This window comes from Larus michahellis, chromosome 7, assembly GCF_964199755.1.
Source record: "Larus michahellis chromosome 7, bLarMic1.1, whole genome shotgun sequence".
In the NCBI taxonomy this organism is placed as follows: domain Eukaryota; kingdom Metazoa; phylum Chordata; class Aves; order Charadriiformes; family Laridae; genus Larus; species Larus michahellis.
The window spans coordinates 46,316,126-46,387,044 of NC_133902.1; the positions used below are offsets into that span (position 1 = coordinate 46,316,126).

At 47.4% G+C, this 70,919-nt stretch overlaps 1 protein-coding gene across 2 annotated transcripts; it reads left to right on the top strand.

Moving 5' to 3' along the window:
- Positions 1-1,367: 1,367 nt before the first annotated feature.
- MRAS (muscle RAS oncogene homolog) lies at positions 1,368-43,120 on the top strand. Of its 2 annotated transcripts, none has more exons than XM_074593933.1 (7): positions 1,368-1,506; positions 1,793-1,958; positions 24,294-24,507; positions 33,871-34,024; positions 37,431-37,530; positions 38,866-38,945; positions 42,111-43,120. In XM_074593933.1, exons 3-7 carry the CDS (start codon positions 24,315-24,317, stop codon positions 42,208-42,210), a joined length of 627 nt encoding a protein of 208 aa, XP_074450034.1. In that variant the 5' UTR covers positions 1,368-1,506; positions 1,793-1,958; positions 24,294-24,314; the 3' UTR covers positions 42,211-43,120. The 2 variants fall into 2 exon arrangements, with proteins under 2 accessions (XP_074450034.1, XP_074450035.1); XM_074593934.1 differs by having other exon boundaries at positions 24,297-24,507.
- Positions 43,121-70,919: the final 27,799 nt, after the last annotated feature.

A 70,919-nucleotide genomic window follows, 5' to 3' on the forward strand; every position in this document is an offset into this window, starting at 1 on the left:
GTGGCCAGGCATGCTGTGGGTCTGCTCCCTCTCACCTCCTCCGTGCCACTGGACTGATGCAGATATTGAGGCACAGACTGGTGTATCTTGTTTGTAAAATGGCAGCGTGCCCCTCTCTGCCTCTTTCTTACGCGGTAAAGGCAGCATGGAGGCTCTCCCTTGTTTTGTGCAGGCCACAGTACGGTGCCAGACTGCCTTGGGCAGACATTTTCAAGGAGTACTGGGGTGCATGTAATGCTAATTTGGCACAGGAGGGGAGCTGGGGCTGTTCACTTGTCTGTAAAAACCAGTTCAAGTCACATACATCTGTTTTGCAAACTGGTGCGGAGGTGGGCTCTGACCCAGCAAGGTAAATTAGCAGATGCCCAAATGCAGCCCCCTGGGATGCTCTGGGTGCTTGGCAGGTGCCTGAGCACCCTGCAGGACTGTGACCAAGATGCTCCTGTGGCAGGACACAGCTCAGAGCTGGACCGATCAGTGCTTACTCACGTGGATTATTCTCACGTAGTTACTGCCTGCGTCCTCTGTGAGAGCAGCGTGTGTAAATAAGCAAGTACACAGGCAGAAGCAGGACTTTTGCTCCTGTCAGGGGAAGGTGTGAGGTGGCAAAGGAGTCAGCAGGTGAGATGTGAAGCACCGCTTTGTTCCTGTCCCCCAGCTCTAAGGGTGCAGAGAAGAAGTAGGAAAAGTACCCGCTACCTGAAGTCCTGCCTGGGATGAGCCCTGTTGTAATAAACACGAATTATGTTATTGTGATAAGAGTTGGTAAGGCTTCCTATGTATGTGAGAGCATGCATGTAGTAGCTGGTTCTTAATGGCAGAGCGTGTGGCGCGTTCATGTGGCGTGAACTCCGTTTGCAGGATCCCGTGTCCTCCGGTTGCTGCCCCGTCCATCAAGCAGCGCCCTCAGAGACGCGGTTGTTTACTCTCCTGCCCCTCCTCCTCCTCCTCCTCCCCCTCCCCTGCGGCTGCACAGACCCCCGCAGCCCGGGGGGTCGATCCGCTCCCCTTCAGCCACAACCCCCCCAGGGTACCGGGCGGGGAGAGGGGAGGCACGGGCCGCCCGGGCGGTTTAAGGTGCCGCCGCCCGCTCCCGCCGCCGCGGTCCACCTTAACGCGGCTGCGGCGGCGGACGGGCCCATTGCCGCGCCGGGGGTCGGCGAGCCCCGGGCACCCCCCCGGGAGCCGCTCCCCCGCCCCGCGCCCGCCGGTCAGCGGCGTAAAAAATGAGTCCAAAAAGTGAGAAACGGGTCGCCAGCCACCGAGCCGCAGGTGATGGCGGGTCCCCGCCGCCGAGGAGAAACCCCCGCCGGCGGCACCCGGCCCGGCCCCCGGCGGCGGGGCCGGGCTATTTATAGCAGCCGCCGCGGCGATATAAGGGATGGCCGGGTGCGGGCTGCCCGGCCGCGGCCGCCGGGGCGGGAGCGGGCAGGGGCCGGCGGCGCTGCCCGGCCGCGGGCGCCTCTCGGCGGGCATGGGCGGGCGCTGAGGGCGGCGCGGCCGTGGGTGAGCGGGGCTTGGGGCGGGGGTGGGGGGTGGCAGGGGTTGGAGGGCTCGGGGGTGGGTGGTGCTTTTGGGGGTGGGTGGGGGAACAAAAAAAAAAACAAACCCCGACCCAATAAATGGCCGTTTCTTTTGGTTTCTCCCCCTCCCACGAAGGCAGGGGGCGCGGGGTGGCCCCGCGAGGAGGTGCGGGGCTCCACGCGTGAAAAGCCCGCGGGAGGCGGGGGGGAGCTCAGCGTGACGCCCGGCGGTGACGGCGGCGGGGCTTTCCCTTCTCTCTTTCCCCCAGTAATTCCCGCTGAAATGCGGTGCCCCGCTCTGGCATGAGCCCCCCCGGCAGGAGGAGCGCTCCCCGGGCTCCGCCGCTTTCCCTGCCCGCGGATCGGTGTCGGGAAGAACGGGCTGTCGCCGCGGAGCCGCCGCTCTCAGCAACGCCGGAGGCCGGGCTCGGGACGGTACGGTGGCTTTGTGCCGCAAGGGGCTTTCGGTGTCCTGGGGCGGGGTGGTGTGTGTGTGTGTGTGTGGGGGTGTCTTTCTTTCCCTGCTGAACGCTTGAAAATTGGAATATGGAAAGCGATGGTTGGACCGCGGTGGGTGTCGTGTCTTTTCTGGGTGTGTGGTGGGGAGAGGAGGTCACTGAGTTACACTGTGTAAACTCTCGAATTACACTGTGTAATGAAAGGTCTTTATAAATTGAGCGTTTTGCTGGATTTTTTGTTGTGTTTGGGGGCTTTTCCCCCCCAGCAGATTGAGAGCCACGCTAATCTTTTACTTTCCAACCCGTTGCGTGTTCTGATCTGCGTATTGCAAGATTTCTTATCTTGCATTGAAGCTGCTTTGGACCACTAAATACTTTGTGAAAGCTTCCAGATTCATTTGTTTGAGTTATTTACTAGACTTTTAGAAGGAAGATATAGATGGTATCTTTAATTACAAAGAAACAGGGAGAGGAGGAGGTACTTTTTTTTCCTGGTTTTACTTTTAAGAAAACAAGCTGAACCGCGGCTGAAGGACAAGGACTTTTCAGCTCTTGTGCTTGGATTGCTTGGGATTAGAAAGAAAACTTGCAACTTTGTTTCTTTTTTAAAGGGCTCGAGATCTCTAGAGACAGTGTTTAGAAAACCCTGCTTCCCAGACAGAGAAACAAAGATAAAGCCATGCTGGCGGCAAGTTGAGGAGCAAGTTAAGAGTTAGACCTTGGGTGGACCAGTCTCAGCATCCTGCATTTGGCTGCTCTAGTGACCCTCCCTGTCAAGGTGATGACTTTATGCCTTGGCGGTTCAGGGTCTTGTTAGAAGAGCAAAGTGCCCCGTGAAGTACTGACCCCCCTGTGAGGCTCTCCCCGCAGCACAGGTAACTGCAGCCTGCGCTACCTGGCACTTTTCTACGTTAGTTGTCTAATGTTATGAAAGTGCGAAAATCTAAGCTACCAGCTCCTTAGGTATCTTAAGTCATCTGTGTTTGGATTTTGGTGGCAGGCTTAAAGTGATGCTATTGCCTGGAAACATTTTATTTATGTCTTACCGGGAAACTGTTGTTCATACAACAGTTGGTACTAAGAACAAGCTTTATAGTCATACCTGGATATAGATGTGCTTTCTGAATTTTCACCATGAAATTATGCAGTTAGCTCAGGCCTCTTCTGCACAAGAGAGATGTATTTCAGAGGCCTAAGGCTGCATGGGTCAGCTGTCATTATTTTTCTTTATGAAAGGTGCATTTCTGTTGCTCTGAATCTGTTGGGGCACTGCAAAAATGGGGTCTATTAACTGAAGGAAAACTAGGAGAAGATAAGAGAGAGAACAAGGGTGTGGCAAGGAAATTATGAAGTAATAGCTTTAAAAAAACCACCTCTCAATAGCATAGCTTTGGACTACCTAATAGAGCTAGGATTTCTTTCTGTGTACTTGAGGCTGAAAATACAAAGCTGTCAGCATCTCTTTAAAAATAATAGCATGTATAGGAAGTGGGTGTTCTTTGTATTATAGTCCTGCATCAATTTGTTTAACTTTCTTTGATTTTGCTCCTCTATTCCAGGAATTATCCTGTACCATAGAGTGTGCAGCCCAGATTGCAGGGGGCCAAACACCCCACCAGCATGATTCCCAAATCAGAGCAGCTGTGCCAGGGGCAGAGCTGGCCCAGCATCTGTTTTCAGAAATGATGTGAAAGGCAGTTTCTATTTATTGAAGTTTTTTGGTGGGTGTTTTCACAAGCTCAAAATTTTTTGCAGAGGAACTAAGAATTACAGAAACAAAGCTTGCCTTCTTCATGAGGGGAGTTTTTGGTATGTGTTGCATTGGGTGATTTTCATTTTTTTTTTTTTTTCGTTAAACTGGAACTGAGGCTAACAAAAGAGAGGAATAAAACTGCATCATCTGTTGGTTAGAGAGGACTTTTTTCCTTTTCCACATGTTTTTTTTTGGCACTGGGGGAGACATGGCATTTGGGGCCTGGAAGGAAGAGGCCAGTCCTGTACCTGAGCTGGCATTGTCACTGGCAAAGTAGTACACAAGGGCAACATAAGGACAAACGAATGTGATGAATCATTACTGTTGATATCGTGCTGTGGACCCTTAGAGCTCTTTAACTGCAGACAGAAATGGTGCCCTGTACCTGGGACCTGAGTGGTCCTTCAGCTCGTGCCACATGCTTGGGGTGGTGTTTCACTGTTGAGACCATCAGGGCAGAAACTCTACTCCCTTCTGCTCTTAATTCTGGAAGGCTCCTTCCTCTGGAGGGAAAGCTGTTTGGCTCCATTCATTTCTGCCCTTTCCTTTTTATCATCCCTCTTTGGGTGTGAAATTTGGGTGTGAATTTTGTGGCTGGATTCAAGCCAAGAGCCTCTACCTACCTCCCCTGGTGTCCAAGCTGGGCATCCCTGCTGACAGGGTACAGGTGAGTCAATTCATTAGGATGAATCAGTCTGCCTTGTGAAAGCTTTAGGCTCCAGATTTCAACTGGACCAGTCTTGATTTGGTTTTGCTTGGTTTGTTTGCTTTGCACTGCTTCTGTGATGCTGTCATTCCTGGTTCCAGCATCACTCAGCCTCCATGGGGCATATGGTGCGATGTGGTGCCCCCACACGTGGGAGCTGCCATTGCCTCCACATTGTAACTTTGCCATGACTGCGCATTCCTTTACCTCTTTTACCTGCAGAGGTGGAGGCAGGAGGGATTGCGCCTCAGTGTGGGAACGTGCAGCCCTCGATGCAGAGGGGACTGCAGGCTCTGGAGATGGAGAATATTAACATGAATCCCCAGGAACAAAGAGGGGAGTGTTTTTGCGTGGTGGTGGTGGTGTTTGCGTAAGCTTTTACTGTCATAAATAAGTAGATCAGGGCTGAGGGAACAGGTTCAATATGGAAAATATGGAATTCATTTTCAGGCTTCCAAGGCAGTACTATAGACAGGGTCGAGGAAGAGAAGTGGTGTTAAAAGATACAGAAATGTGTCTTGAAAGTGACCTTTCAAAGATCAACGATATTATTCTTGGTGTCTGAGGCACCCAGGTTTAATGAAGAATAAAGCAGAAGGGGTTGGGAGGATTTGGTCCAAGTGAAAACAGAATGAGCGTGGGACTGGCAGATGGGAGGAACGTTAGCCCACTCCTTGGTGGAGTTATGCTTCTCCTGTTATTGCCTACAGGAGGGACTTGACAGAAGATACTTAGTGGGGAGGGGAGTACAGCCTTCCTGCTGTACTTGAATGTCACTGGCTGTATCTTTCTCCATGGGGGAATGAAGGTCCAACGCTCCAGTGGGTCACATCCTGAGTGTTTGTATCCAGTGTAAATCTAGAGCAAGTCCATCAACTTCAATAACATCTGCAATAAGCCATGACTGGCTCTTTCTGAACGAAGAGAAGAAATGAACAGCTGTAACTTCAGATGCTGAGTTTCTTGGCGTATTCATTTTTTTTGAGATTTATGACTCTCATTCTCCGTTTGAGAATGTGGTGAAGCAATTGCTGATCCATGCATGCATGTGTATATATATATGAGAAAATGTCAGCGGAGGAGTAATACATATTGAAATCTTGCATAGAGATATGGCAAACTGGCCACCTCTTCTTAGATGATGAAATAATTATACAAAAATATGTCTCCTGAAATAATGATTGAGGGAAGAGGTGGGGGCAGTGTTGGGGGAGGTTAATGATATTTTTAAGTAGTTTGCTGTACTTATAACTGAGTCTCCTGCTAATTTTACTGCTTCAGCCACTAGTTCTTCAGTAAGTGGTGGATAGTGCTGCAAGACATATAGGTTTCATCAGGGAGAGCAGTCCAATGGCTAGAGGTAGCTGAAGAGATGGAAAACCTGCCCCCAGGTGTCTTTTCTGACACAGACCGCCCAAAGGCGGGTAGGCTGAGGTCAGCAACTCCTATAGATACCTATAAATGCAAATCTGCCTCTCATTGAGCCTGCTTTGCTTCTTTTTAAAATGGGGTAGTAGAATTTTCTTTGTGGGATGTTTTGGGAGCACAAATATAGCAAATGCCGAGATACTTCAGAAGGCATCTAAGTATCTGAGATACTCTGGGATTGATTCACCCCTTCCTGCTGCTTCTCTTCCAGACAGAATTGACCAGCAGAATTTCTTAGTGCTTCTACAAATGAGGCTTTCTTAATTAATTTTTGGCTAAATCTTGTTTGCCTCAGAATTTGTTTGCCCTTGATGGGCTTGAGATTAAAATCTTGAACTACTTTCTTCTATTACTACTATAGAGCAGCTTAAAATGTGTGCTGACACCCCTTCACCTTCTCCTAGATAACATAATGCCTGCCTTGCCTTCTCTTTCAGAAGGTCTGCTTCTAGAAAGAATGTTGTACCAAATATATGACTTTATGCAATGTGGTAAAAATGGTTTAATCTTTCTTCATCCCTCTCAGCCCTCCACTGTCTAAGCCTTCTTTGTTGCTGCAGATTCCACGTAGTCTCATAGAAAGCCTCTCTTTTGAATGTACAACAGTTCTCATTCCCGTATTAACCTGCTAAATGTACCTGAAGTAGGTGTTTTATTTCATGCTGAAGTAGGTGTTTTATTTCATGGAGGGGAAAATCTCAATGTATTTTCTCAAGCGTGGAGGGAATGCCCCCAAATGGTTTGCTGATCCCTGCTTTCTCTGTGTTTGGTTATTGCTTGGTCTCCCAGCCAACTCCCACTGCATCTCCCTTGTTCTTGCTCTAGATATGAGTGTCACTGAGGACTTCCTGGGGACTGTCCTGCATCTGAAGGGTGACTTGTAACGGTCAAATGTGGTGGGCCAGACCACTGGTTTATGTAGCAACTGGTGCTAGTCCACTGAAGACCCAACAGCTGCTCCAAGTTTCCATCATCTTCAGCAAAACGGAGTACAACTGCATCAGCTCGCAGGCAGTTTATAATACACCTGCTCCCTGGGCTGTGGGTTAACCCTGCTAAGTGTCTCCTGGGGTCAGGTCTGTTACACTTGTATGTGAAAATAAGTCTTGGTGTGCTTTCTGATTTACTGGAGTGTGAATAAAGCAAGAAGGTCCTTCACTTACAGGCTCACCCATCAGCATATATTAGTAACGCTCATCAGCTTTTGACTGGAACTTTGATGGCATAATTACTCTAAAAGGGTAACATATTCAAAACTACCTGTGTGACTTTGGGAGTTGGATTCCTAAGAGTCTTAGTCATGATTTTAAACAGGAATCAGCTTTTTAACCCACAGATACTCTTGGAAGTTTTAAGAAAAGGCTTCTGTTATCACGTCTTTAAAATGACAGTTTCTAGGACGAGCGTGGCAGCTCTGCCACTCTGCTCATTTCAGATATTAAATAAGGAGGTTGAAAAAATGATTAGAAAAATATGGTGGAAAATAGATTCTCATGGCTAATCTTACTAGAGAGGGTCAAGATGTAAAACTGTCTATTCTTCAGTCACCTGACAGCAGGATGGACGTGAGCATGTATTTTCAGCTATGTGTTGAGGACAGCTAGGAGCATGACTGATGTCTCGGCCGTCGCTGTAGACAGAACAAAACATACATTTCTGCAGACATGATTTGGTGCACTGAATTCAAACAACTTGTGACTGCGGCAGTTTGAGTCACCAGGGCAAACATGGTTATCAGAAGAAACAGATAAACTAAGAAAACAGTCTTGCATACTCTGGTATTTGTTTGTGTAGGTAAGACTTTAATTTGCTATCAGTCTTGGGTTTCTTGTTCAGCAGTGATGGATTAATCTTGATACTTGTGCAATTTTTAAAGCATTCCTGTGACGCTTGTAATGCAAAATCTATTTATTTTGCAACATACCTGTGAGATAGGGACCTACTATTTATCTCACTTGTACTGCTGGGGAATGGGAGCGTTCAGTAAAGCTAAACACAGCATGCAGGATCACGCAGGAAAGTGCAGCAGGATGGGCAGGAGGGTGCTGAAACTGGATCTCAGTTCCCATGAAAACCACCAAGCTCTGGTTGATGCTCTTCCCATCAGGTTCCTCCTTGGTGCATGGGACAGTTCCTTGGCTAGACAATGTGGGGTTTGGCTTTTCTAAGGAGGAAAGCTCAAGTCTGGTGATGGAGGGAGGAAGATGATATATATCTGGGGGAAGATGAGGAATGGGGAGCATCCACCAACTAAAGATGCCACCACCACTTCTTCAGCGAGCCTGGCTTCCCCAGTGCTGGCACAGGCTGCTTCACAGTTATCGAAACTCCATTCCTCTGGGCAAATCCCGGTTCTTCCTGTGCCCAGAGCCAGCTCTGCTCTTTTTAATAAAGTTGATGTGAGTGGTTGGGTTGACGATGAAACCTTCTGCCCAGCTGCTGGCTCCACATCTGCTGCCACTACACTGTGTCCCTGTGCTGCCTGGGCTCCCTGATGGAGAATAGCCACCCTTGCTCCATCCTGGCCTTGTGAGGGGCGCCAATGTTTTGGTTTCGGGGGAGGAAGCTGTCGCAAAGCTGACAGGAGGAATTTTTTGTTTTGGTTGCATGGTGAACAGTAACAATATGAGTTTTATTGCTCAGAATGTATCCACATTTATAGGATGCTATATTTAAAAAGGAGAAAAAATGAGTCATGGGGAGCTATGCTAATGCTAAGTATTTATGTCTACCTCTTTTGAGGCTGAAGGCAGCGGGAGTTGAGCAACACTCTTGTGAAGTGTCTAGAGGATTTACGGATCAAACTAAAGCCCGCTGAAGTCATCCATAAGTCACGCTGTGCCTTGCTCCGGGCCCATATCATGTACCTTGTGCTGGTTACAGTGAAATACTCTTCTTGAAAAACCTGGGAGCACTCAGTGCTGTTGAATTCCCTGGGCTGGGGCAGGAGCTCGCCAAGCGGGGGGCTGCAGCAGAGATCTTACCCTCCCAGGGGTCGCTGCTACTCAGCTCTGGGTCACAACCAGGAGAGCGACGTCCCTGTGCCTCTCAGGCCATGCTCTACAGCACCACATGAGCAGGTACGTGCACCCTGGGTGGGAGCAGGCAGAGTCTGGGCTTTTCTCGGCTTCTGCCCGCTCCTCTAAAGAGCTGTGCTCCCAAAGAGGAGCATGGCCGGGGTCTGCTGCGGTACAAGCTGCCAGAGCTCTCCATTCAGAGCCTGATAGGGACACAGAAATGCCAGGGCTCAGATTCCTTCGCTTATGGCATTTATCTAAAAGTTCCTTAATGAAATACTGTTCTGTTTGAGAGTGCCTGTGAATTCACCTTTCCAAGTGGCTGATTGCCAGCATGGCTCAGCTCCGGTCGCAGGTGGAGGAAGGACTGGGACTGGGATTTCACTGCTGGGTGGGCCAAGAACAGAGGATGGAGACGGCCTCGCTGTGAACAAACCCAGACAGCGCGGTGTGCCTGGAAAATGCAGATTTGGTAACAGCAAGGTGCTCTGCAGCTCCACTGTTTTTCCCTCTTATTTGAGAGGAGGAGTTTTCAAAGTGAGCAGAAAATAATTACTAAAGTTAAATCTTCAGGTTTATTGGGCTTTTTGGTTGGGGTTTTTTTGGTTGTTGTTTGGTTTGGTTTTTTAAGAACTGGTCATATCAGTATCAATATCAGCATGTTCAATATATTTTTGAAGGGTACACTGGAAAACAGAAAAGGCTGTAATGGTGCAAGGCTGGTTCTGATTTGTGGAAACAACTACGTGCTCATCTTGCAATCTTAAGAGGGACTGAAGAGCTTTTGAATAGGGATCAGTTATTTGCATTGCTGGAAGCACAAAGCCTGGTGGTGAGTCTGATATACAATAGCTGGAACAAAGACCCACCCAACCCAAGTTGAAAGGATGTTCATGGACATTGGTGTAGTGGGAATCTCATCCATTTTTTTTCTTGAACTGGCCTTCCCGCTTAAAGAGCTACTAAAACATGCACTGTAGCATGTCTCCAGGCACCTGGTCACTCCAAAAAATCATTTAAAGGATTTTCTTCTGTAAGTTTGTGAGCCTGTGATACAAGCTCTTTACCAGTTGGTTGTTGTGACACCAGAAAGACTCCAAAAAGGTATGAAATGATAAAAAGTAACAGGATGCAGATGGAATTTAATCTTTCAGGCACATCCAGACATTGTTACCGGGTCTGTCATCTGTACTTAACATACCCAGATAGCTCTTGAGTGGTCTGCATAGACAGCTGGCAACTTAGTAGAGATTGTGATCTTCAGAAAATATGTAGCTGATGTCTTGTGTAATACTTGGTATGGAAGTATTAGTGCCACCAGTGTACATACAAGACTTGCTGGGTGGGGGACATCTATCTATAAAGTAGGACTCATGGGGAAGAAGTTATTCGATACCCGGCACTCGATCCCAGAAATAATCATCGAGGGTATTCACGGAGCTTGGGTTGGGGTGATGAACCAGGAACGGGGAGATCACTGAAGGAATCCCTTTGCTCAGGAGTGCTCACTGTCAAGCTGCAGGCTGGAGGTTGCTTTGATGGCTGCTAGCATTGGTGGGGATGAGTCCCCAGCTAGCCATGGAGGAGGAGGAGACATGCCCCAGTGCTCTGGCAAAACCCCAAGCTGTTGTGAGTTGGTTTTGTGAAACAACAGTGTAACGTGAAGTATTGTCATTGTAGCTCTCAGAGCAGCGTATGATCTCGCTGTTAAGATACTTGCCTAGCCACAAGTCTACATCTGACATAACCATCCTTGGAGAAGAAAGCAAGTATCGCCTGAGCCCATCCTGTGCGTGTCCTGCTTTGTTTCCACCTGAAGAAACCTTGGTGGTAGCCAGTGAAGGATTGTAACTCTGGATGAAAAGTACCAAGGTTACGATGAGCCGTCGCAATGAGCTGGACTTGAATGAGTACTTGCAGCTCTTCCCTCAGAAAATATTTTGTAGCTCAAGGGCAGAGCGCTGGGAGACAGGCTTCTCTGTTTCCTCCACATGCTGTGGATGCTTTCAAATTTAATCTGCAAACAGGCAAAATAGCAGGCATGAGGAGCTGAGCGGACCATTTGTTTTTCTTGAGGTTTGGTCTGGTCTGAAGAGATACTGAATGCTCTGTTAAAATGCTCTGTGGAGCATCGTTTCCTCTGCGCATTCTGCAGAATGGCTCCATGCCGCACAGAGATGCTGATAAGGTGCTGCATCACCCCTGTCCTGTGAGCAGCAAGTGTTGTTTTACATGAGATTTACCTGTGGAGTATTAAGTCCAGCTTCAAAAGTTTGACTTGGACTGAATGCCTGCAGAGCGTGAAAAGTCCTTCATGTTAATCAGCAAAGTTAGCTAAGGGGATATATAATTTCTTATTCTTTTTGCAATGTGTCAAGTCTGTTTTGGCAGACTGAGATTTGAATTATTAAACAACAGAACATTTTCAATCTACTTTTCTGTTGGTAAAGATCTCCAGCAACCCATTTTTATTCCTTAGATTTTTAAATTATGAGCTTCAGAAACTCTTTGAACCTCAGGAGGACGACTTACTGGATCCGGGAGGGCAGAGAAATACAACTCTTATGCTAAGGTCTCCTGAGCACAGCAAGTCACTCCCTCTTGTTTACATACCAGCCTCACAAGAATATGGGAATAAATGTGAAGTTGTCGAAGCAAAGCAGAAAAATTGTGGTTTTAGGCATTTCCTGAAGCATCTGTTTGGTTTTGTGCAGCATAAGAATAAATCCTTTTGCCGCACAAAACACTGGGAGCAATTCTCTGGTTTGGAGGTCAGGTTGCCTCATCTGTTTTGGGGTAAAAAAAAAAAATAGAGAAAAATAACAGTAGCTGCAGTTCACATGGGCTTGGGAAGGCTTGCAGAGAGGTGGACGGGTCTAGCTGAGAGGTGAGAAGGGACAAAGAAGAGTTGTCTAAGCCAAAGCGGTGAAGGGTTTTTGAACTCAGGCAGTAGGTGGAGGTCTGCCACCTTCAAGGCAGTGAGTGAGGAGCTGGGGAAGGAGGTGAGGAAGTGCCTGCTAGAGCCCGTGGTGGGGGCAGAGGTGCAGGCAGTCCTGGGCAGGGTGTCCTCATGGGCAGCAGGAGGTGAAGGACTTGCTGACAAAGCCTCTTGGCCCCAACAAGCTCCCGAAATGCCTCCCAACCTCAGGAGCGGTCCAGCTCCCCAGGCCCTCCTGACCCTGGGGTAATGTGCTCTCGCTCCTGTTTGAGACCAGTGTGCTTCAAAAGCCTTGTGGAGTGGAGGGGTGGGTGGACACGGTGGGTGGAGCTGATGACCCAAAATATCATTTCCCTTTCCTACGGTTGGGCGTATACCAAACTTGTGTTTCTGTGTGGTAAAAGAATATGAACCAAAAGTGCTGAGAGATGCAGTGGTTAAATTGAAACATGCTGTGGCAGGATGAAAGTAATCTTGTCCCTTACCAGCCCTTAATGCTTTGGGGCTTTATTTATTTATTTTTTTTTCAAGTGGCTGCAATCCATGCCTTCTCTATCTGTGCTTTTAATAGAGAGATTTTTATATGCAGAAACATGTCAAGACACCATCAGGGTAAACCATCCCATGTTGTTTTATCTTGACCTTGTGAGCTATAACACATAACGACATCTATAGTTGTCTTTCAGTTCTAATTTTATTTTTGCAGTGTCCTTGAATGTACTGAAGCATATGAAAAAGACCCCTACATGGAGTGAATGTCCCCTAGGGAGAATCCATCAGTTCCAAGAAGGGCCAAATGAAAATTTCTCACTGTTTCTGTGAGTCCGGTATATAAAATATGACGCAAATGAGAGATTTACCTGAGTTGCCAGGACTAAGGCTAACAGCTCTTTGCTTGCTGTTTAAAAAGTAATGGTACTATGCAGGCATAGGAATGGCATATGAGATCTACCATAAGGTCAGAGCAACACAATGCTGCATCCCACTATTTTTGAGAAAAGACCTTGATGTCTTGACGCCGTTGTGACTTTGCAGCGGGATAGCTGTACTTCACAGCTGTGTGGTGGATGGAAGTCAAAAACAGATCTTCCTGGACTCTGAAGGCGGAGCCTAAACATTTCTATGAAACTTCTCAGCCAACATCTGTAGGGGATTCAAACTCAGGAGACTCTGAGCAAGGAAACCTATTCAGACAGGAGAGCAGAGTAATTGAACCAAAACGGTGCTCTGGAAGACCTAATCAAGGACCAAGGATTCTTCTTTGAAAGTAACTCTTGATGTGACCTCAATAGTCTAGACTCAGAAACTGCCCAGGTGCTTTGCTTTGTTCAGTTTATGTGTGGCCTTATCAGTGAAAGACCCTTCCCGTTGCCCAGGTAAAGCAGAAGTCCTGTACGCTTGTGGGACCCAGCTGTCTGTACCACTGCAGCTCCAACTGCTTGTAGGACCACTCATGTTTAAGGAAAAATGAGCGTGTCCAGCCCCAGTAAATGATAAGCAATGTGGTGATATCGGTGTTTAACCAATGTTTTATCCTCTTGTCCCATCAGAGGTCCTTGTCTGCCCCTTTGCCAATACTGAGTGGTGTGTTTGCTGTCCACATTGATGTGGGGAGGGAGCTCCTCGGTAGGTCAGATCCTCATCCCTCTGGAACGGCATCCCCTCGGGGAATCTGACTGCAGAGTTTCTGGAAATCTGTTAGCGCCAGCCTGATGATTCAACAGAAGGCATCATCTTTGGCGTGGGGCACTGGGAGGCTGAGCACCTTGAAGGCTGAATGCTGAAATGAGTATAGCCGTGTGTGGTGTGTTTCTCCCATGTGAATGCTAGAAACAGTTCACAGGGCAAAAGCAGATGTTTTGGTTTGGTGTGTGTGAAACATGCTTTGTGGCAATGGCAGTGGAGGGTGTGCCTCTCCCTTTTCCTTTAACTGGGGAGATACTCTGCTATTCCTTTTCCTTTTCATGTGGCAATTGATTTTTGAGGGGGTTTGTCTTCCCCTGAAGTTTGTGAGTGAATTTTGATGTGATTGCACAGAGGTAGTGGTGGTTGGAGCCCTGCTGTTGCCTCGTTCATCGGAGGTGCTTCACGACAGTGCAAAACACTTTTGAGGGATGATTTCCCATAGCATGCTAATCGAGTGAAGTGCTGTAGACTCACTTGCTGGCACTGTTTAAATCCATAATGCAGCACCACCTGCCAAACCACGGGGCATAATGGAAGTGTTAATGAATGTACATATATATGCTCCCACGCGGCTGTAAGTTGAATAACTTAAAAGTTGAGGCAGAGGGTTTAGACTGAGCACAGAAGGAACAGGCTTAGGGTATCCTGGTGCCAGTCTGTGCTGAAACTGGAGGGTAAGGAGTGCCCACAGGGGAGACCTATGGTCAACCTACCCATAGGGTGTTTTCAAAGATGTGTTGATTTCAGGCTGCTGTTCTCCAATATATGGAATTGTCCACTTGTGACAGCTAAGAAGAAACTTGAGCGTCCAACAGCAACGTGCAGGTACTGAGCAACACTGGCTGAGACCCCAGTACCTCTTTTCAGAAGGGGTATCCTTGCAGGATGCTTCTCTCTGGTGCTGGCAGGATGAATGCACTCGATTGGAGGGAGGACTTGACTCGTGCATGGGTAAACTCTGTTCCTCAAGGGTGGTTTGGCCAGTTGCCTGCTGGTCTGAGTGTCAAGGTGTGCGTTTGCCACCAGGAGGGCTTGCCCAGGCTGGCAGGGAGCAGGAGGAGGATAGCAGGGAGGGAGGTGAGAGCCGCGCAGCTTGCCAAAGAGAAGGGCTGAGAAGAGGCGCTGGGGCTGGCCTGGCACATGGCTGGGATGCTGGTGGTGTATGTGCACCCTGTCCTCAGGCGGGGACGCTGTGGCTTCGTGGAGCCGTGCATCACCACGTGTAGGACAGAGGAGGGGGCCACGCAGCATCCTCCCCATCCCATCCCTCACCCTGGTACCCAGCCCTGAGCTCTGCCCACACTCCTCTTTCAGACAAGCCCATTGGATTTGCCAAGTACAGAGATGCCTGCCCAGCATGTTGTACGTAAATAAGAGGCTCATGCTCTTGGCAGACACTGTAACGAGCCTGGAAAAAATGACTTTTATGGTTCCGGGCCAGTGATGAGATCTTGGAGTCTTCCAAGTGACAGAGTAATGACATGGACCTGGGAAATGCCTGGAAAATAGCCTTCTGCATGATTCTGGGATTGAGAGTCATGAAATTCTACCTAAAATCTGCCAAGTGCCTATTTGGCTAAAACTGGGAGATGGCTGTTCCTTCATCTTCTGAAGCCCATGCTGGTGAAGCTCTACTAAAGCACCAGCATCACAGACAAGCATGTTCTGTGCTCTTCTATAGCTGTAAATGAGTATCAAATGGGTTGCTGGGAGCCAGGAGGACTGTCCTCAGCCCAGGAGCCTGAGAAAATTGAGAGAGCACCCTACAAGCCTGCCCTGTGCCCTGGGGTGTAGAAGCGTTGCAGAAACATCTGTGCTGCCCCATAGCTCACAGGTAATTCCAGGGAACACTACAATGCAGAGAGAGAATGGTTGGCCTGTCTTTTTTTTTCCCATAGGATAGAGACAATAATATTCCTTTTTGCCTAGAAAGGACATAGTCATGGGTCAAGTTTTGGACATTTGCAGTAGAGCGCATAGGTTTGGAAATAGCCAGGAGATCCCTACTCTTCTCACCTTCTGCCCCAAGAGAGGGAGCATCAGCCTAGGACTTGATAGGATTCACCTATCCCCTCGTGGAAATGCTATTACCAGGGACCTTTACAGCCTCCAGCTCTTTAGAGCTGTCTGAAGAGATGCAGAGTGTGTTTGCCAGGAGGGAAGGGTGTCTTTAAAAAGCCATTTACATCCCAAAAGACATCTGCTAGCAACACTGGAGATGTAAAAAGCATTAAATACCAAATTGAGCCTGACTGGAAGAGAAACTTGGAGCCAAATGTAATGATTGATTTGTGGGAGGGTGACAGGAATGAGATGGCCCTGTAGCCTTTCTATCCATAAACCATCTCCAAAGCAACCGTAGGTGCCATGAAGTCTGTGCATTGGCTCAGCCGTGCCTGCCCTGTGCACAGCATGATGTCCATAAGACCACAGCGCAATGAGCCGGCAAGGAGCTGGGTGGAGGGGTGGGTGCACGGCGTGGTCAGGATACTATCAACCGCCCCTTGTTTTGTCAGGGGGCTGCGGGGCCGTGGTGGGGAAGGCAGGCTGGAGTCCATGGTCGGCAGGCTGCTCAGGATCCCCCCACAGCTCTGTGCTGCCGTGCATGAATTCATCAGATGGACCGCTTCCGCTTGCCCAAGGCGGCGCTGGCCGAGGCCAGGAGGGCTGTGCCATGCACATCTGGCTGTGCCATGCACATCTGGATGCGTTGCCAGCAGCAGGACCACGTGCAGGCGGTAAAGCGTCTGGCTGCACACAGAGCACTGGCGCAGCACTGGGCTATTGCTTTGGAAACCTTGCTGAGCAGCATAAGAGCAGCAAAACCACCCAGGGCAGTGGATTTGGGGTCTTTTTATTGGCGTGTCAGCAGGCTGGGATGCGTAGGAGGGAAGCTGCCCATTTCCAGGGATTGTGCAAGCAGGAAGGGCAGCTATTGGAATTCGAAGCCGCTTCCTCCACTGTAAATTTGTTCTTGTTGTGTTATCTCTGGCTGGGCAGGGCAGGGGAACATCTTGGCTATCTGATTTTTTGCTACAGTATGTTTAGGTCAGCTTCATCAGTTCCATGATAACATAGGAGAGGCATTCCTGGCCTCACTAGCAAAGAATTTTCAAGAGTAATACAGGAATCTGTCATCCTCTGATGTCTCCCGAGAGCTTTGGAAATAAATGAGTAGGGAAAGGGCTGGTGGATTTAAACACATGAGAAGCGATGGAAGTAAAAGTAGGTGAGCCATCCGCTTCCTCGGGCCCCAGTTACTGTGCAGGGATGCTCTCCTTTCACGCCTTGGCAAAAGGCTTGGATCAGCCTCCAGTGGACACCCCTAAACTGGCAGCCATACAGTTTTAATCGAGGTCTGAGTGATACAGGAATGGATCTCGCATAAGCTGCTTTCTGGTCACATATCTGGATTCTCCTACAAGACTGATAGCAGCGGGACTGTAACTGTACAGATGACCCAAATCTGACTTCAGTGTTGTTTTAATTAAAAAAAATAATAATAATCTGGCTTCTGCATCTGACTGTTAGCTTGTCAGAGTGACAGGAATCTTCTTACGTATGTTGAAAAGGGCACTACATCACCAAGAGAAACGGGCTGAAGATTAACGGAGCTGTTGTGGGAGGTGGAGGAGGAGCTGGGGGAGGGAAGCAGAGTATGTTTGGGATGACATTTGTCAATATGATTGACGCATGCTGTGCTGCACTTACATACAGATCAGGACACTGACAAGCACATGCTTCCAAGTAAATATGAGTGAGCCCCCGAGCCCAGCCTGGCCATGGGAAAGCTGCTGCTCAGTGCTACAGCAAGGGCTCCTTCTTATCGTTTAAGGATTCGCGGTGGGGGGAGACGGGGGAGGCCGCCTACCACCTAAGCAATTTCCAGTGACGTGGCTTTTTATTATTACTATTTGTTCAGACTATAATTCCATGTTTCCTGAAATAACTACCAAGTATTCATCAGGCAGCTACTGCCTTTAGCTGCCTTTTGTGTGAATCTCAAGTGCTTCATTACTCCCCCGGTGCGTTTTCTTTCTCTTAGACTAAATCCGAGCAGCATCTGTGTGGTGGGGGAGGTGATGCAATCTCGGGTGGAAAAGGAGAAAAAGTCTGGCTGGGATGGGAAGCCGGTGAGGAGATCAGGGAGCGCAGCCCTTGGGGTACAGCATCTTTTTGCGCTGGAGGAGAATTCATGAGGCCACTTCCATGATCCACTACCACATCCCCTAAATTGAAAACCCAACCGGTTGCAACTCTTTGTTACTGGGTTGAGTATTTTATTTTTAAACAACAGTTGGTTTACAACTTTTTTTTTTTTTCCCCCCTCCTCTTTAGTAGCAGTCTGATAGTGCTTTGATCACTGCTCCAAAAGGAAATGCTTGTAATTTCCTGTGCAGGTCTTGCCAGGTGCTGGGCTCCATCAGATCCCCTGGAAGCTGATGGGAGTTAAGAGCGCTCTCACCTGGCAGGATCCTCCTTTTTAGAAAACCTCAGAGAGTTGAAATTTGACTTGGGTTTTGAACGACTTAATGCCAGAACTACAAAGCGCGTCAGGCTCTGGCTTCCCACATGATGGATCTCTTCCATGCTGACTTCCCACTGAAGACTTGCATGTGGTCCAGCTTTTGCTTGGTGTGTCCTTTTTGAGGCATTGACCAGGCAGGAAATCTCACAGACTGGAGGAAACCTGGCTAAGAGTTAATCATCTTCATTTAATAATAATAATTGTCGGTCGTTGTTCATACACCTACAGGTCCTTTGGCTCTTGAAGTTTTGGGACACAGTGATGCCAGCTCAAGGGAGAAATTCCTGAAGTTCATTTGGTCCTGATCAGCATGACTCAAGGGAGGCAGCTGCCTCTGAAATGGGCATGTCCCATATTTCAAGGGTTCTCAGGAGCTCCCTGTCCAAGGGTTTGCCTGAGATGCAAAAGCCTGAACTATTTTGGTACCTGGCGAGCGTCTCTGGGTGTGTCGTGGTGGTTGTGTGGCTGCAGCCAGCAGTCTGCAAGAGGAACAGGGAGGGAAGTGTTCAGATCTTGCAGAGTTTCAACCCTGGAGGCACTACATAGAGCTGCTAGTGCTTGCAAAGTGGACGGGTAAAAGGGCGTAATCGAGTGAGCTGTGGCTAGAGGAAGAGTTATTATTTGCAACCGTAGGAGTAGTTGGCAGCCTCAGTCGCTGGTAGTCTTCCTCGGCCTCAGGTGAGTTTGGTGTCTTCAGCTACGCAGAGCTCTGGCAGGATGTATGTGAAGAGCTATCCATGGACCAAAGCAAGCCGATGATAGGCAAATTCCTTTGGCCATGGGCTGATGGAATTGGCCAGTGTACGTACATAAGTATATGCTAAATCTCAGCCTATTGCTATAGAGGCCACAGGCTCCTTAAAGTTGTCAGTTTTGGAGAGCTGCAGCAGAGGAGGAGGGAGCTGGTGGTTCCCACACAGACCCTGCTGCAGCTTTTCTTGAGGTTTCATAACAGAATTAAGCAATTTGTGTTGCATGTTGCCGTGGTGACCGTAAATCACTGTCATACTGAGCTTCTCTGTTAGGGAGCCCGTGTGTCTTTAATTGCACTAACCTCTCCTGCAAATCCAGGGCTTGGTTCTGAGCTCGTTTACCTGCTGTAATGGCTTTGCCCTGGGAACTGTGCCTCCAGGAGAGCAGAGCTGAAACCAGGGATAGGGGTGCTCGCACATCGAATATCAAATACCTAGGGTCGATTTTATTATTGTTGTATGTTGAGGCTTGGGGGTCTAATCACACAAACTAAGCTGAATTTCTTCATCTTTGGTGTTTTTATATTCTGTGGCTGCTCCAAGGAGGATAGCTGAGCCCTTCCATTCCATCCCCATGTCCAGACAGGTAAATGGGGTTTTATGCAGTTTATTCTGCCTCCGTAAGCAACCCTTTCTGCAGAGGAGGCTCAACCTCAGTGACACGTGGGTCAGTGTTTCTCTTTTTTTCCTTGCCACCTACCCTAGAAGTAGCCAGATTTCTGGCTGTCTCAGCCTTACTGGCTTGTACTGTCAGGACACAGAACTTGCTGTTGTGTACGAAGACACCAGTATAAATCAGCCTCCTTCCAGTGACTTAACCAGAGCCCTGACGGCATTCATCTGCGTAGGGTATGGATCCTTCTCTTGGCTCCTTCAAAATAAACAACTATATAAATTGTAAGATGATTACCATCAGAGCTTGTTAGCTTATTACCACATGCTGCTTTGTATTCAGACAATAGATAAGAACGTCTGTGCTTCATTTTTCTCAGTCAGATCTCCAGCAAACACGCTTATTCTTGCTCCTGTCTAAGGATGACTGTGTCAGTACTCTTGCCAAAAACACATGAAAATGAGCCCAAGTCTTGTGCACTTGCCCATAGCAACGTAACCAGCCGGCGCAGAAGCTCTGCACACCTTTGGGAGTGTTTAATATTTTCCAGGGGGTGACATATGTTGTTTTTAAGGTTTGATTTATTGGCTGGTTTAGATGATAATCTCGTCAAGGCATGAGCTGTCATCTTGCGTTGGTTATCAGGGCAGGTGGAGGTGTAGAGGGATTGATGTACTTGGCTTTTGGGGGGTTTGCATCACACACTTGCATGTTGGGATCATGGGACCTGCCATCTCAGTACAAGGAGGAGCGTTTCCACGAGCATTAACGGCTCTCTGACAGAGAGTGTAGCTGTCTGGCTTTGGGCATGAGCATGTCTTTTGGGTTCAGAGTGCATGAAGACCCTGCTTAGCAAATACATGAGAAATTAGGGCAGTTTAATGGCAGTTATCACTGCAGGGGACCTCCAGCGGTGTGCTGGGGACAGTACCCAGCAGGCGCTTGCCCAGCCGAGCAGTGTGTGCTGGGTGCTGCCGCTCCAGCGGCTGCTGGTGTCATAGAAACAGCCCTGCAGAATCACAGAATGATAGGGGCTGGAAGGGACCTCTGGAGATCATCTAGTCCAACCCCCGTACCAAAGCAGGTTCACCTAGAGAAGGTTGCACAGGAACACGTCCAGGCAGGTTTTGAATGTCTCCAGAGACAGAGACTCCACCACCTCTCTGGGCAGCCTGTTCCAGTGCTCTGCCACCCTCAAAGTAAAGAAGCTCCTCCTCATGTTTAGGTGGAACTTCCTATGCTCAAGTTTGTGCCCATTACCTCTTGTCCTGTCCCCGGGCACCACTGAAAAGAGCCTGGCCCCAGGCTCTAAACTTGATGCCTTTTGACACTCAGTAGAAGTTTTCATCTGTTCATGCTAGTATCACCTAAAATACATGTTGTTTTTGCTCAACAAACCAGCCTACAGTGCCTAACTTTTTTTTTTAATTACTTTTTTTTGAGTTCTGTTCTTGCTGTTTCTCCCCGAGCTCAGTCTGGTTGCATAGACGTACGGTATGACCAAACTTCTGGAAAAGACGGGAAGCAAATGCCCCGATTCAACCCATAAGCGTGTTGGGCAGATTCACAGTTTGTACAATGGGCTACGTATTATCCTAGTACTTTGGGGAGCATTTCATGCAAGATAAGCTTGAGGCTTCTGAGGAGCGAGTTAAAGGGGCTGGTGCTAAATGTCAATGAAAATGTAATGCTTGTCTGCCGAGCAGTAGCTTGTGGTTTTGCGATAAGGTCAAAACTCATGCACAAATGGAGTATGGTTTTCACATCCGCGGCCTGTCCCTCGACATGTCACTAACAATCGGCCTTTCATATTGCCCAGATGGAGCCACTCCGCCGTGTGAAGAAGGATGGGGTGAAATCTTGGTCACAGACACAGCGAAAAAATTGTTGACAGATGGGTTGGGGGTTACAGGGTTTTAGCCAGGGTCTCTGTACTAAAGGGCCTGTGAGGATCAGCTGACCCAAGCAGGATTATGCTGAAAGAAAACTTGGTCTTCCAAGCAAAAATGAGAAATTGAGTTGAAATTTGTAGGTTTCTGTGCAGTTGAGCATGCTGCTTATTGATGTGTGATCTTGTAAGTATGAGAAAGTTGCTTACTCTCCCAAAAATGCATGTAAGGAACTTTTCCTTGGAATTATGGTGAGGAACTGCGATAAGACTGGTTGGGAGGTCAGCTGGTGCTTGGTCTCCTTTTCCCTGTCCAGCAGCTGTTGCTTGCAGTGGAAATTCTTGCTGTTCTCAAGAATTTCTCCAAAGATGGTATAGAAACAAGCAGACTTGATCATGTTTGTTCTTGCTCTGAAAATTTTGGCTTGTCTCAACTTGGACGAGAGGCCTTTGCAGTTCTTAAAAGCTTCAGCAATCTCACCTCTGTGATCATCCTCTCTCTCCCTTACAGGATTTTAGAGGAGAAACTAAGACAATTTCTATACATTTGGCTCAAGGAGAAATATCCAGTACGTGACCTTAATCAGAGGTCAAGGCATTTAACCCGCACAACATGTAGATTATGCATATGGGAATTTATTCCTGTGTTTGCAAAAGTTCCTCAAGTGCAAGCTGTACTTTATCATACGTAATGTGTGCTGGGAAGGATGGAGGAGAGGAGATTCCCTCATTTAAAAGATGGAGGTGTTTTCTCTTTTGGCATTGAGCTGTGACTGTAGGTGGGACTGTAGGTAGAGTTGGGTCCTGCTGGCACTAGTCGGATTATGGTATGGTGATCAGAGGCAAGAAGTAGCAAAGAAGCCTTGTTCTCATGCCTACGTTGTGGACAGAAAAAGCATACCGTGAATCACTCAAGTTTCATAAGTTATATTTTAGATTATGGCTCAAATTCCACAGGCTGCTTTGGCCTGAGGATGTTTTTCCCATAATTAAAACTTAAATTCAAATGTGAATGTTCAGAACTGGTTTTATTTTGTCTTCTTTCGTGCACTTGCCTGCGTGTGTGGGAAGGTGGATATGTAGTGGAGGGAAAATCTGGTTAGTAGAGCTGTGAAATGACTGTGAAAAGCCTTTTCTCAAAGGATGAGGTCTCCAGTATACAGTAAGGAATGTGGGACCCCCAGGCAAGTGCCTTTATAGTTCAGTATTTTGGATTAAACTGAACTAGTGATTTAGGAGAAAGGGATTAGAGAAACTAGAAAATAAACTTGGAAAGCTGGTATCTTCTTCAATATGAAATCAAACCATTACAGGGTTATGCTCTTGTCTTTTTGAAAAATGGTCCACGTTGGCCTTTGGGCCTCTTTGGAAATGAAAAGTTGAAGTGTTTTATTTGAAAAATATCAAAATGAAAGAATTTCTGGGAAAAAATATATTCTATACTATAGGCTGATATAAAATTATTTTATTTGGTGGCTTAACTTGCACAGTGCAAGCAGCAGCCCTGCAGCCTCGGCTCCTGAGCACCACCTGGGTGAGCTGTGGCACTCAGCACATCGGCCTTGCTCGGTGGTCTCTGAGAACAAACAAGTTAAAGTCCTCTTCTTAATGAAGAAAAATTCCTATGGTTATTGGGAAAGCCTCCAAAAGCTTGTGTGGGGAAGTGTGGATACAGATCGGGATGCCGACAGTTTATGGGGGCTTCCCCAGAGCAGGTAGTCTAGAGCAGTCCTTGTCCCCCCTCAGTGCTGACCCCAGCCAGCGCCTGCAGCCAGAAGGGCATAAGTAAGACCAAAATGGATGGAAAAAACAAAATGGATGGGAAAAGGTGCCTGCAGAAAGCATCACCACAGCTGCTCCCGTGCTGGATGGCTTGCATCAAGAAAACCGATACCAAGGAAATCAACTGCCCTCTCTTGAGCCAAAACTCCATTAAGATGGAGGTTTTTTATTTTATTTTTTTAATGTCTGAAGACCTCCCTGAAACTGCAATGGCCATTCAGATTTGGGAGATGGCCACCCATTGTCTGTGTGATTTGAGTGAGCATCGCTGTTGCCCATGTGTGGCAGGTGGGTGGAGGGCTCTGCTTTCTGCAGTCTACATACCAAACCGCTCACCTGGCCGCTTCTTAAATAAGCGGTCACTGCTGTTGAGTGTTGAAATGGGCCATTCAGCAATGGCTGCCTCTTCTCCTTTCTCCACACACGTGTGCCGTTGGCCAGTTGCAGCCAGTGAATTTTTTTCTTCTTTCTTTGAAGAGTCAGTTCCTCCGCGGCTCAGCCGAGGTGAGGGGAGCGGTGTGACCGGGCTGCAGGGGAAGCTGCTCTCCTGCCTCTCTGACTGTGTCATAGCCGCAGAAACCAGCCTTCCTGCCACAGCAGGGTTGGAAAAAAAAAAAAAGAAAGGCAGGTTGGGGGGGGCAAACCAAAACCCACCTGTTGTTCCTGGCCTGCTGCCTTCTTGTTTTCATTTCTCAAACTTGAAAACTTGTCTGTCAGCAGAGCCAGGGCTGGGCCTTTAACTCTGATTTCATCCATCACCACCAGTTCTGCAGGCAGATCTGGCCCCAGGATGTAATACACCATTCAGTGTTTGCTGTACCGAGTTAAGCAGTGAAGAGCAGCAAGGCTCTGGCTTCTCAATGGCACTGGGTCACTGCCAACTGGAACTTGGCAGCTGCCCTGGCCTTTGGTGATTTTTGGCATGGCCTCATGGGCCCAGTCCCTATAGGAAAGGTATTCAGATGATAAAAGTTTTGCACACGCGTTTGGTGGCAATTAGCAGTCCTTGTAGACAAGGCAGGAGCAAACAAGCCACAGTGAGGGGGTTGTCTACACTTCTAAGTGATGGTTCTGGGTTGCAGTAGAGCTCTTGTGGAGGGTAGGTGCTGGATGTCAGTACTGCCTTCGTCCTCACTGCTTAGGCAGCAGGTAAAAGCCATCTTGTGCACGTTGCTCTCTTTTAATTGCTAATGAGTGATCGGAGATGATCTCTTTCTCCAGCAGGTTTAGCACACTGGAAGCATGGCTACAAGCGCTGTTCCCAGCGAAAACCTCCCCACGTACAAGCTGGTGGTGGTTGGAGATGGTGGCGTGGGGAAGAGTGCCCTCACCATTCAGTTTTTCCAGAAGATTTTTGTGCCAGACTATGACCCAACTATTGAAGACTCCTACCTGAAACACACGGAAATAGACGGGCAATGGGCAATCCTCGATGGTAAGCAAGTTACTCTCGTGGTCCCCTTTCCCCTCCAGCTGAGCAGAAGTGCAAATAGACCTCAATGCCTCCCACAGCATTGTTGTGCCCTCGTGTCCCTTCTACTCCGCCGTGGGCTGCCAGGAATTTGAGTGCAAACTGGCCTGTGAGCTGCGACACGTGGTCCCCTGCTGACCTCCAGCAAAGCTTCTGCTTCCAGTTGTGTTGGTTCCAGTTCTGCACACAAACATTTCTTGCCAGAGTGTGAAAACTTACAGATTATCATAGACATTCGGGGTGGGCTTCTACGAAGGATGAATTATAGCACTGTGAGGTGACTATTGCTAATGATATTTCATTGTGGTTAGGCTCATCCCCTGGGAAATAACAGTGAGTGGGTAACTGAAGGAGGGTTATAACCAGAAAGAACATTTAATCAAAACTGTCATCCACTGACAGTGAAGAATTGTAATACCTCTGAACTCCTGTAATTCAGGCATGATGTTTTCATATCTAGTTATCTGTTTAATTTAAAGACGGGTAGGGTACCAGCCTGGAGAGCTGCTGTAGCCAAGATCTTTTAGTTCTTTGAAGAAAAATCACTTTCTTTTTTTTAAAACAAACAAACAAACAAACAAAAAAAAACAAATCCAAACACCAAACAAAAAAAAAACCAAAGCAGCCAACCAAAAAACCTTGATTCTGCATGTGAGGAAAAAGCCCTGTATTACCTAAACTGCAACTTATTAGTTTGTGCTGCAAGAGTCAGACTGACCACAGCCATAAGGGGAATATTGCTGTTAATATTATAAGTTTTGTTTGGCTTTATACAATAATTAGGTAGTACATAAAAGCAAGCAAATATTTTGTGTCTTAGTTACCCAAGTGCATGTGGGTGGCCACTAACACAACTGAATGAAATTTAACCTCACCTGTGGCGAGTTCCTACCTCCATCCTCTTGTCCTGAAGGTGCTCAAGATCTTTGGTGTCTCTGCGTATGTATCACTGGTGTGTGGGGACAGAAAACTGGGGAATTGGCATGAGTGGTGGAACGTGGAAGCTGGTGGGGTTTGCTGTAAAGACCTTAAGCTCGGTCTGGACACTTGAGACCTTCATTGCACTCTTAAGGATTTATCAGATCCAATTTAGTGAGTACAAATGGCCCCAAGGTCCTTAAAGAACAGCCTTTACTCAGTATTTAAAAAAACCCAAACAATTTAATCTTGCCAACGTTTTTTCATTTAAATATGTTAGTAGTTGATATCTGATATGAGGGAATATTTGTGAAATTGGTGCCCAAATGTGTTTCTTCCTGTCATCTGCATCAGAGATACCTGCTCTCAATTAACCAATGTACACTTTTACTTTTAAAATGACAGTGTTGTATAAAAGAAAAATCCAATCCCACTGCAACTGAAATCCATTCTTTCTTTTTAGTCAGAATCCAGCCCTCTAAAACAAGCAACCTTTATCTTCGCTGGTATGCCCCATCTTCTGATATAACAGTACCAGCTGCTGTAAACGTTGGGTTTGGCTGAAACAGCCCGGTTTTTGTAAATTATTTGGAAGTAGAAAAAGCATCTTTCACTGAATATTTGGAATTTTTGTTTAATCAAAAAACAACCCAGACTTGAGTGGGAGTGGAGAAAGAGGTTGTTTTTCAACAAGCAGAAACTTAACCCTTTGTTTTAATGAAAAAGCCTTTCTTTTGCTCAGATGGAGTTTAGTGGCTGTAGTCGGGCTGAACTGAATTCAGCTGTGGCCTCGAATGGCATGTTGGGAATCTCTGACTTTCAGAGTTTGTGTGCCCACAGATGTCTTGCGGCCACAGAAGTGAAACTGCAGCTTCTCCTTCTCTTTCCTACCGCTTGAGATTTTGAACAACCAGAATTTCGGAAGAAAAGCCATATTCTTGCTTGGAAAAGCATGTGAGCCTGTACCGTCTGCGTAGTAGAAACAGGGCATAAAGATTATCACACGTGTCTTCTGCCACAGCTTTCTATCATAGGCTTTGGATCTAGGCCATTCTTGGAGGTCACCATGTACTTGGACAGCTGCTCTTGTTGTGGTTACACGTGGTTGCATGAATCACTTATGGTATAAAATTAGGGACAAACATGATAGGAAGGGTAAAGATGCATCATGATAAATTCTAGACTTTCCAGTTGTCCTTTATGACCAAATCCTTTAGAAGCTGATGTTCCATGCAGTGCTTGGTGGGAAGAAGCAGCTGCCCACCCCCAAAGTAGGAACTCGTTTTAGAAGATGAGACTACCAAGTGAGGATATAGTGTTAGGGGCTCCATAAGTTTCTAAGTTTGCAGAAATAGTTCTTAAAAAAAAATAAAATACATTGGCATCCAACAACTTAATTTAAAAAAAAAAAAAAAAAAGAAAACACAGCCCACCCTCTTCCAGGCTGTTGCCTGAGCAGTTCTGTACAAAGCGTCTCTAGCATTTGGTATCCGCACCAGCATTATGTTGTAAAAAAACCCTTGTGCTAGCCAGCTTGCATAAAGCATTTGGCTTGCCTCCACGAAGACCTCCACGTACATTTATTCAATAGCACTAACTGGCAGCGTGATGAAATGTTTGACTTGCATTTTTCTTTTCCTTTGCTGAAATGTCTCGTTGAAAGTAGATTTAAATGGAATAGGCTTTTATTTCAGATTTTAGACCTTGGAGCCAAACCTGCATTCAAACTCTTCTTTCACATATTTGCTCTCTGGCTTGGGCGTGTCTCTGTGTCTATTTTCTCACCAAAGAAGAGTCTATGATAGTTCCCTGCCTCACAGAAGATTGTGGGGCCTGTGCTTGGTGTCTTCAAGTCCAACGCTACACAAAAATACGTATAAAGTTGGCGTAAATCTAGCAATAAAGACCATCAATGCAGTGTTTGGAAGACGAGTGTTGTAGAGTGGAACAGGGCACTTAACCTGAATAAGGGATGCACATGCAATTTGTGGCTAGCCCATTTTTCCAGTTGCTGCCACCCCAACGAGGCTTCAAGATCAGCCTCCAATTTTCTCTGCATACGTTATCTTCATTTATCCCCAGCTGTCCATGCTGAAATCAGCACACTGATGTGCTTGGTTAAATGCATTCACACGCAGGTGCAGTATAGACACATCAGGTCAGAATTAAGTGGGGGCCAGGGTTAATCTGCTTTGATTAGCTGTTGCTCCAATTGAGTTGCTGTCATTAATTTTGTACACTCCTTTCTGTGTGCTGGCTATCTTAGCAATTAGCAGAGGATTTCTTTTGGTGTGGCTGCAAAATGCCAGTCTGGAATTATTAATCTGGGCATGAAGCCAAAAGTGGAATACTTTAATATGGCAAAAAATTCCCAGTGGTTCAAAATTCCTTATGGCTCATGAACCGCAGAGATAAAAAAGGTGGCGAGGAAGAGGAGAGGAAGAGATGGCCACAAGCACATGCCTTGGGCACGTTGATGGATTGGACTAAACTCTTAGCTGTCGGTAGGGCTGTGCCAATTGGTACCAGCAAAGCAAGGAATTGTGCCTGTGTGTTGGGTGGAAGGAGGCTGTGATCTCCCTCCTCTTCCCTTGCCTTCCCCTGGTATGATTTAGATGAAACTCTCACTGCCTAGAAGTTGTATTCCTGCTCCTGAGCTTCAGTTTTCCATTTTATTTCTCTTCTTCCCAAGTCCCCCTCTTAATCCCTGGGCGCCCTTGTGTTGGGCTAGATCTGCACAGCCCTGGTGTGCATCCCCGTGGAGTAACACCAAGAGCCGTTCCTTCCCCCGGGCTCCCTCTCTGCCCTTTCCACCCGCGTCTCCCATCCATCCCTTTTTGCCGAGGGTTTTTGCTGCTAGTCATCCCAGGACAGGCTGCCTGCTTTTCTGCTTTTCTCCTCAGGAAGCTTGGGAACAATTCAGCCAGGAGGCCAGAGGGAGATCAAAGGTCACTTCAGACTTGGAAGCAGAAAAGTTGGTTTGCGGCTCACTTTATTTTTTATTTTTTTTTTCTATTTAAACTTCGGGTCGCGTCATTGAAAGAATTAAAATTCAAATCAAGTTTATACTTTCATTCTTTTATTTGTGTGTACAGTATTTTCCCTCCCCTAATTGCTGGGATTTTGCAACCTTGAAAGAGGGGTTTTTGTCTTTGGTTGTGGGGATTTTTTTCCTGCCAGGAAAATTTTGATGTTGCAACATGGAAAACACAAGGCTTTGAATACTTGTCCTTTGTTAGAGAAAGAGCTTCTTTAAGGGCTCCCATCTTTATTCTGTTTATTGATGTGGAAGCCTTTCTTCTGAAAGCCCCTCTTTTTTTTTTTTTTTCTTAAAGAAAGGGCAAGAATTCAAGTACTCGGGTTTTCCATGTTATAACATCTGTGTATTTAGTTAGGGCACAGAAGAAGGGCTCATAAAAGCCCCAGTGTTTCCCCGTCGCGTGTTTTTCCCTGAGGAAAGCTCTCACGCCAGGGGCAGTGTGGCTGTGTCTGAGAAGGAGCAGAAGCATCAGAGTGGCCAAGTGAAGAATCTACCTCGCCCTGCCTACCGTATGGGCACCCCATATCTCTTCAAGTGACTTGGGGTGTGGGAATACTGAATATGAGCTGTGGCCCCTGCGCCCTGTCTGCTCAGCACCCAGAATACCAGTTCTCCATCTGAAGCCAGTGGTCGATGGGGGCTGCCCTCTCCCACCGCGCTGCTGATGGAAGGAGGATGAAGGCTGTGGGGATGGCTTTCCTCAGCCTGAGACTCTTTGGTTTGACTTGTCAATTCAAGCTAAGTTTTCCCTTGAGCTTAGCTGCCAAGCTGCAGGGCAGCTGGGGATGGAGTTTCTCTCCGGCCCCACCTGTTGAAGCGGAGCTGCGGTGCCAAGACGAAAGCAAGATGTGGTGAGAGAAGCGCCATGAGGAGCCTGGCTCTGTAGCCTGTGGTCTCCTGACAGTGCCACATTCCCAGTTCTCCTCTTTGCTCCAGGGATTTTTCCTGTATTTCATATTAAGAAGCTATAGAAGCAGAAGACGCCTGGGGTCAGGCTGCTTTGTGCTGCTGCTCTCCCTGGTGATGTGAACCCAGGTTTCTTTCTGCCCGCTGATCCATCCAGCCCCAAAGGCTTGCACATACCTAGCCAAAGGGATTTCAACAGAGACCGCTTGCAAAAATCAAGTTATACACATTGTGCTTTCCTTTCTGAGGATGAGATCAAGGAAGGCACAAATAACCGCTTCCTGTCCTGAGCTTTCTGAGACACAGCCACTCTTCTGGATGCTGGAGGCCAAGGCACTCCAAGCTGAGCTGCTTTCAGGACTGGCTGCAGCAATGTGCAATCACTGCTTGGAACAGGCTGCTGGTGCCTGGTTTGGGCAGTGAAACCCAAGGGCTGAAGGACAGAAAATGGGTTTAACCTGCCTGTCTGATCATCTCTGGCCCCTTAGGTGCCACGGACAGTGGAGAAACTCACTTCAGTTGATCTATACACCTAGCTGCCCAGCAATGTAAGGGTAAAGACGTAGGAGGGAATTTTGCCTAGGTATGAAAAGAAGAATGCACCTGCACAACCAGATCTGAGCTCCCCGAAGGCTGGGAATGCTGCATTTGAATCTGAACTGAATCCAGCCTAGGCTCTAGAAAAAGCAATGGCGTGACTCAGATTTCATAGTAGATTTACATGTCTGTGTCTCTGGATGGGCACTCAAATCACCGTCAGTTATGGAGACATTGCCACATAAAATACCTGGAAGCACCAAGTGCTTCTGTTCCTGTGTATTCCTGGGCTCCTGTGTCTGCTCAGAAGTGCTCTCTAAGCAGCCTCGCTCTTGCCTAACCCATCAGGATTCAGAGGAAAATGGTGCGTGGAGCTCTAAGATTCAATTAGCAAGGAGTTCATCACAAAAGTCAGGCTCACGTCCACTGAAACGTGGAAAAGGGCATCTCTTTGCTGAGCAACCTCTTACCTGCCGAAGCAAGAGACTTCCCCGCTGGGCTCTCACAGCCTAATTGCTCTTAGTTTAGTCTCCAGCTGATTGCATGATAGCTCTGTAAAATGGCTTTGCCCTCTTTAGATGTCTGTTCCTACGTCAAACATAGTCCTTGGCTTCTCCTCATTCTTCACTCAAACGCTTTTGTTAATGCTCCTTTTTGCTGCTTCTTCCATCATGTTTGTGGGAACTTGACCAAATTTGCTGTTGGAAGTCCCTGACCATGCGCTGCGCAGCCTATGAGTTTGATTTCAGTTCTTGGAAGAATGAGGTAGGGGAAACCCGCTGCGCTTTGGGCCAGCCTTGTTTCCACATTGGCTTTTATGCGCTGCCAGTGGGGCAATTGCCAGTAAGAGGCAACTGCTGGTTTTCAAGTGGACCAGGGGAGGAGAGTTCTTCTCTGCTTATGATTATTTCTATGTCTTTTGGCATCCTGTCTGCAGAAACAGGGATTTTAAAAGAAGACAAATGCTGGCTGACATCGTAAATCTCCTCACCCCTTTGGGAAGCCAGTCAAATCACCTTTCCAGTTTCCCCTTCCCAAGGTTTCTCCTTGCTACTTCCCCATTTCTATAGATAAGAGTCTTCTTGAAGCTTGTATGGCACAGGATTACAGCAGGAGAACAGCCACTTGCATGTGGCCCTTTTTCGATGCTGACACGTTCCAGGATGTGGTCCTGTCCTGCCTACAAAGGATCCAGATCGCACTCTTCTCTCTGTTTGTTTACAACTCTTGTAGTACAGAAGGGTTAGGATGGGGGGGGGTTGTCTTTATGAAGAGCACATTTAAAGTTTACAGCAAGGACCTTCTTTGGCCATCCACATGATGCTTAACTTCGCATGAACAACCCATCTGAGATTAAGCATAACCTTCACTGCTGCATGTCTTTTACTTGCGTTTCCAAAGTTCCATTTTTAAATGCTGCCTGGACTTGCTCGCCTTTCTATGAACGCTGCAAGTGAATTCCCTTTAAATAGCAGCTGCTGACACAGCAGCGCTGCCTGTGTTTAGCGTGATGCCATGGCCAAGATCCAGGTGAGGTAGGAGTGGCAGGACCACAGCCCTGTGCTGTCTCTTGGGTATCCCCACAGCCCCCCACGGGCTCATCCCCCACCCGCTAGCAGGGAGATGGAAAGCTTTGGAGAGGCAGAGCTAGGGATGGGTTGATGGGTGCAGGAGCAGAGCTGGATGCTCCTCATGCGTTTCATGGGAGGTTTGCAAATGTGCCAGAGCAAGGGGAAGTCCCTAAGCAAATTACCATGCAGGATACGGCACATCCATCTCCACCTTCCTGCCCACGGCTTGCGCTCGGGCACCTGCCCTGTCTCGGGGGGAGGGAGGGCAAGAGAGCCTGGCCCCCTGTGAGAGGCTGTCCCACTCCACCACAAGTTGGGTATGTGTGTTGGAGAAGGGAAGGGAGTGTGTGCATGTGTTGGTTGTCAGCTCTCGGCCCTGCCCTGATGCTGTGTCCGGCTGGTGCAGGAGTCAGATGAGGGCAGCCCAGCCTCTCCTTACAGGTTGGGCGGGTAGGAAGGATTAATTTCCTCTTCCGTCCTAGCCACGCGGTCCTGGCCTTGTTCCATGGTAGCAATTCTGCCCAGGGCATAGAAATTCACCAGCACATGCAGTGTCTTTGGGTTGTCTTTCTGTTTTCTTTTTTCTTTTTATAATTTTTTTGTACAGTCCTTAAGAATAGCCTGGATACCTTTGAGCTGAGACCCTTTTTTCCTAGATTTAGAGGGGAGAAGCAGGATAAAAGGGTATGAAGAGGCTATGAATCCAGCAAGCTCCAGCTACTTGGCAAACAAGCCTAAATCTCAGGGTCTCTGCAGGAGCCTAGAAATTCTTTTCACCTTAAGGGCTCAGGGAAACAGATGTTCAAGACCAGCTAAGGCAGATGAACGAATGAGGCTGAAGGCTTTAAAGGGTCTGCCGTCACCAAGTAGGGTCTCCAGGTCCTCCAGCATAGCTACCTTTCCTCCAGACATATAGTGAAGGCGTGGGGTGCGCTGTGACATGCAGCATGTCCACCCATGGCCACCCGTGCGATTCAGCAAGTAATGCTGGCAGCAAAGTGGGCTTTATCCTGGCCCCATCTGGAAATTGGGACGGCCTGAGTACGTACCCCTACAGGGAACACCTTGCTAGGGCTGTGAGCCTGTTCAGACTAGAAAAACCCGTATCAAGCCCTGCTGCTCTGTCAGCAGTACGCTCCTGCCACAGTCACCATCCACTGGTGCCCTGGGCTTTCCCCATCACTCGTGGGCAGCAGATGCTAACGCTGTGGCTGTACAGTGGAGGTGGAAACAGTTTTCCCACCCAGCCCAGTTGGCTGGGATGTGAAAGCGTTCCCAGTCATCATGAAGGTCCTGCATTTGCCTCTAGGATACAACGATGCATTAGGACTATCACTGCTGAGCAGCTGATGCATTTTGAGCTCACACTGTGTTTGTACTGGCATAACCTAAGCTCATGAATCCCTCATGTACCCTCCTCCTGCCAGCCAAAATCCTGGCAGTGTATAAAGCTGGGGCCCAAGAATTGATGTGCATCAGTATGTGGTGTTTACCCAGAAGGCTCCACATATGGTCCATGATGTAGCTGATGGGACCCCCAACAAGGCAGTGTGATGGAGAACTAGAGAGTTATGGTCATATTAGTGAGGAGGTTAATCTAGTGGGGAGCACCATCTGGGTTCCTGCCACAACTGGGATGTTCTGGGGAACTGAGCATAGATCTAGGCATTGTCAATGCACAGAAACAGGATTGCTGTATAGGATATGCAAGTCACTTAAAGCTTTTTCACCTGCTTTAATTAGCTTCTCAATATCAGCACACCACTTGGGACTAAATATTTAAGGTGCGTTCCTCAAGGCTGTACCGTCTTGCTTTGAAAGCGCATAATTGTGTAAAAATAATACCCAGGTATTGAGAAAAGGAAAATGCTTGTAGCTATTACTCTGGGTTGTCTCCCAGCTTTGCTTCACTGCACAGTTTGTAGATTGTCTCTAACATTTAAACTGGCATTTACTTACTCTTCCAGTCTTGGGTTTTTCCATGTGGGGAACAGAGGAAGCTGGGAGAGGGAAAGATGGAGGGCTGTGAAACACTTTGAGCCATATCTTGCCAGAGGAGCAGCTCCCCAAGTTCAGCGGTCGGTATTTGGTACTGGAAAAGGAAAGTAAAATCCATGTAGTCTTCTTCCCTTCCATCCGCTCCCAGCACAGGCACATGGTGATGAGTGGGGTCAGGGAGTGGGTTTTGGTTTGTAACAAGAAACCACCTTGTCCATCCATGTTCCTCTTGTCAAATCTTGCAGCCTTTGAGAGGACCAAGCCCAGTGGAGGCAGAAAGGCCATGTAGGACACATAGCAGTGACAGCAGCCACAGGTCCTCACAGTAACTAAAAACCTTCATTTTTTCTGTCCTAGTTCTGGATACTGCGGGCCAAGAGGAGTTCAGCGCAATGCGGGAGCAGTACATGAGGACTGGAGATGGTTTTCTTATAGTCTACTCAGTGACGGACAAGGCTAGCTTCGAGCACGTGGACCGGTTCCACCAGCTGATCCTCAGAGTCAAGGACAGGTGGGTGCTGTGGAGCCTGAGTCCCCCCTCCCGCTGCCCTGGACACTGTGCCATGGGGGTGGTTGCACTTCTCACCCTGCTTTTTACTCCCCGGGTATCCTAGGGCAAATCCTTGTGACCTCTACGAGGAATAAGAAGTGTTTTACCTCTTCTGATAAGCATGTAGTGCTTTCCACGTGGAAAAGTTCAGTAGTGTTATGATGGAGTGAAAATGGGTCTGGAAGGGCAAAACTCCTGCCAGAACGGTCTGACAGAGCGGTGTTAGAAAGGCAGACACCTCTGAAGGTAACCCATTTGGCTCTGAAGAGGGAGAAGGATGCTCTGCGCACAGTGCAGGCACTTGGGGAACACCAGCGGGGAGTCAGCAAGTTTTCATTTGACCCTAATCCTTCAGCGTGTCCTGGCAGCATCCTCCTTTCCCTGGCTTCCATTTGTGCCAAACAAACCTTAGAAGGTCCTGCATGACCATAGAATCATGGAATGATTTAGGTTGTCAGGGACCTTAAAGATCATCTAGTTCCAACCGCCTTGCCACGGGCAGGGACAACCTCCCACTAGACCAGGTTGCAGGTATGATACAGGGCTGTGAACAGGTGTCTTGAAGGGGAAAACGCCTCACGTTGTAAGGAAATGTATTTCTTACAAAGGGGTGTGACGCATTTAACGCGTCGTGTTCTGCAGCAACCATTTTCAATGAACAAAACATCTCTGCGTGACTGGGGAGAAAGCAGGAGAGGTCACCCGCTCCCCTCCTTGCTGCAAGCATGGGAGAAGGCAGCGCTGAGAGTTTAATCGTGGTAAGCAAATGCGTCCTGACAGAGCGAGGGGAAGCTGCCAGGGTGTTATCTCCAAGATAACTCCCGCTTCCCATCCTGGTTCAAGAGGCGATGAATCCGTCCTCACTGGGTGGGGTGTGAATTAAGCCCTTATATGTCTGCAGCTTTGAAACACTTAGTTTTTCCATTCATAATGGCTTTTAATTATGGAAGTCATCAAGAAAAGCCACCAGAGGGTTCGGGCCTCGTTGCTGGCTTCCTTTCGCAGCTCTGAATAACTTCCCCACAGGAAGGGTGGACTCGTATCATGTGAGGTTCACAGCTGACAGCTCTGCCAGTAAAGCATCTGAAGCAGAGCCCACAAAAGTGAAAAGTAAAGGAAAACCCACCCTTTGATTTAATCTAAATGAAGAAAAATGTCAGTCGCTCAGACTGCCTCCCAGATCACGCCAGCCTTTTCTTCACTGCCAGCTCAGCTTGGGGCAAATTAAATCTGTTTCTGAAAGCTGAAGAAGACGGGACAGCGCTTCCTGTAGTCCTGTAGTCTGCCCCAAACCGCTGTCGGTTTTATCGAATTTAACTTTGTGACAACGAGATGCGGTATTCATTGTTTTGCCCTGGACTGAAACTTTTACCCCTCCGTATGCCGTGCAAGCAGCGGGGCCGGCGTGTGAGAAGCAGGAAGTGAAACAGGCTGGGGAGGTTGTTTTTGTCGTGTCCCCCCCCCCCCCGCCCCCTCCACCCCCCTTCAACGCCACCGAAGCGCAGAGCGCGAGGAGCTGAACGCTTCGCCCAAAACCTGAGCTTGTTCTGAAAATCGCAGCATGAATAACGAAACCGTCCTGCCAGACCCGCGGGTAGCTGGGAGCAGAGCATCGCTCTGGTTTTCAAGCCAGCAATCAGCTTTGGCAACTTAAAATCCAAAGGAATTGCAGGCTGCCGCTTCAGCAGAGCTGTTCAAAAGCTTTTCTCCTATTTCCTTCCATAACCTTCATTGCAGTAAAACTTCCAACTGTAGTAGCTTTGTCCAACTAGCAATCGTACGCCCTGCAACAGGGAACAAAGTCCCCACAGAGTTTTATGCCTGATGTAAACAAGGCAAAAGAGATACCGTACAAATGTAGTCCCTTTCTTATCAATGTGCTGCAAGCCAAAAAGGAATCATATAATCCAGAAAAGGAAGTGTTTTGCTCCAGAACGATCAGAGTCAAGATATATCAATGCTCAGGTATTAAAATTAAATCAAAGGCACATTATCAGAATGAATAACTGTAAGACTCATTTAAAATGCAGAGTGCAGTATGGTATTTTTCCAGCCAGAGCAATGGGGCAACGTGCCAGAGAGAAGATGGAGCCCTTATCATCTCGATGAAAAATGACACAGAAACGCTGTCTGAAAATCCAGAGTTACTCAGGGAAGTGTTTTATGCAGAAATGAGTATGGCCAGCTGCTCCTTATCCCAATAAAATCAGCTCTGTTACAGCAGAGAACACCGGAATCATTTTAGGAGGGTTTAAAGTTAAATATAAGAAAATAACACTGCAATAACTGTCAGTTATCAGAAGGGACCTCCTCCCTCCTAGCAGTGGGTAAAGGCCCTGCAGCACGGCTTTGCTCTCTGCAGCCGGAGGAGAGGCTGCCACATGGGAGTGGGCTGAGGTGGGCAGGGCCACACTGCCAGGACATCCCATGGCACAAGCCACCTTGGCTCTGTTTAATCACCAGAGCTACAGGGATTTCTAGTGACCCTCACACCTCGTCAGGAGAGCCTTGCATTGGTTGTGCTGTGGATAGATGGGTCTCTCCTCAGGCAGTGTCCAAAGACAGTCACTTACACGCCCAGTAAAGTTAAAGAAATACTGAGTATTATTACAGAAGTAGATGGTTTTGGTAGAAAAGGACTATTGTTCAGGTTTTTGCTATAGGAACAGAAGCAGGTAATAGCATCTAGAAACTTAGCAAGACTATTCAGTTTCCTCCAGCCTCATTCCAGCTACCATTGCCAGTCTTTCAATTGGACTTGGGGTAACAACTGATGGGGATCTTTGCCCCCAGACATTGTCATCCCCATGAGATGCCCCCCTAAGTGCCAGCTCTCTCAGAGTCTGTCTTTTCTTCCTGCATGGTTGCTCTTGGTGGATGAGTGTCTACCAGGACATGAACAGACACCAGTTCCTCCACCATACCTCGTTACCTTGCAGTGACTAGCAGCTGCCAAGATAGGCAGCTGCTCATATGCCTTGACTGTTACGAGAGTTCTGTTCTCCTGTTCAAGATCTGTCTCTGTGTCTTAGTTAACTTCCTGCCTAATTCTGTAGTTCTGTCTTCATCTAGTTGTATCTTCAGTCTTAGCTATTATCATTGCAAAAACAATGACACCAAGTCCCTGCAAATAAGAATGAATATGTGGATGCATGCAAATTGTCAAGTAAATTTTTACAATATGAATATATGTGTAGCACAGTCTGGGGGCTGATGTGTGTTCATTTGGTCTTTATATTTCTTCAAACATATGTGGGATGTCTGTAGCTGAAAATGTTAGATGATGTCAGCATCAGAAAGTGAAACATACTCAGCGTTTTTTATTGTAGTCTGCTAGTAATTGGGTGGTGGTTTTGATTTTTTCCAGAGAGTCCTTTCCAATGATTTTGGTGGCGAACAAAGTTGACCTAATGCACTTACGGAAAATTACAAGAGAACAGGGAAGAGAAATGGCAACAAAACATAATGTAAGTTTGCGGAATTGTTTAATTGGTTGTTGTAAGTCCCATTACAGGCATTCGGAATTGAATTCTCTGCTCATTAAGAGCTGAATTAAAGCATTTCTCTTACAATCGAACAATTGCAATTACATTTTCGACTACTCCAAAGTAGTAGCTATGCAGCTTCCTTTCATTAGGGCCAGTTCATCATTGAAACTAGAACTTCTGCTGTGCACCAGGCTGTAGCAAAGCAGCGGCTGTCACGAAGCCGCGTGTACAAGGTGTCTGTAAGTGGTGCCAAATGTGGAATGTTCAAAATAAGGGAAGAAAGTGAACCCTCCCGGAGTGAAAAAGCAGAGTCAGGCGTTGGGAAATATACCCAGGTGTCCGTAGGAAGTGAGCTTGTTAAAGATAATGAAGTTACAAGCTTGTTAAGCCTATCTAAATCTGCCCCACCATCTTAGCTCTGCATTATTCATGCCAGAGTTTAGGCCAAAAATTGGTCTTGGATGGGGGTAGATGACACAATACTCCACTAATCACCCCTAAATGCCAGCAGCCCTGAATACCCAGAGGGAGACAACAGCTCCCGTAGGAGGAACTGAATGGAAAGGTAAAGGCGAACAAGCCTGAGACCTCTTGGCAGCTTGCTGTGCCGAAACGGCAAGCTGTGGGGTGTTTCTAAACAAGCCATGATGGGAGTTTGGCAGGGCAGGTTCGCTCCCTCCCCTCCCCGAGGAATCTCATTTCTGTAGGAGCCAGGACACCTAAACTGCAACACAGCATGTTGCACCCATCTGTACGCGCGCGCTTTGGAAAAGGCCGTGTACGAAAATATCTTATCAGAGGCAGTTTTATAAATCTGCCGGCGTGCTGGACAAGCACTCTAGGAGGCCCCATCTGGCTGTCAGACTTTGAAGGAGAAGATCATTTTACACTGAAGGGGAATTGTAGTCATGAAATATTCATGCAGTAGTCCTAATAAAATGTGGCAAGCAAGAATTTTTGGCAAGTGCTCTTCTTTCAACAACCTTCGGCTATTTTCTTGTCTGCAAGCGCAGCTTAGGGGGAGAGAACATCTGACGACATGAAGTCTGTGATTATTCTTCCCCAAACCCAGAGCTCTGATAGCAGCTGGTTTGCCCAGTGTTTATTCCAGACCTTTTGTTAGCACTTGCTGACCTTGCTGTGAGCGTGAGGGTGTTGATAGCAGTGTCATGACAACACTTTGTTTACCTGTATTTCCCCAGTCTCTTAGGCACCCGATTTCTCCAGCCTTTAGGGTTTTTCATTTTGAAACTGGTTTGCTACCAACACGTAGGCTGTTACTAATCTCTCTTGTGATATGCTTCTCTCCTCCAGATTCCCTATATAGAAACTAGCGCCAAGGACCCACCTCTAAACGTTGACAAGGCCTTCCATGATCTCGTGAGGGTAATAAGGTAAGCTGCAAACTCTTCACTTGCTCACTGCTCGTGGATGTGACCTGAAGGACTCCTGGTCCGGAAAGCCAGGAACCAACTTTTGGGGAGCGGGGGTCAGGTGGTTTGGTTGGGGGTGTGAGATTTCTAGGGTTTATTAAACTTTCTCGTCCTGTATCTGTGAGGGATGTTACTAGGACTTAGTTACCCTTGCAGGACATCAGTGCTAGGCAGGTCGAGAACTAGCTGTGGCCACGCTGAAAATACATTATTCCATGAACAGTGCAAAGCCGATTATAATGGTCAGCTTTAAAAGCTCTGCACCAGTAATTTGGGTTTTCATAGCTCTGTCCTCTCAGGGTCTCACATTGCCAGAGGTTAAAAAGGACTGGCACAAAAGTCTACAAAATTCTACTGTTGTAGGTGACTTCCAACATTTTCTGCTCACTAAATGGAAAAAATTAAGCCGCTTTGTATGAGAAACAGCATGACCTAATGGCTAAGCCACAGGTTTCCTCCTCAGACTGCAGAGGTTTGTTCCCAGTTTTGGCATGAGCTGCCTTTGCTCGCTTTGGCAAACGCCCGCTCTCCGGGCGAACCCCTGCTCTGGCTGCTGGCAGGTCAGGACCGCCTTCCAAAATCCCGGCTGCCCTGCAGGAAAAGAGCTGCACGCACATCTCGGCGTCTCAGCTGATAACCTCAAATCTCTCAGAGAAGATTTGTTTTTCTGGCACCAGTTGCCTGCCAGATTTTTCTGGGCCCTCGTTTTTCGTGTTTTGGGAGGGTGCTGAGCTGAAATCATGCTCCTCCCCACTGTGCAGTCAAAGTGCCTCGCTCGGCGATTAAACCACGAGGCATTTATTCACAGTGGATCTGTACTTATGACTATCTTAGCACAGCCTCAAGTCAGCCTCCATCAGAAGCAGATGGTACTGCCCACTCTTCCCACATGTCTCAAAAGCAGGGGGCAGAAAGTCTTTGGAGAACTACAGAGCTGAGCTGGAAATGTCCCAAGATATTTCCCAACTGTTCTGTAACTCAGCATACGCTCTGGCTAGATATTACTTTTGTGTTACAGTGAGCTCTTACCACCATCTATTCCACTATGGTGGGAGAAAAAAAAACATAGCCAAAATAAGATGATGAGGTTCTGTTTGCTTTCTTTACATAACGCAACTCCAGACAGGCTGGAAGGAGTGTTGTAATGAGACATCACTAAATTCAGGCCCTGAAAATGCCCTCCATAACCTCAAAAATAGGTGATGCACCTCCGTTCCCCGAGTGGTCACCGTGAAAGTCATTGCCAGCCAGGTGAAACCCTCCGTGGCATCAGGGGCACCAGAGATGTTCCCAGGAGCTTGAACTCGGGCGGGTTAAGTCAGAGAGCGGAGGGATGCTGTGCGATCTAGCTGGCCATTTCCCACAAAGCAGCTTCACTCGGTCCTTGGATGTTGCAAACTGTCCAGTCCGCAGCCATGGCATGGCATCACCCACCAAGTAGTGCTTTTCTTTTTTTCAAATGACCTTTTCCAAATAAAATGTAAATTTACAGCTCCCTAACATCTGTGTCGTTCCCTGACTGCTTTACGTGAGTAGAGGCTCCTCAGGGCCCGTGTGAGTTTGCAGGGCGAGGACGCTCGTTCAGGGTTGGCACCGTTTGTGCTCCTTGCACTTGGCTGATGCCCAGCTTATTTAGCTTCATGCAAGAAGCTGTTATCTGGAAGTCATCCAGAAGGGAGTGGGGTGTTTGAGCCCACCCGACAGATCTTTTAAATTTCCTTGATATTGCTTTTGTGCTGCAGCAGCGCGTACACAGGGACTTGTCACAGCAGAAATCTTGAACGGGCACGGGACATGGTTTTCTGGAAATCTAAAACAGTTCCAGAACGCTGTGAACAGCTTGCAGCCGCTTAGTGTTTATCCAAATTGACTTTAAAGTATTTTTTTTATTTCAGCTTTCTAGTTTTGAGCTTTAAAGTTTTGTTTTTCATGCCTCCAGCCTTCATACTCACTGAAAAAAAAAAATCTTATTAGTCAAAGCTGAGTTTTTCAGGTGGTTGGAAGCATTTGGGAGCTGAGGCTGTAAGAAAAACACCGACTAAAGCCATAATGATTTGTCCCCCAGCTATGTCTCGTCCTGGTCTGGGTAACTTGGTGTAAACACTCAGTTTAGTGCCTGGCATATTACATAGCAAAGAGGCTGCTTTTGAACTATTCAGACTCTCAGGTTGGTTATTTAGACACCGTTTGAGTCTACGGAAGCTGCTGGTGTTTGTATGGTTTATCTTGCAATAAAATCTAAGTCTACGGGCTGCCTATGGGCTGTTTGAACTACAAAGCCTCCTGCTGTTGAATTTGCACCTCTGGGCTGCTGCAAACTGGTAAGGTTGCAAATAGGCATTTGGGCAGTGCCTCATCTTGATGAAAAGGTGGAAGTCCCGAACATAACATTTTCGAGGTCGCTCACGACCCACCGGACCGCTGGGGGCTGCCGGGGTGCAGTGCTGGAGGGCTCTCAGCTGCCTGCTGCTGGTGGCTGTGACTTCAGATGGCCAGGGACATCTCTGGGCTCAGATCACTCTCCATGCCCTGGTGCTCTTCACCACTTCTAGGGGACGCCAGAGCCCCATCGGCAGCAGACTCTGGTTTTTCACTATTATTATTATTATTTTTGAACCCCCCTCCATAACCAAGTCCACAGCAGTGCAGCTGGCCAAAGGCAATGCTGGCTGAAAGCAGATCGTTCCAGGAGGATTTATTTCTCTGTGTACTCCGTATCTCTTTCATCCTCTTCCCTAATGAGCATTAGCAGCAGGGTGATGGATGACGTTGCGTTGCCTAGAGCATCCCTGTTTCCCGGAGCAGCCCTCTGGCAGGGGAGGAGGCAGCAGTTCACCCAGGGCAACCGGAGGTATAGTGCCCTGGCAGGACATACATCCCTGCCATTAGCCTTAATGTTGGCTTATGGCTTCTTTCCTCCTTCTTTAAAAAAGCGGGCAGTTGTCTTGTTAGCTCTGTGGCATGAAAAGCCACATGGTGGTAGAAGGGTATATGGAGATATATATATGCAAATCTACATATGCATGCCAAAATGCTCTTCTGCTGCCGGCCTGTGGTTCTGGATGCTGATGTCCAACCCAGCCTTGTGTCCCACCTGCTCATTTTCCTCTCTGTCTCCCAAAACAGGCAACAGATCCCAGAGAAAAGCCAGAAGAAGAAGAAGAAGACCAAATGGCGAGGGGACAGAGCCACAGGCTCCCACAAACTCCAGTGTGTAATTTTGTGACGGGACTGCCTGGGAGTGCCTTGGATGCCTCCTTTTTCCCCCCTTGACCCACCGCCAACCCAGGCGAGGCGCAGCAGCACGACACTCGCTCGACCCTGCTGCCCCCCCAGGCTCCCCACGGTGGCTCGGGCTCGGAGGAGGCGGCTCAAGGGGGTCCGGACCCCTCCAGAGTGGGGCTGCGTGTTGGGGTCGGCGTGGGAGCCACGCAAACGGGAGGCAGAAGGGATCAGCAGGACCTCAACTCTCGAACATCCCCAGCGCCTTCCAGGGGCCTCCATGATGTTTATTTAAAAAAAAAAAAAAAAAAAAAAAGGAAGAAAAAAAGAAGTGTTGGTTTTATCTGCAAACATTTCTCCTTGTGACCCATTTCTGAACAGCCATGAATAGCCCCCCTGTTTGGTACAGTCGTCTGTGTATGTGTGGGGGAAGGGAAAGGGCTTTTCTTTTTTTTTCTTTCTCTAATTTTTTTTTTTTGTCCTCTTCTTTTTCGTTGTTTGCTCAGCGAGTGCTGGGTTGCAAAGAAACACGGCCGGGGTTAGATTTTTTGCACTGAACTCTTTCTTACGCGGCAGTGCCAAAACACGACTTCATATGAAAGTGCGTAGATTTGGAGGAAGAAAATGAATTCCAGCTGCTCTGGGTACTCCAGACATTGTGTCAGACTCTGGAGGGCAGCCAGCTCACAGACCATAAACTCCAGCTTAGCAAAGGAGGTTGGGGCTTGGATTATTTTTTTTCCTTACCCTTTGTCAAGAGGTTTTGTTTCTGTTTTGTAATTTGGGGCATGTCGAAGTTAAGGCGTTTTGTTAACCTGGAAGTATTTAAATTAAAGTAATTTACAAATGGAAGGGTATGTCATCTTTAAGGGGGAAGAAAGAGAGAGAGGAAGTAAAACCTGAACTGAATTTGTTATCTGGGTGTTGAATTTCTCCCTCATAAATGTGTGTAAAGTGGTGTGATCTAAATCCTTCTTTATTATTCCTTAACCTTTCCCTGCAAAGCCGCTCTTGGGTAGATGAATTGTTTTGCTTTTCCCAGGCTCATCTCGCACACACAAAAAAAGTCTGTTTATGGGCTTTGGCTCAATGTTTCTTCATTTCTTCTTCTCCCCCCTTCGCTGAGAGTTGGTGACTTGAAAGGAAGAGGTGTTTTGAAAATTACTCAAGTGGGATATGTCTCTTCGTAAGCTTAGTATATCTAAAACGTCTCCCTGAAAACAGCAGAGGCTAAATATCTTTATGCCTTATGAAAAGTCAAGGCAAAAAACCTGCAGCCATTCAAGCCGCCATCTGTGGCACCAGAAATATGGTTCTGCACATCCTCGAGGGGCCACATTTTCTCTCACACTTTTGCTGGCAGTACGAATTGCGGTGGCAATTTTTTCTTTAATTTAATGGATTGTCATCTGCTGGAGTGAAGCCATCAGCTCCATTCACAGGGTCACCAAACCCCTTTAAAAGTAACAACTTGCTTTTCATCAGCTTGAATCCTACTCAAATATGCTTTATGGACATGACTTAAAATATTGGCAGAGTATGAATGCCTGAGATTTGTGTGTCTGAGCGCAGAAAAGCCTGGTATTGGATATTGAAGATGTGTTCAAGATGGCGGATCATCACAGACTTAGTTGTTTATGTTTGTCTTTGCAATCCATTTGCCGCCAGATTTTGTTTCTTGACTCTCCGCCAGGCCACCTGGGAGTTGGCTGCTGATTATTTTTCAGGTGAGTGCGGCTAATGAAAACATTTTCCTAATTTGTCCAGTCTTCATCACAGCCAGAAGATGGCAAATGTCTGCGGCTGGCTCAGCAAGCTGCTTCCCGTAAGGCTGGCTCCAATGCCTCCGTCCCCTTTTGTGTGACGACAGATGCTGGGGCTGCATTAAGGAGGTGGATATTGGGAAGGAATATTTTTCACGGACTCTTGCGCTGGATGTGGGCCACAGGCTTCAGTAAAGTTGCAACACCCTGTGTCCACTGAGATCCGGCTATGGACCATCGCAGCGTTTCTCCCACTTTGTCATTCCCGTGTTGGCTGAACTGTGGCGACCAAAACCATACGGGTCAAATCCTGGCTCTTGAGACTTGCCACTGTCTTCTGGGGGTGAGGAGCTCGCTGTAGGCATCTAATTTGTTCTGCCTTGAAAACCTCTGGTAAATCGGAACGTGTCTGATATGTGCAACCAAGCCAGTTTGCTGCAACCCCCGTTACTGCTTTCCTGCCGGAATCCCTGTCTAGCCTGGCTATTGGTTTATTATTTAATTACACACAACGAATGCTATGGGATCCCCCCCACAAAAAAGATGATGGCATTTTCAGGGAGCCCTGCTAATAACCCCTAGAGCCCTTCCACTTAAAAAATAACCTGATGGCTGCTGAAACCCCTCATCCTTATTATTATTTTTATCTAAACCCTTGGGAATACTTGCTTGAAAACAGCATGTGTGTATCTTGAGTCACATCTGCTGGGTACTCAGCACTGCATGTGAGAAATTATCTGCTTTTCTGAAGCATCTTAATTGTTTTCTTCAGCTTCTTGAGCGACTAACAGATACTGCAGAATAATGCGGGGAGGAGGGGAAAGGAGCAGATTAACAACTGAATATGGGTAGTGGCAAATGGGGAAAGTATGCCTGTTTTCTTCCACGTTCATCAACTTGTTTATAGCGTTTTCCAACAGGGATCGCATCTGTTATGAGTCTAGGGTGCTCAAAATAGTGAAGGGATACAAAGCCTATTGCCATTTAACTCACCCTTTCATATTCAGGGCTGTTAGCGAACCAAAATCACTTTCTATACACAGCACCTAGAGACCTGGGTGGAGAGACACTGCTCGGTGGTATTTACATTACCAAAAGCACCAACCATGTTGGTGGGTGGCTTATTTTTTTTCTATGGAGCATCCAACGGAAAGGGACTTCTTTGCTGTGGTCAGAGGCAGTCTGGAGAAGGAGGATCCTGTAAGGCTGCACTTGGGGCTCATATTCCAAAGAGCTGATGGTCCAAGTGACCTAACGTCATCTTCAGCCCCTGGCTAAATCTGCATTCACTTGTGTCACAGCAAACTGCTTGCTCTTCTGCTAAACAGGAATTTAGAAAGGAGAGCTGGCCGTAGCCTCACCTTTCTTTCAATAGACACCTACAAACAAAACGAAAAGAGAAGAGGGGTAAAACCTTACAGATTCACTTGTATTTGATAACCAAATGGCCTGCTTTGTTTCATTTTAGGCACTGAATACTATTTGTAAAACAAGAAAAAAAATTCTTAAGTTACGTAAGTTTTGTCTTTATAAAGGCATAATTCACCTTCCCAACCTGGGATCTCATCCCAGCTGTACCGCTGCCTCCAGGTAAATCGTGTTGCTGTTTCATCCCTTGGGTCCTTCTGCCTATAAAGCAGACACTGGCTTGTTTTCTTACTGGCCTTTGAGACGTGTGGCATTTATTGTACAAGCAAAGTCATATCTGTCTGTCTGTCTTTGTCTCTCATTTAAGGAACAGGGGGTGGGAAGGAAGAGAAGGAAAAGTACCTGGCTAAAATAAATACATTTTCCTCTGGCATGAGCAGGGGATTTAACTGTCCTTCCCTACCTGCCAAATCTAAATGGACCAAAAGCCTGATAACAATAAAAACAAACAAAAAAATCCCAACCGTGCAGCCCTACAGGTGGTGGGCTACCTACAAACCTGCTTTCTTGGCTGCTATCGCTGGCAAAGCTGCTGAATGACGGTCCGGGTACATCTGAGTAAACCACGTTCAGATGATGGTGCTCAGCAGAAAAATGCTAGAGATGGTGAACGAGACAAGCAGGAGCTTAATGAGGGGCTGAGATTGCTTGGTTTGGGTCAGATGTTTCAGATTAACAAAAGGGCATTGCAGTACGTTGCTCTGTTCCTTAATCTCTCATAATTAATTTTGGCTGGCTCTTTAAACCTACAGCTGTACCAGAATTTGTAAACTGGGATAGGCTGAGGGGTTTAGACATACATGATGTGTCTCGTCTCGAGAGGAAATGAGCATTATTAGGCACAGAGAGGACAGCATTGTAATACTGGCTCAGACTTTTCGGGGTTTGGTTTTTTTTTTTGGCTTGTCACCATCCTGAGGCCAAAAGCAGCTGCCCAGAGCCTTGCTCAGCTCCAGCGACTTCAAGGGATGATCACTGAATGCTACTGAAGTGCTTGGGAATGAGGCGATCCCCCAAAGCTCTGCTAAGGGTAGACTATAATTAGGAGTACAGAATATAAGAGTGTTTTAAGAGACACAACTTGTGGACTACTCCAGATGTCAGGGTTGAGATATGTATTTGCTAATGAGAGAGAGGGGGCTTGAGAGAAGTTTGGCATTAGAGGAATATCCGAGCCTCCGTGACAACTGCCACATCGACCCATGTACCTGGGACTGGACAGAAAAACTCCGTGTCTGGAAATCCAAGTTCTGTGAGTTGGGGTTCAATGGCCATTCCATTCTACCTGCTGTCCCTTGGGCAGAAAGGACCTTTAGCGTATGCGTGAAGTACCCCATTACAGCTACGTGTCCGGCACTACAGTAAGAAGGTGATGAAGGATGCTACGCCGCAGGGAACGGTGCAATTCTTGGTCACTGCTCCCTGTGCTGGGAGGTCTGCTGGGGCCAGCGGTCACATAGGCTCAATTCTGTGTCCTGCGTACATGTATTTTATGCCATCTGAGATGCCTCAGGGTATCCAGGGCATTTTCCTGGGAGTTTCAGATGTAACACAAGACCTATGGGAGACCTGTGCCCTTCCGAAGCAACAGCTAGCAGCCAGGTAAGATTCACCCGAGTATCTGAAATGGCTCCAGACGCATATTTTCGGGCCGCTAGTTGTGCCCATGGCGGTTTGAGTGCCCTTTCCTATTTCACAGCAGCGCTCTGAGAAAAGCCTGTGGATACTCAAGTGCCTGTGGATATTCTAGCTCTTTTCCTGCAAAGTGATCTCACCTGGTTTTTAGGCACTCACCGATGCATCAAAACAAAGTCTGAAGTAGAAGTCACCAATTTTGTGAAATGTATTAATTGCATCTTGCAGCCTAAGTGATCTCATGAGTATCACTTGCACAATTAGGCTGTAAATAATTCAATATTTGGCTATCAGGGATTCCATCGATATTATACAGGCTTTTTTGCTTCTTTTTCTCCTGCATGCAAGGGGAATAAATATTTCATAGATGATCTCACAGACACAGTTTCTGGGACGACGTGGGACTTGCTTGCAGCAGAACAGAGCAGGGAGGTGACCCTGTGTGTGCTGGAGCCCGTGATGAGGAGAGAGAAGGAGCGGCAGCAGGGAGCTATGCCCTGGTTTGGGGGGGATTTCTCACTACTGTGGCAAATCCCTTCAGCTCCAAGAAGTCACCGGTAAGTGGCCAGCAGGTCAGGCAGGCCAAGACTTCCCGAGGCAGGAGAAATGTGTGGGCGCTGTGTGTGGCGCCAAAGGGAGGGGGCCGGGGCAGGAAGGCTCATGCTCAGTCAGGGAGACCCATCAGGTGGGTGAGCACGGGGTTAGTGTTCCCGACAGAGATGCGGACGTCCAGCAGTGCCGAGTGCGGAGCAGAGACAGGCAAAATCCCCCAATCCTTCAGGCAATTTTGGGACAGCTTTCTTATTTCTTTTGAATTCAAGGCTCCCTTTGCCGAATCCTGGGGGACCAGCAACATCATGCCAAGCCCAACATAACAGTCTGACCTGCCACAAGCATTACTACTTCTCTGGTTTCCATCCTCCCCCCCAGGTCTCTCTCATGCAGCCCAGGGCATGCGACATAGCCTGAGAGCTCAGACTGGGCATGTGGTCAGGTCCAGCAGCCAGAGAGGAGGGACCCAGACAAAATCCTGGATTTGCACACTAAGAGAGCAGGAGCAAGAGAGGGAGGGAGGAGCTTCGTGAATTGGGAGCCTGTTCTATAAAGCCAAATCCTCTGCAAATCTGGGTAAGAGACATCGTACGGTCTGTGATTAGGACAATCTCTGCTGAGGAGTCAGCCCAGCTGAACAAGTCACGAGCTGGTCCTCGGACTGCCGCACACAGAGGTGGTTATTGTGGCGCTTCTGAGACGGCAGCTCCTCTCGACTGCCGTAGTCATGCCTAACCAGCCCAAGAACCAGCCGGGTATTTGGCATGCCTCTTTGTATCTCAATAGCCCATGTCCCCTTAAAGCGGGAGCCCTGGCGCTGGGAACCCGCTGAAAGGCCTGGGCACATGCTTATGGGGCAGAGGTTTCTTTTCTGCAAGCCCCATAATAAGAGCCGTGTTTCAAACAACAGTTCCCGGGATGCGAACCGACAAAAAGCAGGAAATTCAAAGTGAAGGCTGATGCGCCGGGCTCCGCTCGCACAATTGTGGAGGTTGAACAAAGCACAATGGTGTGAGCTGGGGACAGGGTGCTGCCCGCCCTCCCCCGGGAGCTTCCTGCCTTGCCTTGCCCTCATCCCCATCTCGAAACCTTCACAAGAGCTTAAGCCTGTTTCTGGCACTGAGTTTCCCACAGAGCTGGTCACAGAGTTTCATTCCCACGTTTTTTTGCTCAGCTTGGTGAAGTTTCTTTGTTTCCTTTGGCCAGAAGGGTTAGTGTGTTGACGGGGGGGTGCTTGGGCAGCCTTTGGAAGAAGGTGTTTCATGGGGAAGAGAAGTCACACCAACAGCACGAAATACTTAAAGTCAGAGATGATCCTCTGCTACTTTTCTGGTGGTTTTACTCCAACAGGTAAGAATTATTTTGGGAAAATTCACACCTGCTGCTGTAAGAATAGAGAAGTGGCACTAACTATTTTTCATTTCAGGATTCAGCATTGATGGATCAATCCAACCACTTTGCAGTCAGGACACTCAGAGGCAGCAGATCTTGTTCTGTAGGCTGCAGAAATGAGAGCGCAGAGATCTGAAGCATGCAGAAAGAAAGAGCTGAAGTCGGTGAGATGCCCGAACACCTAGCACTGCTGGGACTTGCGCTCAATTTGCATCAAGCTGGGAAACTACAGTTAGCATAGACTTAAATGAAGATAAATATTAAATGCTGAAAGAAGACATCTAAGGCCAGCTGTCCTGAGAGGTTCAGTCCCTCACGCAAACTGTAAATACCGACTAGATACAGGCTGCTTCCAGAAGCAGTGTATTTTCCAGTCTTTTCAATTGGTTGGGTCTTTTTCCTAAAAATTCCATCTCCTTCCTAATTTGGGATTCAGTTTATCGCATCATGGAGATAAAATAAAAATGGAAAAGGTCACAAGTTCTACTTCATTTAGGGGAAAAAAAAAAATTTACTCTGTAAAATGCCTTTGGACTTATTTACCTAACTGCTTTGGTTTTTCTTACAGAACAAAAGCTTGAATCCTGCTTGTCCCACGGAGTCCCCAACACCAGTGACTGTATTCGCGATGGGCCACCCTGGGAGAACAAACCCGTGAGCACCAAGCGTAAGCCGTGTGAGCCCACAGCTGGGTGTCTGTTTCAAGTTTCCAAGGGAGAGGCTAATGCTTATTTTTAAAATAACAGGTCCCTTAGTGATGTTGTCCTAAGGGACAACAAACAAACGATGCTATCTAATGACACTGTGGCCATTCCTCTTAGCATCCAGAGGCCTTTCAGAACTGGATGTATAAATAATATTACTGATGCTTCTCCTGAATAAATTATTTCTGCTTCTTGGGCCAGAGTTAGCCTGACCTACAGGGAGAAAGGCTGCCTATATGTTTCCTATACTTTATCGCCAACTAATGCCAAACTGCAGGCTTCTTCAGCCCTAGCAATGGTCTCAGTTGCGCTTCCTCTTACTGTGACCAGTATGGGACTTGTAGCATTGAAATATCACTGGAGAGCCAGTTTGGCTACGGCAGAGCATCTTTTACTGCCCAGCTGCCTCTTCTCTGCAACAGCCTTTTCCCACAGCCTCTGTAAAGGTGGGACACAGCTGGTGCTCCTCCCTGGAGAGAGCCTGTGCCTTGAATTTGATGGTGTGGGCTTGGGTTTGTGGTTACTTCACAGAGCAGCTTCAAGGACAGGGTCAAATTCATCACCAAGCTGTATCACTAAGATTGTCTTTGGGGCAATTTGGCTGTTTCCCAGAAATGAATCCCCTGTGTTGACCAGATGAGGACAGGAACACTTTGTGTTCTCACGTGGTGTCATGATCTACTGTTCTATAGACAGGCTGGAACCCAGGAGAGCATCTGCGAGGAGAGGTGGCCTTACCTGCCACGTGGACTGGCCTTGTCCCACCGCTCTCCCTCGGTCCCACCTGCCCCTTGTGACAATGTCCAGCAGCAAACGCAGACAGGGTGAGTGGTGCGCGGTCATAGAATCATAGAATCATAGAATTGTTGAGGTTGGAAGGGACCTTTAAGATCATCGAGTCCAACCTTTAGCCTACCCTGACAAGAGCCACTTCTAAACCGTGTCCCTCAGTGCCCCATCTACTCTTTTTTTTAAACACCTCCAGAGATGGTGAATCCACCACCTCCCTGGGCAGCCTATTCCAATGTTTAATAACCCTTTCAGTGAAAAAATGTCTCCTAATATCTAATCTAAACCTCCCCTGACGTAACTTGAACCCGTTTCCCCTCGTCCTATCACTTGTCACCAGGGAGAAGAGGTCAGCCCCCATCTCTCTACAACCTCCTTTCAGGTAGTTGTAGAGGGTGATAAGGTCTCCCCTCAGCCTCCTCTTCTCCAGGCTAAACAACCCCAGCTCCCTCAGTCGTTCATCCAAAGTGTCCTTTGGATGCAGCCAGCCGCATGGCGTCTGGGTGGATGGGGAGGTCAATACGCCCTTGGGACGCCTTCACGTGTGTGCAGGGTCCTGCCAGCAGGGTGCTGGGCGCCACTGGGAACCCGCTGGGGATTTCGGTGAGGACATACTACTTTTTTCCAGATCCCTCCTGCCCCCTTCTCTTTCCTACTGGTGCAGAAAATAACCCAAGGAACAACTAAACAGCAGAAAAAGCTTCTCTAACACCTTAGTCCTTTGTGCTCCTTCTCAGCAAAGATTAGGAGTAAAACTGCCCCAAAAACAATGGTAAAAAAATTTCCGAAAGGGGGAAGTGTAAAAGGGAACCTAAGCAATCTGCACTTGCATTAGTTGTGGATTTTTTTTATTATTGGCTATTCAAACACTTACCCAAAAAGAGAAAAGGAGAAGTGGAGGCGGCAGCTTCAAATCAAACAGAAGATTTCAAACAGTTCACAAAATTTTTCTACATATGTTAATCTTCCGAAGTCTCTGTAGCCTGTTAGTTAGACTTAAATAATCATAACCTAGTACTTACTAAGTAAAATCTTTTGAGATCTCACATCCATACTGCAGGAGACCGTTGTAAAACAAAGGGCTGAAAAATCCCCTTTGGATGTTAATATTTAATACGGCTGTTTGGAAAGCTGCTGCACTGACATTAATTCGGGCAGATAATCAAATAAGTATTAAAACACACAGTTATGTAGAGATAAAATTAGAACAGGGAAAAGCTCTAAGTTAAGTCAAAAGAAAATGGTTTATAAAGACCTTTTGACGGCGGCCTTTCAAACACAACTGGAACTAAACACCAGAGTTGTTACTTTACATTCAAGACTATAGATCGGCGGTGGTACCAGTAGTACCTGGTATGTAAACACAGGTTGGATGTTGGGTTTGTTCCTCAGAGACCCACTTCAGAGCCCGTGAATGTTAACCGGAGCCTTTCTGTTAAGTCAAAAAGGCTTTGGATCAGGCTCCATCACCTTCTGACGAGGGAGTCCCACAATTCCTTTAATCGGCAGCTTGCAGGAGAAGTAGAAGCGAAACATATTGCAAAAGCCAAGCTCCAACAGGAGTTCTGTTCAATTATATCTTAACATTAAACTGTAGCTAATGTGCTTTTACCAGATGTCCTGATGAAATACTATTAAGAGCTGGTGCATTGCATTAATTAAAGTGAAATTTCATAATGAATTCTTTTTGCAAGGCAGCAGAGATGAATCGGTGACCTACATAACCTCCCTTCCCTCTGGAACAGCTCTCTGAACTAATGAAATGAATCCCCCTGGTCGTGGCAGGAGAGCGGAGGGAGCCGCGCTCCGCGTCCCAGCTACACGCTGCGACACGAGAAAATCCCGGCCCTCTCTGCAGAGACTATGGCTCGCGTTTCATTGTGTCTGGCAACAAGAGGGAACTTTCAGAGGCAGGAGGACTCTCCATTAAGGGCACCTTGCGTAACGGGAGGCTTTTGAAAGCGCCATTAAAATTCTTGGACGGTGCCTTGGCAGAGATGCCGGGGCATACGCTGGCTGACCCTCCACCTTATAAACCGGCACTAACGCACAGACAGTTAAAAGCACATTCGTTTGAGCATAAGAGGCTTAGGGTATGTCATTAAAATATAATCCACAACACACAGCAAACACACAGGCAGCTGGCAGGCTCAAACCCGTTTTTGCAAGCGCTTTAGGAGAGAAGCAGGAGAATAAGCGTTACACGGCTCGTGTACGCGGGCAGACGAGGGGAGGAGGGGCATATGTTCCCGGGCATATGTTTTCAAAAGAGAAAATATGCCTGTGAATTCCGATTATGCCTGTGTTAGTACATTTTTATCCACGGTGGTTGGAGATTAAAAGTCATTTATGATGTTCCTAAGTCTCAGCAGTCTATGTTTCACTAAGCCACCGCAGTGCAATCACAACAGTGCCTGTACCAATGCCAGCGAGTCCTAATTGCCTGAAAGATAATGGTGTCATTGAAGTCTCTTGCCCCTGTGAGCCTTGTGCTCCTCGACAGAAAAGATGCTTTTATTGTTGGTTTCAAAGGAGCCCTCAGTCACTGCTAAAGCACATTGTCCATTCAGAAGTACTGGGAGGCTGTATTCTGTAGCTGCTTTATTTCTCTGCTTTTCCCTTCATAGGCAGAGGACAGGGGAGGGCAACGGAGAGAAATGCAGAAAAAATGTTGACTTTTCATCAAGAAAGCCAAAATATAAATCAGATATTATTCGGTCAGAAACCATGAGGGGAAGAAGTGGCTGAGGGCTTGCACGGGTTAGGCTTCGAGTAACAGAAACGGAGAGGGCTTCTGTGAAAGGACACACACTCCACAAAAAATGCCAGCTTCACCAATAACTTTGAATTCAGTAATCATTTTGACAGAAAAGCTGTGACCAGCTTCTTTATTCATACTGAAGTCAGGTGGCTCTGCAATTATGCCTTAATTCACAGCCATCCTTCTTACTGGACAATTTCAATTAAGAAATGACCTCTCCCTAAAACATTCAATTCTGCTACATAATTTATTCCTGTCTTCATCTGCTAACATCTTTCTAAAAGGCAGAGAGATACGTATGCAGGTAAATCAATCACTTGCCAGTTTATGGGTGTGGGTTTTTTTAAACAGGAGTTTATTTTTGTTCACCTGCACTCTGAGCCTTGCTCGTTCTTGTGCTTGGAGAATCACCTTTCTGTTGGCTTTGTGCAGTGCCCTGCTCAGTCAAGGAGCCCGTCTTCACTGGGGTTAGCAATAGAAGACCACATAAAAAGGACAGTGACATGCAGAGGTAGCCTACTGGCAAGCATTTTCTGCATTTTTGCCATGCTAAACTGAACAGAGGTGTACTTAATCTCTAAAACCTAGCACAAGTAATATCTGCTGAGTAGAGTAAGAGGCTTGGTTTGCAGAGGGGCTGTAGTCCATCTGACCTGCTACCCTCATAAAACCATCGCAGTTAAATGTACACTCAATTATGCTTAAGAGACTTACGGTAGGCCATTACAACATAATCCAGAGTGCTCACCAAATGCATGCATTACAGAGAAAATTGCTTTGCAATCTCTGGCGCAGGATACTTTCGAGCAGGGCATCTGTACTTTGCAGCATACAAGAGTAAACCAGGTCTCCACAAACCAGCACTTAGATAATTTTTCTTTTCATGCTTTCCTTCTCCTTTTCTGCCCTTCATTCTCCATTGCCTCTACTCCTCTAACACTACCTTTCTATCTTCCCTCCGTATTATCCACCAGAGCTGGTATAAGAGCCTTTCTTCATTGCATCACCTTTCTGGAACATCCCGTGGTGTAGTTTTTGCCTCTGACTCTCCATCTCTTTAAGACTTACTGGCATTTAATGTTTTTTCTTTGCTGAAGCCTTTCTGAACGTAGGATCTAAAATGCACTCCTGCTGCTCAGGGCCGTGCCTGTAAGGTGGCAGCGGAGCAGGGGCTTCATCCCAACAAAGAGGAATCTCCGTCAGTTGAATGAGTAGAGGGACCTTATAGGTGGAGGGGAGGTGGTAGGCAGACAAAGAAGAGCTTAACACTGCTTGTCTGAAATGTGAGTTGGGGAGAGAGACTCTTTAAACCCAAAAAACAAATTTGGAGACCTGCCCTGTATGTATCACGCCACAGCCTGCAAGGCGGGGGGAACCCAGCAAGCCAAAGGGGCTCATTCACGACCGCGCTGGAGAGCCCAGGGCAGTGGCATGGGCAGTGGCGTGGGCAGCTCTGCCCACCCTCCCGGACCCTCTGGTGCACACCGAGCCCTGCCACGGGCTCGCTCCGATGCCCAAACCCTGCAGAATGTGAGGTCAGATCTTAATCCAGTGTATTCAAAATAGACACTGGTTTACTTGTTTTTATAAAGGACCAGAGCACAAATGGCAGTAAATCTATGAGCCTTTTGACTTAATCCCATTTCAGACACAAAAAAGAAAACCCTGCCTGACAGCCACAAGCTCTCTGGGAAGAGTCGGCTCTTCCTATGTTTCCCTGACTATAATTTTACTCAGTCATGTGCTGTCATCCTCCAATCCTCCTCGAGTGTCACTTGAAAAAAAATAATCTGTTGTCAATTATAATGACAATGCATTGAAGATGGTTTACAGCAGAGAATGGCGCTTCATAGCAGCCGGCTGTGACAAATCTGGGTTGCGAGAGAACATTGTGTGTGTCCTAGAGATTATAGCTTTTAAAATAAAAACCTTATTCTAGTTCCCTGGGGCTTTTCAATGAATTGCCACATGCAACAATGCTTTAAACGAAGCATCGGTGATTACCCATCTGACTGCAGCTCACTCGGTAATTACAAAATAAAAGAACAGCCAGCACCCTGAAAACCCTGAACCTGCTTGAAGAGCTCTACTGATGCTAAGAATACACCCCACTTTAAAGGCAATGAAACAGTAGTCACCTAAGGAGCAAAAGCTTTCAAAGAGGTGAGACTTTGGAGGCTGCCCCATGTTTTACCACAGTTAACGTTACTCAGAGGGATGATACACCCACCTCTGAGTCACGGACCAGTTGCACCACACAGTCCAGGAAACTGACTGATGGCAGTAGGTGCCAGTCACATCCCAGTATTATTCAGACACCTGGATAAAGGGAAATCATGTTTTACACCACTGGCAAGAGCTAGGATGAGGGCAGCAGCAGCGATCCTGACTGTATGACCCAGCAGGAAGCGGCTCTTCTTGGACCGTGAGGATACAGTTCAATGCGGGTTAGGGGTCTTCTGCCTAGGGCCAGGGACGTCCTGTTCCATCCAGGCACCTGTTTAAACACATAAGCACTATGGCTTTTCCCTCTCGGATAGCTGTGTGGCATTTAACTCTGTGCATTTGGCTTAGGCGTGCAAGTGAGGACTCCAGACTACCATGGCTCCCTCTGCAGTTGTTGGATGAGATGGGCTCCTTTCCGAAGTAGTGCAGGCTCCGCTGTGGATCACCCCTCAGGAAAGCCTGCCTCTCTCCAATGAATACACAAGGGCCTTTGGAGACCACAGTTCTAAATTAGACACCTCATTTAAATGCCTCAGGTTGGGTTGTGCAAATACTTGTCTCAGTGCCAAGTGTTAGTGGAGACCTCTGGCTCCCCTGTTCCATCTTAACCACCCTTCCCTGCCCGTGCACTCACTCTGCACCCTCCGGGGCTCTCCCAGTCCTGTTACAGCCTGTACGCACAAACCTAACAACGCCTTCAGTTCCAAAAGTGTGTTTTAAAGAATCCCAAACTGCTCAGAATAGCCTCACTTGGAAGGAGACACATCCCAGTGCATCAGCCTTGTTGTGCACGGGACACAATGTCCCTCTGCCTTTGCCCGGGATTTCCGGATGCCCAGCAGCCCAGGCTGGCAGATACCCAGACATCCACTAGCTCATCGCCCGTGTCGCTGGAGAGCTGGCAGGTCCACACGCTTCCTCGACGCCTGCCCCGCATTCATCTTCTGTTCTCCTGGGCTTGGCGGCTTCCAGGGTAAATCTGGGTCAACGTCTTTCCATAGAATTTCTGTTCCCTTCCTGCCCTGGCTGGCAGAAGGGGATGCGCCAGGACAGTACTGAGGGGCCATTGACTGATGAGGAAGGACAGGCAGGGAACGAGGGGCTTTGGTTTAACTGTGCCGAAGCCGTGCACAAACGCACAGACAGGCATTGCTAGCAAACGTCAGTAAAAATCGGAGGCTGATGTAAGAAAATCTCTTGTTTTCTCCCAAAATTGCACAGATCCATTTGAATCAGTGGGAAATTCCGTGTTTGCTTTCTCACTGTGGCTAATAGCCACTCAGGTTTTCATAGTTTTAAGCCATTATTCCTAATATATGTAACAAGCTAAGTTTAAAACCATACTTAGACCAATGCTACTCTGACTGTTGGGAAGCCCATAGATAAAAAAGTCTCATCCCTATTTCAGTAAGCGTGCAGGAGGACCAGTATGAGTAAAAGCTCTTAGTTCTCTCACGCTTTGCTCTTAGTAATTGGTTGATATTTTGGGGATGGAATAATCTGTGGAAGCCGCTTTCTGTAGCATGTGCTGCTAACCCTCTATTTTACTTTTTTTTTCCAGAAGATCCTTTTGAAATTAGACACAGCTTCTGGAATCAACCCAGACACCGCTTTTCAAGCCAGAAGCATTTGTATAAGCATCATCAATCATGCCACTGGCTCTTATTGCTACTGTATATTCACTTTCTACCTGGTTTGAATTCCTAATTGGCCCTGCTGCGCAACTTAAAGCCCTGAAGAAAGCAGTGGAAGGGAGGTGGGGGAGAGTATTACTTCCCCTGCTGGGATCAGGAGGGTTTCTTGCAAATTACACTGGTAAAGTCCATTTCCTGGAGAAAACAGACAAGAAGCAGTTGGTAACAGGGTGAGTAAGAGTCGGATGCGATGGGGTATGATGTACGAAAGTATGTACAACTGGCTCGATTATCATCAGAGCAGTTGGCCTGGCAGCTGCTTATATCATGTGTTTCAGGCTCGTGTACCGTAACGCAAGCACATGAGAAGTCATTTGGACAGGAATGGAGCAGATAATTCAAGACACAAGTCTGTTTCTCTGATTTAAGTACAGGAGAAGCTCTGAAAAACGCAGATGATTTTCTGTGCCGTCTACAGCGGACTTTCTCTTTCCCTGCCTAGGAAATCACTGCAGCTCTCCTCGTCCTCTAGCTCTCATTTATAGCCAACTCTTTGTTACAGTAAGGTTCTCTCAAGCTGCCTAAAGCGATGTTTGGTGGGTGGGAGCATCCCCAGGGCACAGGGATGGTCTGAGCTGTGCCAGGGAAAGAAAGGGGTGCCCCCTCCATGCAGCGATGGTGGGTCAGATCCCCACACAGCCTCAGGTAGGGCAAACATGAAGGTCTCTGAGACCATCTCAGGTGCAGAGTAAGTATGAATTGGAGCGCCGTTCACACATAGTACATTTATTTCACTGCTTTGCATCCCTTACTGTCCCCCACCCTATTCCCATTAAGCACTCACACATGCTGCTGGAAGGCAGGGCAGCTGTAGTCATCTATCAAAGCCTGTCAGCTTGAGAGCATAGGCTCTTCCCATTAATTAAGCAAATGTAATGTGATTAGCTAAGGCTGTAAATGTTTCTAGGCCCACTTAGAAAGCTACAAAACACTGAGCATCACAGCCTCTTGTTTTCGTGCACTTGCGTCATCTGAGATGCTCCTCTCGGGCTGAGATTTTTGTTTGGAAATTCCTGTGTGTGAGAGAAAATAGTGAGATGTGATAGAAAGCACTGGCAATGGGTCATATTTTTATAGTCCTTAAATTGCTGTTTGAATTAGAGAAGCTTGAAGAAGAAATTAATTTCACTTTAAAAAAAGCCTTCTGCCTACACCCTTTTTTAAATGGACTGCTGAAAGCTGAAATTCTGGTAAGAACCTATACCTCCTTTAAGTTTTCTACTTGCTTTGGTGAAAAATATATTTTACTTAGCGGTTAAGGATCTAAATTAGGATGCTTTAGGTTGTCAACCTGAAAGCAAATGGAAATGTCATTGGGAAGCTGGACATAGAATAAGAAAATTCTTGAAGTTAATTTGGGTGATGAACAAGATCCACTTAAGGACTTAAACCTAAAGTGGGATGGAGGTGCCCAAATCTAATACTGTGATGCTGAACCCCCCCTATTCAGCATTTAACAGACTTTCAGATGTGTAAACTCTAAAGGCGCCTCCCTGTTAAAAGCTCCCCAGATGTTTACAGTCGTTGTGACCTCTGGGTCTCAGAAGTACTGCCATCCCGTCCAAGCTGAGCTGCTCAGCATGTCATGTGCATCTACTGCTCTTTGGGATCCAGAAATTTAGCATTCCTTTCCCTAAATCCCTGTAGCAGCTCAGCCTGGTAGGCATGCACTAAGAATACCTCGGACAAAGCGGCTGTGCCTACACAGGCAGCTTAGGCCACTCTCCAGCTCCTAAAAGGGCTTCCTCGCAGCTCCCATCCACACGTGGTTCACAGCAAGTTAAGATCGGTGCCTGACATCCCACCCTCTGCGGCTTCTGGGCAAGAAATCGAGATCAAAGTCCTGGCACATCACATACCTTGGTGTGGATGTAAAAAATAACCAGGATTCAAATGGCAAGAGTCACTTCCTGAAGACAAATTAATTTAAAAGAACCATTCCACCCAGCCCTGATACCCTCTGTGCAATCTTTTAGATGACCCAAATTCTCAACTTTGTTTCCAGAAATCTGCTGGATTTTTTTTCCTCTGTGAGAGAGGAAGAAGTTACCATCATGGCAGGCAAGGCAAGAGTGGAGATGTGTGCCTGGTAAGTTCTTCTCCTCCAAGGCAAAAAAATCTTTAGTAAGAAAGTGCTCCCTGCAATCCCTATCTCCTTGCTCTCACAAATGGCCTGGGGGACATGGGGAGGAAAATGCTATTTGAAAGCACTTTAACTCCTGCCCTGAAAGGGTCCAGCACTGCAGATGGCCGCTGCTCTCGGCAGGCAGAAGGAAAGGGCACATGGGAGGAGGTTCGGCAGTGGCATCTCACAGCCTGCTGCTTTCCGAGGGCCTGGCGCTCTGACTGCCCCAACCTCCTCCCAGGGAGCACCTCTTACTGCCGAGGCAGGAGTGGAAGGGGGAGGAAGGCTGTTGCTGCAGTTATCCTCTCATATAAATGAGCGTGTGATTAGACGTCAGGTTTGCCCTTATGGTAGGTCTGTGGCGCTTGAGACCAAGACTGGACTCAAGCCTAATCACTGCCAAGACCTGTTTGTAGAGATGGAGCCACAAACACGCCTTCTCTTATAACACAGAGTCGCAGCCGCTGGAATGGCAGCAGCAATGCCATATTTTGTATAGTTTCCTAGTGCTGGGATCAGCAAGAACTGGCAAGCCAAGGGCTAATTCACCCCGTGGCTGAAGGAGATTCAAAGAACTCTCTCATCAAGACAGTGTCTCACCACAGGTTTTTTTGAGTTTTTGAATGGAGAAATTCCCCCATCTCCCGTGGACCAAAACCAGAGAAAAGGACTATGAGACCTACATGGCCAAGAAGCACTTGCAGAATAGGACGCAACACTGGAGCTTCATGTTTTGGGCCTTCACCTGGCTGTTAGTATATTTGAGAGTAAACAGATTTACAGAAACACTGCAGCATCTCCTAGCAATTGCTGCAGATGTTTCAAATCCACCTAAGAGGCAGGGGTTATCTTTTTTCATGCAGTTAGACCCAAGCCATCAAAGGTGATTCCAAGGACTGCGAGATACCAAAACATCTCCCGGAGCCTATGACTTACTAGTTTTGAAGGAAGAACAGGTTATCAGCCTGATTTCTGAGGGCACAGCAGCACCAGAAGAGACATGCAGAAACCTAAGTGGCATTCTGACAAGCTCTTAGGTACCCAGGTCCAGTGAAAACCACGAAAGCCTAATGCATGGAGTGTTGTGAAATTTTACTAGGTGTCCCTCTGCTTCTCCAGGCAAGACCCTCTGTAGTGTTTCAATGCCTTTTTAAATCCGTGGTGGTTAGATGGCCGAATGCTTTCAGAAATCCGGCCTCCACCAGTCTCAGAAATGGGAATTTTTCCCTACAATTTAAGCTATTGAGGTGCAGCCTCTGCCAATAATAGTGGAAACCTAAATGTTTTACTTGGAGGACCAAAAGAGCCTTTTTCATACCTCAGTTTGATACCGGCATTCAGTTAATGTTGATGTAATATCTCCTTTAAAAAGATTGTAATTCTATTTACCAACACAGTCACCAAAGAGCTATTTATAAATTGTATATATAGTTGCAATTCAGCACATGCTGTGAGTATTTCGTTGGGTTAGTGCTAACATCACAAGCTAATAATACTGAAAACAGGGATATGGGTAAATCACAGAGGACCCTGCACTCAGTATATAGCTAACAGTGATTAAGTAGTGTCTGCTTTCAGAAGAAAGATAAGGGCCAAAAAGAATAGGTCCCTCGATAACATCAGGTAATTCTTATATATGGTCCTTCAGGACACAGGCATAAATCACAATAAAACCCATCTGCAGATCTAAGGGGTGAAATCATAAATCCTGCTTTATAAATGAGACCTGCACATCTGATAGTGTACATTGTTCCAGATTTACGGCAGCTGTAAATGATGTACTAAGGTTCACAAACCCATTTGCACACTCTGGCTGGGAAGAAGTGAGGCAAGATTTTTCCAGGGAGGAGAATATATTTCAAGATGTACTCAGAAATGAGAGAGACCGTGTGTGCGAGTGAGAAACTGATGCTTTACACAGACTTGTCATATTTTGACTTTATACTTGAGATTCTCTCCTCTGGCTCCAGTTTCCATAAATCCATGGCACTGCATTATGCCTTCTTTTTTGCTCCCAGGTCTGATGGGGTAAATGCAGCTGATGGGGCCCAATGCCCAGCTTTGGCTTTTGCTGGAGGACACCGGGCTCAAAGAAGCCCTTTCATGCTGGCCCTTCCCCAGGCTGCAGCTTTGCATGCCAGATTCTCCCATCAGCAGCAAACGAAAGCCAAGTGGTCAGTTAAACAAGTGCAGGACCAGGAGCTGGATGCTCCAGCATCTTGCCCAGGTTATAGCTCATCTTCCGGATCAAGTTGGCCAACGTGGCCATTCTCTCCTGTTCCACTGGAGGAGGTCTCACATTTGTAACCCCTGTTCCCCACTCAAGGCCATTCACCATCACATTCACAACATGAAGCACCTCCCAGGGGCTGCTCTCACCACGGCAGGTTTGGGTTTTTGGCTTACCCATCTCCTTGTGCTGCTCTAGCTCTCCCATGACTGCATTTGGCAGTGCATGTACTTGTCTTTGCTGCTGTCAGCGGGAGACAGGTTATCTCCCTGGTTCTCTTCTGTGGTTTGATGATACTAAAGACAGGGTAGAGGCTGACTCGGCAGCTTTTCACATACGTGGCATATTCTTATTTGGACCCTCTCTCCTTCACACCGACTCCTCTGCGGGGGCTAACAAGGAGTAATGTCTCCATGCCCACGCTTCCCTACACGCTGCTTAAGCCCTGGCCTGTTAAATGGAGGCATCATCTAAAATGCTTGGCAGATTATTTCATTTTGTGTTCATTGTTGGGACTGGGACCTTGGAAACGACCTGAGTTTCTTAAAACATTTACATTTCACGTTCATTAGGATGTTATCCCAATGGCACTCTCGGACTTTGGCTCTGGGCAGCCAGAGGAAGGTGGCTCTCCCCACACAGGCTTTCACAGCAAAACATCTTCTCTGTCCTTCATTTTTAGTGTCTTTACTGTGAGCTTCCAGTACACTTTGTAGCTAAGGGTGGCACAACCCAGCAGCACCAGCTTCTCTCCCTGTTTTGGTATTTTTGTTACACCAAATTTATATTTCTATATAATTGAGTCCTGCAGCTTTACTTCTTTCAAAGTAGTGGGAGCTCCCAGGCGTGAGCTCTCTGTGTTTCCAAATGTCATCTATGTAAAGTTCAGTACCTCCTGAACAATCAAATATGTTGCTGTGTTTTCCTGTAAAATGCCTCAAGGAATCAATGTAACCAAAATGTCAGTCTGAGGAAGAAGCGTCTCCCAAAGGGTGTACGGAGCACGTAGAAATACGGACTTTGTTTCTCTAAGGGCACCTGCCAGACATCTGATGATGCACATAAAGCTATTTGCTATCTGTCAGCTCCCCAGAAATCTTTTTTTTGACGCTAGTAAAAAACCCCGTTTCTTTTATTACAGATTTCTTCATTTTTTTCAGGAATACATAAACATAGTGTTCCAGTTTTTTAACATAGCTCTCTAAGATGAATAGAGTCCCTCTGCCCGTTTCTCTGTCTGCCCGTGGTAATCTTGTCCATATAAACATATTAGGCAGACAGACGGAGGCCTCTGAGAGAAAAAGTTTCCATAAGCTCAGTACAGAAACCCATGGCTGGAGAGAAGAGAAAATTTTTAATGCCTCTACTGAGGGAAAAGTGAGGGCCATCACTCCTGCTTGGTGGCAACTGTCTGCCAGTTAGCCCTGCATAGCTTCATATTAGCCATATCCGGTGCTGGCTTTTGACATGCCAAGAGGCAAAAAAGATGATGGAAGGCAGGGAGGCATCTGGGAAGTGGGCTTAGAGGCCACGTGAGGGAGTGAAGGGCCCAAACGAAAGAAATCAGAGAGGGGTGAGGAGCTGGGTGTGCTCTTTGGGATGTCCCAGGGAACAGCAACAAGGAGCTGGATTGCAGTGGGACAGTGCAGGGAGCATGGACCACAAATCCCCGACGGGCTTGCTACTCGTGGAAGACTTATTTCAGTGGCGGTGCAATGCTGTTTCCATTGCATCATTAGCCTCTGTACCTGGGTTCAAAGCCCAAAAGCTAGCAGTGTTCCAGCTGCTTTTAGGCAAACTGTTTCTGTGACCCTGTCCATGGCTCCTGGAAGGAATTCCTGAGTACTACCGGTGCTCCTCAGTCTCCTCCTCCTTGCTGTGAGCACCCAAGTGGCACCTGAAAACCCTTGCAAAAATGATAGTGGGTTTTTTATAAGGTTTATAACACGTTTGTCTCCTTTTCACGCTCTCATATCTCACGTCAGCATTTCCATAGTGTAGCTCATAGCTAGCCCCTTTGCCTGAGTCAGCTGAAAACTATTAGATTTGTCAAGCAATTCAGAACCAGTTACGGTTGCAAATAAAGCTGCTTTCTCACTGCCGGCTTCATTAGTTTTGCTGGCACTTGGAGCTAACAAGGGCAGAACACCAGAGGGTCCAAACCAGTCGTCTTCCGCATTTCCAGAGTTTCAAATCTAGAAGGGCTATTACCTGTTCCATTGCTCCACTTAGATGATTATCTCATTTTCTTTTATTAGCAAGTACCACAAACGGCTCGCTCAGGGCCAGCAACTGTGGCCGAGGCTTGCCTTTCTGCTAGAGCTCTCACCCATCAGCCCCCTGCAATGCAAACCTTTGCCCAGCGTAACACCCAGCCTCCGCCTGCTTGCTGCAGCATCTCTGAAAGGTCCCAATCTCAATAATAACCTTAATGCTTTCAAAGCAGCATTTCATAGACCAGTTTTGCCCATAGTCCCACAGCTCGAATAGAGGGTAAGAGCAGCAGGGTGGGTGCAAACGCTACGCTGAAAGGGGCAGCGAGTGCAGTGGTGTAGCTATTTGGTGAGCAAAGACTTGCTATTATTTCTAGTAGGTGCTTGTTGTGGTTCCTAGGAGCTAAAGGAGATGTGTCTCGTGGATCAGGAAACACCAGGAGCAAGAAGGGGGACTTTGCAACTAGCCGAAATGGCAGCTGGCGCAGGGCAGGTCCTGGTTGCGTGCCCGGCAGCAGCACTGCTCTGAGTCACGGCCGGGGACTGTTTGTTTAAGTTGCAGTTTGAAGTTGGCTGAGGGAAGCTGTGGGCAAAGCTCTTTTGTTTAGAAGCTGGCTCAAGGTCTGCCTGGACCGGAGCTGAGAAAAGAGCTGGCCAGGGAAGCTGGGCAGCCTTTAACCCCTCCGGTGGCCACCACCTAAAGCTGACAGGCATCACCTGTGCTCTTCAGCACTATAAAGCAGGGGGAAGGTGGGCTCTGTGGCCCTGAGGGGGTTGTTACTCCCTGTAGGTGTTAATGAGAAATGCTCTTGCTAGAAATCAAGAGGCTAGCACATGCTGTGCCTTGAGGGCCTCACATTATCAAACTTGAAGAACAGTGTTCCCTGCTTGTCCCCCTTGTCCCCATCTCCCGGCCCACCACTGCTCTCCCAGTGCAGCAGGGATAACTCCAGCTGGCACCTCTCAGGACTTTTCCATGAAAACGTTAAGCCCATGGTTTAGCACTTTCTCACCCGCCAACCTCTCCATCCACCCGCACACGGTTTGCTGGCAGGAGTTGCTGCTCATCACCCCCAGCCAGGAAAGGCCGGATGGAGGTGGGATACATTACAGTTTCAGATTATTATTGATCTTCAAAGTGCACATTTAACACTGCTAATCCATTTCAAAGAGAAGCAGTACCTTGCAGCCCCCCCACCCCGTAACATCTAATAGCTTTCTTGCACTGTTATTTTCCCTGAAGATGCATTCCATAGCCTCATAGATGTGTAGAGCGTCTTCACCCTCTTGGATTTCCAGGACCTCCCAACCTTCAGCTATCAGCTGCCTGAAACGTGACCTGACCTGTTGGCTTGGCTCCTGCACCTCGCTTTGGTGGATCTGTTCAGCTTGTCCTTGATGCCTTGGGCACAGTGATTCTTCCTGATATTATGAGCTGGCCAGTATGGGAGCGCCGGACCTGACAGCTGTGGGCACTGTGGCCGTGATGATAGAATAAACAAAGACTTTTCTGTTTCGGAGGCTGCCAGCCTGTCAATCTTCAGGCAGGGAAAGGATCGTTCAGTGTTTCCTTCCCCTCCTGTTCCTTAAATGAATACAATACCCCATTTTAAACGCGCAAAGCTCGCCTTCCCCCCTACAACTGAGCATCTGGGAACTTAAAACAGCCTCCCCTAGTAAATAAAAAGAAGCAGCTTTATTAGTTTTATGGCAGCAAAAGTGGGTTAATCACTAAAACTGCTTCTTATGCTGTCATGGTTCAGATAAATGGGTTTAGCACAGCAAGCAGCCAAAGGGCACACATTAGTGGCTCCTTCTGCAGCAGAGGAGGCGAGTGTGCGCAGCGATCGCCCCTCGGAGGCACCCGCCTGCTGCCTGTGAAGTTGGTGGCAGACTTCCCACTGACTTCAGTGGAGCTGAGATTGTGCTGTAAATAAATGTATCTGCTTCCAAAGGGTACAAGAGACAGATCAAACACAAGTGAGCTTTCCTTGTATCTGCTAAGATCTTTCTCTCTCTTTCCTCCATGGACTTCTACAGCATTAAAGTTTCATTAAAAAGAAAGCGATTTAAAAATTGCATTTACCTAGAGTCTCTGACCATATGCAGCCATATTGCCACTTTAAAAGCATGCATAGTCTCAGCTCTTATTGGAAATAAAGCTATCTGTGCTTCAGCTGTGGCATGTATAGCACCTGGGTACAGCAATATCCACTCTGGCTCCACCTATGCTAGCCCTAGATCCAAAGCACCAGCAATCAGCTGGCTATTTGCGCCACAGATAATTTAGGATAATTTTGTTAATCTGGATGCAGGACTATGTTAAAAAATCAGGTGTAGCTTGGATTTGTTCATGCAGCAGTAAAAAGGTGACAGCCCTGGGGAATGTGAAGTACAGGGGGGAAATGAGTATCACCTCCCAGGCAGGAGGGAAAAATGCACAAAGGTTTGGTTTAATCATTGGAGTTCAGCTAAAACTTTCAAGGGGAAACTTTGAAATATAGAACACTATGAGCTTTTTTGATGGTCAGCCTACTGTTGGTATTAGGTAAAGCTGTTGTGCGGTTTGGTAAGCTGGTAAATAATTGGTAACTAAATATTTGGGAGTAGTGTATTCCATTAGCATATTGCTACAAGCCTTTCAAAAGCACTTTTTACAGGGTACGGAGAAAATGTAAGGTAGTTTTCCATTTCTTGAGTGAATAACTAACAGCTCCTCTAGAACAAATACTTGGATGGATGGATATAGTATTTGATTTCTGGCGTTTCTTGTGCAACAGAGGCAATCCCTCCTGCAAAACAGAGTCTCTGCTCATGTGCGTTATAAACACGGCAGAAACTCAGAGTGTTGTGGTGCTTGTTGGTTTCAGTACTGGCTTCTGTTGTGTTATGCTATTTATCCATTGCTCTGGCACAATTAAGATGCACGAAATTACTAAGTTGTGAGTCTCATCTCTTGTCATTTCACCACCGCGTCAGCCACCAGCAGCCCCTTCCCTACAGCGCACTGCTCCCTTGGGAGGCTCTCCATCCAGCTTTGCTTCTCCTTGGCCCTGGACATCCCGCCAGACCTGGAGAGGTGGCTGTGCCGCAGCCACACCATCCTCCCCTTCTTCACAGAAAGCAATAAACCACATCTCTAATTTTTACTGACTGGAGCAAATAAGCAATTTCACGTGCACGAGAAAGAGAAGCCATTTGGTGTGGTTTTTTGCTTCAGCACAAGCGTTCACACCAGTCGCAACCTTCAGCTCTGCTCCCGAGCCCTGCACAGCTCTTCCCTTGTCCCCTCCTTTTGCAGTCCCGGTGCTGAGCAGGGAGATGCTGAGTAAATCCGCTGTCAGAGCAGCTCCCCGGGCTGGTGGGAACTGGCAGATGGCGGCTCTGAAATATTTCCAAAAGAGGGAAAAAACACGAGCCTCCCAACCCACTGCAAGTCCCTTGTTACGGCTGCTTCAGTAAGGCAACATGCTTGAAGGAATCAGGGGAAGCAAATGAAACAAAGTTAAGTTAAAATAGACACTGAGGTCTCAAATCAGAGTCCTCGATGCAAATTTTTGTGTAATCTGTTTACTTTCTCTTCCCCAATTGCTTAGCTGTTGCCCATTTTATGAGGGGAGCGGACCCAAGCAAATACGAAGCAGAAAAGCCTTGCGAGTCTTGCTGGGAATCACTGTTTCTCTTTCAGCCATGGCATTTAGATTTCTTATTTCTTCATTTGCCCTTCGGTTGAAATGAGGCAGTGCATTCTGGCAGCTGGCACAGGAAATGGGCATGAACGCCGGTGACGCTGGTAGACACCTCCGGTGTCACAGGGACTCTCACCCCAGCAGCCCTGGGACAGCATCACACTGCCAACAGCTTTTGGGTGGAAGATGCAAAGCTGCAGGCTCCAGGGCGGAGGGGACCTGTAACAAACCTGGGGTCTCCCCGCTTTCCCCAGTCTTGCACACGAAATGGAAGTCGGGGGTTGAGGGGGGCTGTGGTGATTATGATGTCCCCCTGAAGTGGTATGATCAAACCTTCGATAGAGGCTGGGCAATAAATATATTGTCGGGGCCGGTAGCACCAACCCTTTCCCTCTACAGGTAACATTTGCACTCCCTGATATATGTGTATTCCCTTTCACAGGCTACATGTACTGACCAGGAAAGGCCTCCACAGAGGTTTCCCACCAGGTTTCTTGGTGCACCAACCCTCTCCTTCCCACCTCCATCGTACTGCAGGTAAATCACCCCATATTCACTGGAGGGAGGGAGGGCAGAGCAGAGGAAGACTGTGAGGCTTCACCGAGAAACTGGGACTCCCATTACTACTCAAACCAGCTCTTCCTCCCTGTGCTCATCCTCCTTTGCTCCCCAGCTCTCTCTCACACTGTTGGTTCAATACCCTGGCATCTCAGCTTGCCTGTTTGCTTGTAACATCCTGCATGCACAACAACACACTACATCATGGATTCCTCTAGGAATTCACCCTTTGCTGGGGGACGTTTTTATAGAGAATACGGGGCAGTCCAGCTGAGCAATCATGTGTGCAACACCCACATTCAGGTCAAACACCCAGAGAGCTGCTCTTGCTGGAATCAGTACTGTTTTTAATTATGGCACCAGGTTGAAAACTCTTCAGAGAAAGTGGTTCTGGTCCCAGTTCTTCACTACCTCCTACTTTTGGGCAAGCAAATGGGGGCAGCTCAGCATATTGCACGGTGTTCATTGCGTCCTGGTAATGCAATGAGAACAGTTGGTGCTTTGCTCACAGCTGCAGACTGTGCCCAAAGTGTTACATGAGGGACAAAGTGTGTGCGCTGGGGTGGAGGGTCAGCTTTGGGGCTTTGAAATCCTCCAGCGCAGCTGCAATCCTGCCTGCTGGCGACTTGCATGTGATGGTCCTGATCTGGGCTAGCAGGGCAGGGCAGGGCCACAGGGGAACGTGATGCCGGCCCTCGCACGCAGGGGCTGCCGAGCACTCGGCAGCTGACCCGCTGCAGGTAGGTGGGAGTCCGGGGAGCATCTGTCAGAGCCGCCGGACCCTGCTGCAGAAGTAATAGTATTGCCACTCTTAATTAGGGTTCGTATCGTGGTGAGCATCCTTACCGCATCCACACTCCTGCTGCTCTCATCATCCCCTCCGTGCTCTTGCTTTTCAGTATATTTATTCATTTCTCTCCATTTCCAGAGCATAATTATACTGAACATATTCCAAAGCTCACAGTAAATCCCTCCCTGTCCTCAAGGCTCCCCCAGTGCAGATCTTCCCAGCGCTTTCCTCAGGTTAACCCCTGCACTGCCAGCATCTCTAGACCCCTGATGAAAGAGATGCTCTAAAGACTCCACGTCCCTTACTGAGTACTTGCTTCACAGTATCTCTCAACCAATTCAAAGTGGATATGGAGCTATTACAGCCCAGGAAAAAAAAAAAAGGTTGTTAGCAGGGATGGTTTTTTTTGAAGGGAGTAAATATCAAAACATCATGCCTCTCTAGCCCTGGGACATACAGAGATGTCACAATTCTTTGGGAACAGTATTATGCCACAGACAAAAGCTATTTTAGCTTCTCTTTCTCATTTTTAATGATATTAAATAGCATTCTCTCTCTCTCCTTAGGATACATTCTGGCTAATTCGTATCTCACTGTAAATCAAAAGCATTTCCAATAATCTCAGCAAAGACTGACTCAGTGGAGAGTAGCATTTTGGCCAGGTAATTAGGGCATGAAAAATAGCATGGTCATGACGCTTCAAAATTTCTCTCCAATATCTTTGCAATAATCTCTCTGCAAAGGTGATCAAGCAGCAAGGGAACCTGCTTAATAATTAACTAAAACCAAGATCCCTCCCCTATGTAAAAGCTATGTTGATAGCCAAATTAAACAACCAAAAGTCAATCTTAGCTTCGCTACTTTGTTACGCTGATATTTGTGCCGATAAAACCATGGTCTATTTCAACACGTTTTTATCGTGCTTCTCATCAGTAGAGGTTTGATGGTGTCTTCTGATAATTAACAACATAAAATACCAGACTGCTCAACTTTTAGCCACATTTCCTTTTGAAAACAGGCTTATGCAACAGCACCGTCTGTCATCGACATCCTTCTCCTCCCGATCCTGTCGCTCTCAGGTGCATCACCCAAATTTAAACCAGTTGACAGGGGAAGGGAAACAGAGACCTGAAATGTATTGAGTGTTCAGAGATTTCATGAAATGAGTGGAGAGGATAAATGCTATTAAGAACCTCAGGCTGCCACACAGGGTGTAGGGAAGAGTGGGAGGGAGGTGATGCTTCCTAAACCTGGTAGAGCCCACGCTGGAGCTCTGCCTGTACACGAACCCATGGGAACAACAGGTCTGTGGTTTCATCGTTTGAGCTTTGACGTCTCCATGCATGGTTTTCTTCCCATCCCCCTTAATTTATTAGTTGAGAAGGCACCCTCCTAATGTGGGCTATAATCTCTATTATTTCCACAGGTCGCTGATGGGACCATGGGCAAGTAGTCCATTCCTCTGGGTCTCTGTTCCCCCACTTTCCTCCCCCTTCAGAGCAGCAGTAACAGCCCCTTCCTCCCTTTCCCACCCCACAACTGTGAGGAGCCTAAACACAGTGAACATTGTGAGCCACCCTCATCTACCACCTCTCTTTCCTCCAATCCCAAATATATTTCTATGCTTACAGCAGAAATGTCCAAATACTCTTTCACTGTAAGTCCCCTCTTACGAGGTGAAGTATCGGTGCCAGAAGTAGCATGTGCGTCCTTGTACAGACCTCGTCGTCCAAGCAGGTACACGCATATGCTATGGGCCTTTTGGGACCTATTCTTTACAGAGCAAGTGCATTTTATACGATGCTTATACATGTCAGCACTTCACACTTCCTCCCTCCCCCCTGCATTAGTTAGCTCGGGTGGGTAATTCACCATTGCTTTGACATCTGGCAGTACAATCAAAGCAGAATCTCACTTACCGAGGCTGCAAGGCAAGCAAATCTGTGTTTCCTTACAGCTTTGTCACCTCATCCTGTTTCACAGCAGAAAGCTCACGGCTGCCCCTGGGACAAGGCTCTTCTGCTACTAAGGGGATGGTTCCACATCGGGATTGCTCCAGCAGCCAAGCCAATGTAAGAGGCTTGTCTGAGTTCAAGCCCCCACCTATGGGTGCTTCACCCCTTTCAGGTGTGCTAACTTATTTTTTTCTGTGGTTATGCCCTCA

What these genes read in the sequence shown, in the direction of transcription:
- MRAS (XM_074593933.1), top strand. Translation starts at nt 24,315, where the DNA reads ATGGCTACAAGCGCTGTTCCCAGCGAAAACCTCCCCACGTACAAGCTG. An exon ending in ATCCTCAGAGTCAAGGACAG is followed by an intron (nt 34,025 to 37,430) that starts GTGGGTGCTGTG and finishes GATTTTTTCCAG; the next exon opens with AGAGTCCTTTCCAATGATTT. An exon ending in GATCTCGTGAGGGTAATAAG is followed by an intron (nt 38,946 to 42,110) that starts GTAAGCTGCAAA and finishes CTCCCAAAACAG; the next exon opens with GCAACAGATCCCAGAGAAAA.